Consider the following 72,089-nt stretch of genomic DNA (forward strand, 5'->3'; position numbering starts at 1 on the left):
ACCTGCGTATGAATGTGGCGTTCTTCGCCAGGTACCTCCCAGGCCCGAACTCACCAAATACACCCCCCCACCCCTCCACACACACCCCAGCCCGGAGGTGCTCACTTTGTCATGCTGAATATGGCTCGTCTCTCATGGGGGCTAAGGCAGGATGCAGACTTGGAGGCCTCCGAGAGTGTCGGGCAAGAAAGAGAGAGCGGGAGAGGAGGGTGAGGGATGTGGATACGGGTGCACAGCTGCTGGTAGGCTGAAGTTACGGGTTGAAAAGGTCACAGAAAGCAACGGTTCATCAATCTGAAGGCTGATACTGTTAGAGGAAGACTGAGGTTCTCAGGGCTGTTCTACAACTGTGATATTTTGCAGTGCTAATGTCACTCTGCGTGACCTTGTGATCCAGTTGTTTTGAAAGGCTAGAAGACATGTGGACGATGAAAGGCAGAAGGCATATGAAAATCTGGCTCCTTTCGCATTTCCTGGTCCATATGGAAACTTGATGCGACCCGTCATTGAGATGTCCACAAAACCCGAACCGCTGGGCTGTGAGAAACAAACGGTGAGGGAAAATCCGAGAGGCTTTCCAGATGCGTGCCTCCGTCTTCATCTGTGATAAAGACACAGATATCTGGACATCGCAATCCTAGCTTGATTTATTGGCCACTTGTGGTGGTATGTGCTCTCGAGTTAAAGGGGAGGCTAGCCAGCAAGAGATGGCCCAAACTAATGTAGCATACATGCAGGTGTTGAATAGGATCATTTGGGCATGTAGTGACGGGACAAGACTGATACACTGGCATATCCCCAGGAAACTAAAGGAGAGCCTGTAAGAAACTGTGGCATCATTAACAGAGTAGGCCCTAACATTAGAGCTGCTTTCTTAGCCAGAAGAAAAACAGAGGAGTTTTTAGAGACCTGATATATATTTTTTTTTATCAGAGGGTTTTAATCTGAAAATGCACATTTTAGAATACACTGGTAGACTTTCCATGATATCATATAGAGCTGTGTGGAATCCTCAGGGTTCTTTAGATGGTAATCACACGATCCTACTGAATGTAAGTACAGGCAGCCCATACACTCAGATTTCAAGGGATATGACAGACCAGACATCAATGCCTCAAATCTTCTATACATAGTGGAGATGGGGGTTCTTAAGACATAAATTCCTAAGAATATATATATATATATATATATATATATATATATATATATATATATATATATATATATATATACACATCAAAATATATCCATACTTGCAATATACCCATATATATATTTGTGGATATATTGCAAGTATGGAAATATTTTGATCTGTCATTTCTGTTATTGTTACACGATTTAACCCATTTTACACCATTTTGTGTGTATCAGACTAGATTGAAATAGATGTAGCATGTCAAAAACATATGATATGTATTTTCTACACAAAAAGGAAATATGAAGATTCACTCAATATCACACTAAAAAAGTTGCCCAATAATGAAGATGCTGTTGATCATTTTATTCAAAATATAATAATATGGCCTGTCTCTGATGGGGGCTAAGGCAGGATACAGACTTGGCGGCCTTTACGAGTGTCGAGCAACAAAGAGAGAGCAATAGAGGAGGGTGAGGGATGTGGATACGGGCCTATATCATATTTATACAAAATAATGATTCATTGTGTTTGACATATCTTACTGCCTTCCACCTGTTTCACGTCAGAGGAAGTGACATCACTGAGTACAGGTCCCATGTTTTTTATTAGAACTGTTTGTAGATTTGATGCAGTTTTAGAGTAGAGGTAACAGAGGTGGCTAGAACATTAGGACAGATACAAATATTTATTTTATTGACCTTAATTATTTTATGTAAAATTTAGCTAAATATATAAATTAGCAGATGAAGACAGTCAGTAATGTGTGGGCTGGACGTTATTTAGATTATATTTTGTGCATAAATTGTGCCTAAAATATACATCAACAAATATCAATAGTGAAAAATCAGTGTTATTGATTAGTATTGTTATTCAGAACTAATTCAATAAAGATTGTTTTGGAAAAATAACAAAAGGTTTATCTGGAGGATGTAAAATGTACCCCAATTTTAGTATATATATATATATAAATATATATATATATATATATAGGTCATGTAAATACATTGTATCTCCAAAATGGCAACTTTACAGGAAAAGGAAACTTTCTAAGACAGTCAATGTAAAAAGCTTTATTCCAAACTCATTTTGGATCATTTCTAATGGTCAATTTAATATTCATTAAATTAATTCTGACACAATACAGACAATCACCAGATCGTGTCAGAAAGCTACAACTTTTTGTTTTTACTACAGCGATAATTCTTCAACAACTATATAATGTCAATAAATATATAAAAAATGAAATATCACTACTTAGTAAGTGCACCCTTTTCCTTCCATTTTTCCATACTTGTAAAGTTCAGTCTTCTCATTAGGTTTTCTTCTCAGTTCAAGCCACAAACATTCACTGATATTGAGGGCTGACCTCTGGGCTTGTCAATCCATTGTTCTGGGGATACCAGCAGCGGTTCTTTCTTGTTTCAGACCTACAGTGTTGAGTCATCACAGTAGAAGGATGGTCAGAAACATTTATGGATGTTTTCAGATCTAAAGTGAGAGTGGAGCTTGATTTTCCCGTTTGTCTCTCTTAGGTTCCTCTTAAGAGGAAAGCTTTACATGCTGTTTATCTGAGGAGGGCAGTTTTGGTGATCTACTCGGTCTGTTGGCGCTCACTAATACATATGTTAAGGCCATTTGCTTTGCTCTGTATCTTGCAATCGTTTTTGGATCTCCAGTTTTGGAAACTTTTTTTTTTTTCGCTGGCATTCCTGTTCCTTATGCATGTGGATTATTTTATATCTAACCTAAGCAGACATAACACATCAAAAAATGATTTTTACATAATAGCTGCTCATCCTTCTAGACAATACTAGTTTACCACTTCTGAGATTTACAAGATTTTCTACAGCTGTAGCTTTAGAGGTTGCGTGAGGTTCCTGAAGCTTGTTTCTGTTATTAGCATGTTGCTAAACAACTGGGCTAAATTTGCAGATGTATTTAATAGAATATGCAAGGCAATTACAGCTGGGGCAGAACGCTGTTCCACAGCTTTTCCCTTGTCCAAACGCTCTCTGATCCACTCAAAGATCGGGAAAACATTCCGAAGTCTTCTTGTAAAACAGTGATTGCTAAAAGTACACTGTATGTTTATAGGTCATCATTGACTTTACACATCTTGACTATGGCCCAATTACTTTGTTTAAAATACGTTGTTTTTATGGTTTTTAACCACAAATAATATCCATGGCTTCATTATTTTTATAAGTACAAAAATGGAATGATTTACAAACTGTTTCATAAAGTTGCCTGAGACACAATCTGCCAAATTGTTTGGCTTTTTATGACTGGAAAGTGCTTTTTATTTACATTTTAATATTAGAACTGAAATGTTTCTGAGAGTGTTGGGTAAATCGTTTGGTATTTTTTTTTGTATCGTACAAAATCTTCATTAAATGTTCCTCTTGTGGTACTTACTGTGTTTCTAAACATAGATAACTGTTGTGTGGGTCCCACTTGTGCCACCACAACACATCCGAGCATTCAAGGCATGGACTCCACAAGGCATCCTGTGGCATCTGACACCAAGACGTTAGCAGCAGATCCCTTAAGTCCTGTAAGTTGTGAGGTGGGGCCTTCAAGGATCAATCCGCGAGCCTTGGGTGCCCATGACCCGGTCGGTGGTTCACCAGTTGTCCTTTCTTGGACCACTTGGGGATAGGTACTGACCACTGCATTCCAGAAAACCCCCACAAGACCTGCCTGACGTTTTTGGAGATGTTCTGACCTGGTCGTCTAGCCATCAAAATTTGATTCTTGTCAAAGTGTCTCAGATTCTAGCCTATTTTCCCTGCTTTTAACACATACATCATCTTTATGAACTGAATGTTCACTTGCTGCCTAATATATACACCCTTTTCTCTAGAATTACGCATTTTACATCAAATCACTCTGAATGACTTTGGTTACATCTTTAACATTAAATGCATTATTCTGTTAGGGCTTTTTTTCTTTCTGTGGAATTCCTTGTTAGATTGTTTTTTAATTCAGTAATTTCTCTGAACTAAAATCTAAAATCTGAGATGTTAACCTCAATGTTCAGACTGCAGGCAAATCGAATCTGTTGAAATCATGGTCAGCACTGTTATTTGCAGCCTGAAAAACCTATCTGCATGGGTTGCTGTGGCAAAGACGGAGGCGTCAGTAACTACCTGTGGCACACTTCTTGGATGCCCACACTTCTGTCACTCTGGAATTGACGTGGTGGTTTTGGCTGTCCAAACTATCAAAAATTAATCTGGATATAATCTAGATATGCAAAAAATGTGGGATTTGGGCCGGCAGTCTGAACATAGCCAAAGAAACGGTGGGACCAGTAAATGTCTATGAATGTGTCTAGAATATTATAGTCAGTCTGCAGTGAAACAGTAGATGGTATTTGAACAAGCACAGAATTTCAAATAGGCCTCAACATCGCAACCGGCCAAAGATAAGGTGATGGGACCATACATTCATGTCCTTAAATGTCTTTAAGCCAACTTGGCCATTTACTTCATGCCGTATCTCCAAGTTTGTGCATTAATGCAATATCGTGAAACTGATTCAGCAAACATTTTGATAAGGAATTCTCAAGGCAACAGGGGCCAAACTGTAGGGGATGAAAACTGTCAGCCACGTCTCCAAAAACGCCAAGGGCGCAATAAAGAGCCCCAGCCATTCCCATGGTTATCATCCAAGGTGAAAAAGGTCAGTGTCTCTAGAAACTTCATTTTTCCCCCTTTTTTTACACTTCATTTTTTTCCATTGCCCCTTTTTTTTCTTCTTTTCCTCTTCCCTACTAGCCCCTCAGGATGTGTCCCAAGTATCAAAAGAACATCTGGAGTTAATATGCAGGAGACAACAACAGCTAAAACAATTCCGCACCAGAGAAGCTATTCCTGTGCATGAGGAAGAGAGAGAGAGAGATAATGTATCAGGGGAGATAAGACTGGCCCTAGGTGGCTTGACATCCACAGGTTGAACCCTTGGCAGTGCAGTGTGCCATGTTTAGTATGTGGATTGTAGCTTGTGCTTTATTCATTTACAAACTCAAGCTTGCTACTTGCAAGCTTCTTGTCATCGTGGTTTATGCATTAGCTTCCCCTCTTTGGTCCTGCTGATCTGGAATTGCCATTTGTGTTGCATTCTTGGCTTTGTGTTTTCCACCTCGCCTCCTCTTTCACTGGTAAATCTTTCCTCCCTGGTCTGAAATGGTTGTCTAAAGAAATCCAGATTGGATTTCACCACCCCAGCTCACCTTCTTTTACCCCAAGGCCTTGGCGCTAATCATCAAGGTTCGTGCTTGGACTCTGCCCTTCAAAACAAAGGTTCCAGAAATGGTTCTTATGGGGGAATTCAAGTGCGAGTGTGAAGAAGAACCTTTTTACAGTTTAATGAACCACATAGCATCATCCAAGCCTACACTAATCTAATCTAGTCTAATGTTTGGGACTAGCATAGAGAGGTGGGTCAGTGTGTACAAGGCAAGTACGTGGACTCCTGGTAAAATTAGCCCGTCATATTGAGTGCTGACAGAAATGCTGAGTGCAGAGGAATCCCTCAGATGACACAAGCCAGTCGGTCAGGCCGCAATGCCAGCTGCTGCTGTCAGGTACGGGGCTGTTTCGTGGTAAATCACGGCTCTGCCCCGGTGAGAGTGAGTCTCCCCTCTCTCCTAGGCCTGATGGGAAAAACAGACCTAGGCCCAGGCTCCACTGGAGGCCCAGAAAGAATTCTGTTAACTGTCCTCTCAGGGAGGGTTATCTCTTAATCCCCACAGCATCTGCTGCATAAAGTGCAGCCCCCCCGAGTCACTCAGAGGCTGATTTAATTAAGATATTTGTTTTGGAGTTTTTGGATGAACATGAACAAATCATAGAGAGAAATTAGCTTATATTGATCCTGATCCTATATTGAACTGGTTGATTATGGAATGTTCTTGCATGGCAGATGAACTGATGTTGCGTAATGTTAGAAAAGATTCTCATAGTAATTGGAAAAACTTGATTGCTCTGTACCACTCGCTGGTGTTGTCATTCCTCACTGGCATTAAAGACACCACTGTTATTTGCCTTTGGGAGGCTCTAAATGTGTAAAAAGTCCATTCTCGGTGCACCTCCACTATGGCGGCTGGAAAACATCTCACAAAGTTAGCTTGTGTCATCTTAGTTTCCAAGATACTCCCACTCTTCTCCTGGTATTATCATTCCCTTTTGGACATAAATTGCATCCTTTTCCCATAATGATGGTATGCACTCTAATATGGGTATGCTCAATTATTTATACAGGCAGCAAACACAGTGACAACGTATTATTTTGGTGCCCACAACATTTGAAATGCACTGTTCTGAAAAATATGATGTGCTGTATTGTCATGAAATGGACCAACTGTGACGTCCCGGGCTGAGTTCTTTCCAAACCTGGGGTGGTCAAAATATTCGGACATGATAGGAACTGCATACTGCCATCTCGACAAGCACATGGTGCATTTTGCCCTTTGTTACATGTAGCACAGTGTTTTATGTCCTGCTTTTAGTATGCCATACCTCAGTTTTAATCACAGGGCTCCTAGGAGACATCTAATAAAGTGTACCTCAATTGATTCTGCATGTCAGGTCGGCGTGGTCTCTTACTGCGTCTCCACCAATTGACTTCAAACATGACTCCTCCGGAGGGAACGCCCGACCTCTTTTTCCTACACAGGAAACCAGACGTTGGACAAACTCAATATGAAGTTCTCAGGGGCTCTTCTGCTCTTCATCCAGACACAGTACAGCCAAAAAAAGAAGAATGAAAAAAGAAAGTACGAACTACAGAAAGAAAGAAGAGAGCGAGGGTTGTGAGATGGAGAGACACATGGTAACCATGTGTAGGCTGTCTTATCTCAAGTTCAAAGGGAATGAGTTGGTCGAGGAGGCTTACTCAACCACCGAATATGCTTTCATGATAAGGGCTCACTGGATGGTGAGTAGGCTGCTGACGGGATAGCCGGTGAACCAGGGGTCCTTGAGGAGACATGCTTGAACCTCCTTATTGAGTGATGAGAGCAGGCCGCATCTACTCCTTCGAGAACTTCGAGGGGCCGTGGTGTGCTGGATCTTCCAGACCCATCCCGACTGCGGGCTCAACTTCACTCCTACGCGCTGACAGCTCGTATTTCACTTCGGTCTCCGAAGCTGCATCAAACTGTTATCATGACATTGAGAATTTGTAGTCCTAAGGGTTCAAGGTATGCATGCTGAAAGAGCGTTGGAAATTTATTTATTCACATGGATAATGCAAAACAGACATATTATGGATGTCTCCCTGCTGAAATGAGTCTTAGTTTGCGGTGGCGAAGCATTTGTTCATCAAACGTCCCTTAACTGCACTGGTTTGAGGACGAGAAACACAAGCAGAGATGAATGTCCCCAAATGTCTTCTGCTTCTTGCCCCCTATTGGCTTCAGAATGACCTCAGTAATAATCTATTCTATTTGACCTATCACGCAAACCAGTGATCCTTCATGTAATTCCATGCTTCAACAGCAGTAACAGATTATCACAGCAGAACACTGACTGACCTTTTTCTGATTACCTTTCAAGCGCCCTTATCTTTGTCCTTGTCCCAGACCAGAAATAGCCCTTTTACTAGTTGCCAGAAGTGGAGAAGGCTTCACGTAGTGGAGCACTACATGGTGACCCACCTTGCATCTGAAGGCAGGCTTTAGATTCTCCAGGCTGGGTAGTATGTCCAGGCAGTAAAGGGGGCCGGGTTGACGAACGACAGACTTAGGTCTTCAATCTGACATTATCCAGTCATCTGGCCCCATTCATGGAGCCTGATGTTGACAGACGGACTAGGCTGCCGGTCCCCCACCATCCATCTCCATTTGAGCCTGAAGTAGTGACACTAAGTATGTCTGACACTGGAGCGCAGAAGAAGGTTCTGGATTGTTCCAGTGTTATCTCAGATGGGTCGGGATTTCTCGGCCAGCGGCGGCCATGTTTTTTTTTTCTTTGTATGTGTGCGTGTGTGTGTAGCTTTCTGAGGCGACCTTGTATGCTTGTCTATGTGTACCCACTGTTCTTTTTGGAGAATCTTCTGCGGTCCGCCAGACTTCCAGTCTCCAGACAGACTCAGCGTCTGCCTATTCACTGTCCCTGGTTCTGCTTTCACAGGCTTTGTCAAGTAATACCCTAGTACAATTCACCCTATTGTGTCTACATTTGTTGTTGACCGTGGGTTCTACCCGAGGTTGGGCCATTTCCTCCTCTTTCACAGTGTGTACTCACAAATTGTATTGAAACCAAATGGAACATAGTTCGTGGCCCCATCTACCCCACTCCCTGCACTGCCATGCCTTGGACAAGCAGCTGAAATCAATAGTACATTTTTATACCCATTATGCAAGTGTTTGGCCATTTATGTCTGTGTGTCTCAGAGGGATGGTCTCATTAGTCAGGAAGATGGCAGTGAATCAGAGGGGTGTAGTGAGGGTCGTTTAAATCCTCCCCAGCAGGCCGCTAACAGCTCCATGGTGCATTCCAGCAGGGTGCCCGGCCAAAGGCCAAGGATATAGAGCTGCCTCCTCCAGCATACCCAAGCTCCAGAGCTCAGGTCATAAACCTTTGCTTTCCACTCAGAGCCAACATCTGCTTGCCTTCTCAGGCAGCTACATCTATGGAATTACAGCCACAGCATAAACAAAGGAATTTGATGTTTTATATATATATTCAAACAACAAAAAGAACCCTATGCTTCAACAAGGGTCAACAAGGCTGCCAAAAAAGGCTAAAACTATTTGAGGTGCAGCACTTATTCTTGGACTTCTTGGATAACCACATCTTCTGTGGTTTATTATTTCAGTACAGTCACAATTAGCCGAGATGCAGTTATTACTCATTTTGTAATCCTTGACTCAGACGAATAATAAGAGTGTAATGATAAAGCTATGCTAATTTCGTTTTATGACTGGTCTCCTATTGTTGTTAGATACCTCCCAAAAACAGCACAGAGCTAATACAGTGCTTTATTGGTCAGTGTGTTTTTGACTTTAGGGCCGGGTGGGTCCATGCTTGTTATAGCGGATGAAGTCATCCCGGGTGTTAAAACTAGAATTAGATCAGCTGCTTAGACCAAAGGCTCCGACATCTGCTGTGACAGGCTAAGGACAGCTGCGGAAACTGCTTCTTTCACATCTCATGATGGCTTTATTACCGAAGGGGCTCGGGATCATTCACTGATAAAGTGACAATGCACTGGCATGTAGTGTGATTTGAGTAATCTCACAGTCTACGTAAATGAGATGAAATTGTATCAGAAAGGCACACACATTTGAAGAAATTAGATTATTTATAATCAAGGGCCTATATGTATGTGTTTAAGGGGTAAAAAAGGCATGAATTGAAACAGCTTAGACTAAAGTTTAAGACTAAAGTTTGCTTGAGAACACCGTGTGCTTTGGACAGATGGTAGATGCTGTACTTTGGCATCAGCTGTGGCAAGAGCTACCTGGAGGTCTCATGAGAACATTTTAGGATTGTTGGAGACCATCTTGTGGTCCGCACTTGGGCTGAACTTGCTAGACCGGCCTGATCTGGCCATGATGGCAATTTTAAATGTTCTGCACTTATTATTTAACAGACAGTGGAACTGCTGATTCCCAGACACCTCTGCATCTACAACCTTCAGGAAGCCATGGTTAACTTCACCACTCACTTCAACAATCAAGGGTTTGAAAAACTCTGTGTCCAAAAATGACGTTTTCGTGTGGAAAGGAAGCCAGAACATAGACGAATACCTTAGTTTTTAATTATAATAAGGTAAAATAATAATATCTGGATATGTGCGGACAGGGCCTGAGGTTTACATAAAACAGGCCCTCCCAAATCCTCTGTAATGGTGTTCTAGTCATCTGTACCGGACTCTAATTTTAGACATTTCAAGTAGTATTAAATGTGGGGGTGTCCTCCAGCATTTTCCTCACAAGAAAACTGCATTTCTATTAATTACATGTAAACAAATGATTTAAAACCTAAGACACTCAGTTCTTCAGTATATATTTTTCTAGATTCTAGTAAAATATCTCCTCTCCTCTTCTGCTGCTTTTTAGGGTTAAAGAAATCAGATCAGAAATACATGTTGATGTGTTTTTAATTTGATTGGCTTAGGTTGCTCTAATTCCTGGCAAATTGTCTGTTGTTGACTGTTCCCAAATGTTCCCTGAAAAACATTTGGGCTATACATAAGGTCAACGTGCGCATTAACATGATTGACGTTTCTCATTGCAGAACTGAGGTCTCATGGAGACAGGCTAAATGAAATGGAGCTTGGCCAATGGGATGCTTTTTTTTTTTTTTTTTTTTTGTGCTGCGAGCAACATCATAACAGCGGGCCAATTAATAGGTTGCACAGAAGGCCACAAAGCAAACATTCCACAAGAGCCTATCAGCGGGGGCACTGTGTCGACTGTGAACCCAAAACACACCGCCATGTTTTTACTGTGGTCTTGGCTCAAGCTGGGAGGGGATGGTTACAGGGGATGGGGAGAGAGAGAGAGAGAGAGAAAGAAGGGAGGGTAGGCTGAGAGGGAGAGACTAAAAAGGACATAAAGGCTAAACGCTTGCGCTGTAGTCTCAACAGAGCACTTGCACGGCCACTTACAAGACCACAAGGGCTTCAGGATGGCCCTCGCAAGCGTTCCGTTTAACGTTCCCGAAACAGGACATTAACTTCCAGTGCTTCTATTGCTTTTTAGAAACTTCCACCTCAATAGAGTTCAGCATGTTGGAAACAGACGCCCCTTAGACCCTCCAAATTCCTTTGTTTCACTTATTATTAACGACCAGTGACACAGACCTACCCATAACTCCTGCTTGCGTCACAGTGTGAAGCTTAGTGCTTACTTAGCTCCGTACCGCAGCTCCCCAGCATTCCATTGTTTATGCGTTTCGGTGGTGTGTATATCACAAGTTGAAGGTGGTCTGTGTCCTCAAGGAGTCAAGAATGGTATGTGTGTGTGCACAGAGAAGGTGATGAAGGTGCAGCGCTGGAGAAAGGACCACCGTGAGATTGCGTCTGTTATGTTTTCCGCAGTTTAGAAGGTCCGTAGTGGTCAGGAATTGAACGGATAGCTCACCAAAGTTGCTGATCATCCAGTCATTTTTACTTTCAGTCTTGAAGGTAAAAGTGTGGGAACCTTGGGATCTTCTCAGTCCACCCTTGCCCCCTTCTTGATGCCAGGCTTGTTTTCTTTGGGTGTTGGGTTAAGCTTGGAGTTAGGGTTTGAGTAAGTCATAAGTTTAGTTCTGGGGGTTGAGGTTTAAATGAATCTAATTGAATTTCAGTGCATGGTGAGCATCCACAAGGCATTCAAAGTGGTCCACCAAGCTCCAAACTGAATGATCTTGATATTATATATGTATAGTCATAGCCAATTCCAATCTCTGGCTATGGCCCTGTCAACAGATTTCCAGATTTTACGTTTTATCTACACAAACATGGCATTTAAAGTCACCAGAGTGAAAAAAAAAAACCTGGAATTGACTGTACCATTATAACTACATCAGAAAAATGTTAATTATCAAACTCGCAATAGTACTAATTTTTATTATTTTACATACTACAGCAACAAAAAGTCCACTTGTGCTCATTTCAATACTTTCATTTGTCCTACTTTTAAATAGAATCCGTAAAACTAAAGGACATACGTTAGTTAAACCTGGATTTGCACAGAAAGTTCATTTGCATTCAGCACTAACGAAGACCTGGTGGATGCTGGTAGTCCAAGTCTGCGTTCCATATGTGTGAAAGCAAGAATCTAACCCTGCCAATTCATTGAGCAAGAGAGTAAAGTGTACTGGTATGAAGCAAACAGTTACACCAAAGTAGCAGATATCATATCGTGAGTAAGACCCAACCTTGGAAAGGTTTGTGAAAATGGATTGGGACCAGTACAGATGGTGTTCTAATAGATGATTAAGAAATAGAGCATGGATCTCGTTTGTTCTGTGATACTTCAACGGTTATTTTCCTAGTTTCAGCTAAATGAAAGACATTTGTGGAATTTATAATGTGTGAAGAGTTTCTCTCTCTCTCTCTTTTTTTTTAAACTCTCCAAGTGTTTTATGCTCTATGCTGGAATTCATGTTCCTCTGCCAAAATCATAAGCTCTGGTGTGCATTATTGCACATGCAGTAAACCCTCTGTATTTCTACACACAATACTGAAAAATCAGATCGGGTAAACAACAACATGGATGGTTACACAGATCTCTTCCAAGCTCATTTTCAGGTGGAATAAAGATTCAAGTAGCTTTCAGATCCAAATATGTTTAGTTAGCTCTGGCAGCAGATCCTCCTCCTCTGAAGTAGCTTATTTGTTTGTTTGGCTCCACTTTTGCTTATTTTCCCCATTCATTTTTAAAGCCCCCTAAACAAAAGCCAAAGTAATCTGCACAGTTTGACATGATGGTGAATTCTCATGATGGATGTACAAAATGAGACAGATTAACCTGCCTTTAAAGGCAAGGTAATTGTGTTTCAGCAGATCTTTCTGAGGAGATTAGTTGTATAGGGAAGATAATCTACTTGCATAGGGAAGAAAACCAAAAGACAGTAAGATGAAGAAACAGAATATAAGACTCTTAACCGCCATGCAAGATCTGGTAGACCACAAACACAGCACTTACAGCTTTCATTACTTTCATTACATCAACATTATTGAGTGTGTTTGATTTCGTAGCTGTGAGCAGAAAAGCTGATAAAGTAAGGACAGTGTTATTAGGTAAAATGGTTAAATACACCTTCTTTCATACTAACAAACCCATATCCATCTATCTATCTATATATTATATATTTATATATATATATATATATATATATATGCGTTTCTATAATATGAGCTATCTGAATCTGAAAGCAGTAGAGCAGTAGCATGTAGAAAGAAACAGAATTAAAGAAAAAATGTTATAAATTATATAAATATAAATATATAATAAATGTTATTATACAACCACAATTTGTGGTTGCTTGTTTTGTTTTCACTCATGTTTATATTGTGCAAACTAATAAAAAAGAAGGCAAGTAGTAATAAAGGCTAAAGCTGAACACAAATACTGAACCATTTAATATTATGGTGTAAGCTGAAAAAGAAATAACTTGAAGGCCATTTTGATAGAAAAGAAGTGTGGTCGGACTTTTCTACCAATCAGTCTCAAGTGTTAGTCAGTACATTACAACACTATTATTGTAAAGCTACGCTGTAAAAAAAGATAATTGTCAAGAAAACTCAAGGTTTTTTTTGGAATCTCAGCAACACTGTCTTCCTTCTGGCAGAATAGAGTTCAGTTTCTTGGGTCAGTAATACACCTTGGCCGAGAGTCATAACACTACATTCACGGTCTAACAAGATTCAAATATATGTTGTTCTGGATATGAGCATCATCCAAATGGCATGTGAGCAGAATTTGGGAAAGGTAAAATAGGTAATGGGTCTTTCAGAATGAGCATTTCATATATGCTTGTATGCTTTATAAGATCTTCTCAGACTACAAAAAAACTTCTAATAAATAAAACATGAACTTAAACAAGTTACAAGTACATCCAACTCCAGTGCGTTAGGTAACTCACCAGCTGTTATTGGGGGAAATAACTCATTCTGGATATAACAGCAAAATTGGGCCCAGACTTGACCCCTGACCTTGTCTTAAAACTCTCAGGGTTACTGACTAAAATCGAGTGCTCAGTTAATGATATAGACATTCTGCAGCAGTGAATCGTCTCTGAGGCCAATGCAGATGTCACAACTTGGACGTCCAGCTTGATCTACTAGCTGACGAGCTGATGTTGAACTTTGCATGCCATGCGCCACTAAGAACCATGGAAGACCCTGTCTCACAACCGTGACATGACCATCATCTAACATAACCGCCCACAACAATAACAAAAAATGGGGGAAGAAATCTCTACGACCCCCATGTCCTACAGGCTGCTGGGTTATAAATCCATGCTGATAGGTTGTAACCTGGGACTGAACCATGATCAGGGAGGGGTAAATAAAGGTATGTCTATCCACTTTATAGTTTGTTCTTGTGATTTACAGAAAGATTCCTGAGCAGTGACCTTTAGGCAAACAGTGATGAATATGTCTGAAGAAGACATCTGGTGGACGGGGGACTTGGACGAGGGTATTATTGGTGGAAACCAGATATGGACAGGGCGTGTTATTGCAAAATACCAGCATCCAAGCTTCTTTTGTGAAACACTCATGGCAGGGGCTTGAGCTCAGCTGCACGGAGATAGCTTTCCGGAGGAACTCTTGGAGGACATTGCTTGAGCGGTGAATGCTTCCTTCTGGGGTAGATTCTTTTTTTTTCAGCCACAGCTTTCAATGATAAGCTCTTGCAAGTAACAAATGAGTCCTCTAACAAAGCACAGCTACTTGGATCTAGAGCTAAGGATTTCTCTAAAGTGATATTTATGACCTTCCAAGCGATCGCTTGACTCACTTGACGCCACATCTGATTGCAATTAAAGTCGCCCTTTTTATCACCAGGTCCTATAAAACCGCACCATGACATGCCACCTTGAGTCAGTCCTCCCTTTCGTCTAATCCATTAAACCTAAGGAGCCAGTGTTGAGTGAATGGATGGCAACACCTAACAGGTACTAAAGCACCAATTTAAAAGAGTGGAAACGGCCTGGTGCTAATGACAAGAAGTACATCAGTGCTGCACCTTAAAAGCAAAGAGAAGCTCTAAAACCCCAAACAAAGGTCTTTAACAGCTTAATGCTTGCTGGTAATGAATCCATGGATCCTTCGTAGATGCAGTATTTTAATCAGCAAGGCCAAGGCATTACTAAGGATGGAGATGAAGACAGAGGAGATCAGAGTTGCCATGAATGTCCAACATCCTATTAATACCATAACGTGAGAAACCTTGTTCTGAGGGCATGAATCGTTTAGAGTGAAAATAATTGCGTGCTTTGCTGGCACGCTCAACATGTTGCTTGGCTCTACACATGGTTCTGCTTGGAGTTTGGAAGCCAGGAGATATATGCGAGGGTCTGAGGGTTGCATTGAGGGTGGAGATACCAGTCACGATCTGTAAACACACACCCACACTTACTTTAAGACGGGTTGTCTTACTGTGTTGACAGCTAAAAGGGCAAATAACATATCAGAATCAGATTTATTGGCCAAGTATGTTCACACACACAAGGAATGTGTTCCGGCTCTAGTGTTCTCTAGTGTTCTCTAGTGTTAACAGTATGCAGCTACATATAATTTACAGACAATACACAATATATAGAGAACAATAGTATACACAGTATACACAGACTATACGAGGACATTTCTATACAGTGTGCTTTACAGTGTTATTCACAGAATAGCAGTATGCAACACTATACAGATGAAATATTGTGCACCACAGCAGCATCAACATGAAATCAGTAATGGTGCAGTGATGCAGTGACTGTAGAATAAGAGTTATAAGAGTTTATCAGTTGTATCTATGGTCTGTAGCTGATGATGGTGATCATCTGTTAAGGAAGGTGATGGCCTGAGGGTAAAAACTGTTCTTGTGTCGGACAGTCTTAGTGGACATAGTTCTGTAGCGTCTGCCAGACAGAGATGTCCAAAAAAGGTGTCCAAGCTCTCAGCTCCATAAATACATTTTGGTATTCATACTGTAATATATATGTAATACAATTGCATGTGGTTTGAATGAGGAGGATTCACAATCCCTTGTAGTAGACGTTTCTCTATCTTCATCTTCTCTTTATGGTGTTTCTGGAGGTGCTGGTAAAAAGGTGCACGTATTTGTCACTGTACAGTGTACAGCGAAATGTGTCCTCCGCATTTAACCCATCTGGTAGTGAACACACACACACACACAGCGGTGGGCAGCCAACTCCAGCGCCCAGGGAGCAGAGAGGGTAAAGGGCCTTGCTCAAGGGCCCAACAGTGGCAGCTTGCCGAGCCCGGGAATCGAACCCACAACCCTGTTATCGATATCCCGGCGCTCTAACCGCTGAGCCACCACTGCCCCGCTTGACCCTTGAAACCCAAAGGACCTTCATTTTTGGCTAAGCTCTAAATTCCACACCGATTACATCAGATACAGCCACCAATTGACACATTTAAGTGCTGCATGATCACCAAGCTCTAATGCTGAGATTGAGGCCTATTCTTTTATTTTATGTCACTTAAATTTTGAACAACTTTTTATTTTATTTACATACATGCTACCCTAACATTGCATGGATGTCATTTGCTACTGCATCTTCCCTAGAGAGATCAGGTAGAGGAGTTTATTTTTAAACAGTGTATTATATTATTTTATATAAATATATTTTTTATATTGCTTATTTTGTTTATTTTACTTTTATCAGTTATTACACTTTACACATTACATTTGTACAATTACTTTTTATTAAAACTTAGGGAATTAATAGTTTATTTTGTATGTTTTTTTTTTATTGATATCAAAGCTGGTGTTATACATTATACTCATTATATCTATAATATTCATATTATATATAAACCAATCAACTATATAAAAATCTGAGCCACTTTGACAAGAGCCGCATTGTGATGGGTCAGAACATCTCCGGACCATTAGGTCAATCTTGTGGGGTGTTCCTGATATGCAGTGGTCACTACCTCACAAAAGTGCTCCATGGAGGGACACCCGGTGAACTGGAGGCTCACTGATGTTAACTGAGTTGATGTTAATGGAGGCCCCACCTCACAACAACAGGAAATGATCTACTGCTAATGTACTGGTGGCAGATACCACAAGACACCTTCAGAGGTAGTAGACAGTCCATGCCTCGAGTAGTCAGGTCTGTTGTGGCAGCACAGGGGAGACCTACTCAGTATTAGGCAGGTGGTACTAATGTTATGGCTGAATGGTGTACATGTGCATTTTATATTCTTCAAAAAATACATTTTGCATTGTTTACATAAAGATCTTATGGTAATTATCTTTTCTGAGCAAAATAATAGTTAGAACTTTTGATATAAAACCTCTCTGAACATTTAAATGGTTCCTCAAACTCTCAGCCTTCTTTCAGCATGGTTCTTTTACGGATTAAAAATGGTTCTTCTGTGTCTTTAAAAACTCTTGAGTCTTACTGAACAACAAGGCATGTTATTAATGAGTTAAAAGAGCTAGAGCAGCTCAGGTTGGTCAAATTGAGAAGAAAATGCTCCCATGAATGAAAAGAATGATATCAAATGTTACAAGCAGACAGAAAATATATAATTATACGGTTCAGCTTGTATCAATATCAACAGCAGCTCTCAAAGCATGAAAATATATGAGATGGAGGAAGTAGACAGTGTTTTGGAAACAACCATCGTGGCTAAAGAAAAAATGCCTATAATACCTTGGGGGTTTTCCCTGTATCCTCCACATGTATACGTACATGTACAGCGATGTAGCAACTCATTAAACACTAGATTGTATATTATGTAACTAATCTCTGTGCTACACAATACATGTTTCACTGTCATGTTTTCTTTGTCATGTAGCATCAAAGCAATATCCAGTCTGTCCTTAGCAACCATACAAACAAGTTCTTACAACATTTCCAAAGCAAAGGCTGTGTACATGATACAGACTGATCTATGGTAGAAATAACAGTGACACGGTTGATCAGACTGTAATGTGAGTGTGCTGCATGACCACTTTCTGCAGAACGGGCTTTAATAACGTCCAGGCTTCTAGAGAATTCTTCATTTAGAGTGGCTTCTGGATTGATTGGCATCTAAAGATGAGCAAAAGGGTACCTTATGTAAGGTCTGTGTTTGTGGAGTAAACTGGATAAAACTCTTCATGGTACTTAGTACATGATACCTAGACTGAAGGACCTATCCATTGCTTTAAACCATAATTTATAATTAGGGAACAAGGCCTAATCTGTGTCTAGCATGGCAATTCCTCCTTTCCACACCATCTGCTTTTGACAAGGTTTAAATCATGGAAAGGATGACGAATAAAGCTTGAATGAAGCATTTCTATTAGCACTTACAGACTGAGATCAGACTGGAAGACTGGAAATCACTAAAATGGAAAAATACAGGATCTAGGTATTGGAACTGGACTTACTTAGGGTAGCACACATGTGGTTCTATTTGCACTGTAGGTTTAAGAACCCATATAGAAACCATATACTGCTGTACTGCAGTCCAGACACTTTTATGTGTGAATGGGCGATATGACATAAATTTAATGATACTTTAAAACATTTTCACGATACATGATATATCACTATATTATTTTTCATTGAATTTGCATATAAATTAAATATTCACAAATTCAAAATCTGCTGAATCTGCTATTATACATACATATACATAATATACATATACATAAGATTCTAGTATACTAAGATATCATTCTTTATAAAATGAGTATGTTTAATAATCATAAGTGAGAATTTCAGTTTCTTCAACAGCAATAATCAACCCTTAAACAGTGCATGGACTGCCAGTGGTATTGTGATTACAAACTTCAATTACCAAAGGAGAGCTCCTTCAGTTTGTACAGAAGTCCCGGTGGTTACTAAAAAATACACCTTAGTGTGTAACAAGCCTTTCTGTATTAAGGTGTTAAATAACCTCTACACACTGTAAGGACTTTAGAAGGAACCCTTGATTTGGTATTAAACCTTTATATCCTATGAAGGTGATATAAAGTCTTTATTTCGATCCTCAGACTCTCAAATGTTCTTTCAATGGTTGAACCAAAAGTGGTTCACTTATGGGCTCAAAAGAAAAAAAACCCTAACTTGAGTGGTACCTTTTAAGGTCAATAACTAAATAATAACCTTGGAGTTAAATGAGCTGGATAAGTGTCTTTAAAAAGTTATAATAAACCAGGAGCACAAATGATATCGAGTCAGCATTGTTCCTTATATCCAGTTTAACAGGTGTTCTAGACGTACTGGAGATCTCCACAATATGTTCAGAAAGGCACACTCTGACATATCAGGATGTAATATATCATGATAAAGATGATTATGATTATATTGCCCAGCCTTTAACAGCACTTTGGATTACATGGATTACAAATCTATGCTTTAATACGAATGAATGTACAACATCACTCTTGAGACTGTGAGATGAGCTATGCGGGTGGATATATGTATTATTACTTGTGAGTTATTCCCAATGTTTAACTACAGAAGAACTAAGATAATTGCAGACGAACGCATTAGGCAACGGAAAGCACAGCGCCAGGGGGCTGGATATGCTGTTGTTTCCTTGGCATGTGTTGCTGTGCTGGGACTGTGATACCACTTATGTATAAAGTAGACAAAGAAGATAGGTAGAGAGGAAGAAATGAGTTCAGAAAGGAGGAACGTTAAAAATAAAGGTTGCTGTGATAGTTCTTGTTTTGGCTGTCATTTAAAAAAAAGGTTGATCCCTTTCATGCTTCCCATTCACAAACACGGTTCTTTAAAGAAGCGACCTTTTTTGAGTTTGTAAAGTGTTATTTGATGTATATGAAGTAAGTATGTGACTTCGGGTGGCGTGAAAAATGCTCAGATGGTGTTTTACACCCCTATTTACAACCCTGTTATTTAGTCTCAGAATAAAACATGCTGTTATTCCTTTTACAGGGGGCTTGTGGGGGAAAAAAGATAAGCTCTGCTTTTATTGCCTGGGTCATGGCAGCATGACATCCCACAGCAGCCTAGCCTAGCATAGCCTATCCTAGCCTAACCTAGCTTTTAAGACCGTAGCATGCTAACTTTTTGTAATTATTTCCACACTGTTAAAAGTTTAAGTTCCTTGAGGAACTTAAGGAGGTTTTTCAATTTGAAACTGTGGAGGAACCTCTTAAGGTGCCTTAAGGGAACCTTAAAGAAAAGTTTTTTAAAAGAAAAGGGTTCCTCAAATCACCTTAGAAGGGTCCTCCACGATTTCATAATTGAAGTTACTCACTACTTCCACACTACCTTTTACAATGTATGTGCCACACGCTGTGTGGTTAGCTAGCTCAAGAGATTGTAGTAGGGTCTGTTAGTGTTAGCTTTTAGCCTAGCACTCAGGTAGCACTCCTTGTGATTCACAAATCGGCTCTGAATAGTGCTTCATTTGGCTAGCTTTTAGCCTTTTTGCTTTCATATCCTTCTGAAGTAGCTGTTGTGTTTAGCCTCTAAAGGCTTTCTCAAGTGGGTTGTCAGTTTTGGGGGCGTAAATATAATTGGGCGAGACAGTTACAAAACAGTCTTTAGGGTTCGTGTTTTCCGTCCCAATTGGTCTGTTGTCCAGCTCTATTTTGGTAATGCTTTTCTATTGATTCACTTTTGATTCATTGTGTTTATGATTCACTGTACTTAACTTTTATTATTCAACTTTGCCAAAGAAAAATGCAGTTTTCTGTTCTTGGGCATCTTTAAAAATGAATTTCTCAAAAGTGAGAAATAAAAAAGGCATCCATCCTCGCAGCAAGTGAAATAGCAGCGTAGGGCCTCTGCGGAGTGACTTGCAATTATGTGTGTCTTGAAGAAAACGTACAGAATACTAGGGTGTCGTGTCAGAGCGCCGGAACGAGTGGGGGGGCACACTGCTTGTGCAGCTGCCCGTCCTAATAGACACGCATTTCTCAGAGGAGAAAACGAAAATGAGGGAGGGAAAAAAGTCTTCCAGCGCACAGATGGGAGCGGAGAAGGAGGAGGGCTTGAATCAGGGAAAAAAATGGCTCTCGGAGGTTTTAACAACCTACCCACATCTGTTTATTTAGAGAAGAAACCATTGTGTCACTCAGTTATTCTAACAAGTCTTGCCACGGCCGCCGTTTAGGCCCGCAACGACGGCTTTCAAATACACAGTTTACGCTCATGCAAAGTGGCCCCCGAGCGCCACATGGCCGGCTAAGGAGCTAGCCAGATGGGCGAAACGTGCCAAAGGGTTTCACATTGCTTAGCTCTCCTCGCCCCTTGACGTCTCTATAGCCGAGTGGGTCAGGGCTAAGACCTTTCCGCAGAAGGCTGAGGAATGAGGAATGGCCCGTGGTTGGACTGATTAGCGGGTGTTTTTCTTTTGGTCCAAAACTTTTTTAATTGGTCTAATAGGGGCCCTGAACAGCTGCCAAGCAGATAAAGGCACAAGAGTCCAAGTGTCACAGTCAAAGCAACATTGTTCCACTGTGAACTGAAGTTTCCATCCATGGATTCTGTCAGTTGAATGTGCCTTATGTTAGTCTTATCGAAATGCCGAGATATGCTAAAAGAGGTTTGATAAGATGTGTGGCATATCTGTACAGAAATACAGAGTCGCTTTATGGGCTGAGTGGATGACTGAAGTTGTCTAACAGGGCATGCTAGCACACATACACTCTTAAAAATAAAGGTGCTGCAAAGGCTTTTTCGAGCGATGCCATAGAGCTGTGAGTATGATGAACCTTTACATTGGTAAAGATCCTTTACGCTGACTTCTTTAAACAAGGTTCTTCACACATGTATCTCTTATGAAAGGGCAAAAACGGGTTCTTCTAAGGATGAATCACGCTCCAAGTGTTGCCACATATTTAAAGTATCGTCCGTCAGTGCGGTCAGAATTCCATTGGACCTTATCTTCCAAACTGAGATATCCCAGGATGGCACCGGCAGCAGGATTTCAACATTGCTGTCTGATTCACCGGAGCCATTAGTGCATGGAAAGCGTCTGATTTATGTCAAATCAGGAATGTTGAATTCTTGCTGTGTTTCTTTTTTTTGTTAGTCACGCTTCGTTGAGTCCCATGTTGTAAAATTCGTCCTCGCTGCTCTCCATGATTGCCGGATTAAGGTCATGTCTGGGAGGGTTTATGTCTTTATTGGTCCATGTATGCACATGGCATTCTCTCCTTCTATGTGATGGTACGACGGGCCCTTAGGCCTACATAAATAGTCACTTATGCAGTACGGAGAGGGGGAAATGGCCATGTGTTGGAACAGCTGGTGAGAGTGTGTGTGGGTGGGATCGTGGGGTCTGTGTGTGTCTAAGGATCGAGTGATTCAGCCCAGCCAGGGGTTCAAACAGAACCTGGCAGAACATCTCCCCGCTGATCTGCTATCTATCAAGTAGAGTATTGTTGAAGTTGTCCTCCATTGTATGGCAGGAACAGATATGGGGACTCAGGATTAGCAACAGGACATCGACAGACTTAACCGAAGGCATGTATTCCATTGTTCTAACAAGGAATGTTTTAATCCAGTATTTTCCGTTTAGAGGACAAAGTATCACATTAGATTATTGCCACAATTAAAAATGGCTAAAATTTGAAACTGGGGGAACCTGTTTCGATGCTTTAAGGGAACTTTCAATGAACCTTTTTCTTCTAGGAACCTTTCTTGAAAGTTCCTCAAAGTACCTTAATCCACAGTTTCAAATTGAAGAACCTCTAAAGTCCTCCTCAAGGAACTTATACTTTTAACAGTGTCTTTAAATGTTGATTTTAATAGAATCTTTTAGAAAATGGCTCTAAATAGCACCAGAAAGAGTGCTACTTGAAAGAGTTCCACTATTGTTATGAGTCAAATAGCCCCCTTTTGTCTTAGAGTGAGGGTGAATTATGTGACATTATGAGCCAATTTACACCTAGCATTACCATGCATTTTTGGTGAAGTGTGTGGATTACTCGAACCATGTACATGTAACCCTCCAGTTATGCAATTCCTTGTGTATCAAAATATATCAGAACTGATTCTGTATTCTGTCACCAGTTCTCATCTCTTAACTGAATGAATAGTCTCTGAAGTCATTGGTTACTAGAATAAAAACTATGCCTCTAGTAATATAATATACAAAGTCCTTCATCACTGAGTGATGAGTCTAAACCTTGAAACACTGGAATGAACCCTCACCTCATACTGAAAAAATACTTCAATGTTTTAACAGCATAATAAATAACTTCTCTGCCGTACAAATGGAGTTTAATTAAAAAACAAATAAGTTTTTTAAAGACAATATTTGAAGGTTAATGAGTCATATATGAAAGACCCATTTTTCAGTGTGAAGAACCTTTTTAAGATCTAAAAACCTTGCTGTGATGTAAAGGTTCTTTACTGATTTACAGGTTCTTCACACTCTCCCATCTCTGTTACAATCATCATTTGTGGCACCACCTGAAGAACCCTTTGTAGCACCTTCATATGCAAGAGCGGTGGGCAGCCAACTCCAGCACCTGGGGAGCAGAGAGGGTAAAGGGCCTTGCTCAAGGGCCCAACAGTGACAGCTTGCCAAGCCCGGGAATCGAACCCACAACCCTGTTATCGATATCCCGGCGCTCTAACCGCTGAGCCACCAGCAGAACTGTACAGGAGTTTTAGGCACCTTAGCATATTGTGTAAAACCATTGTAAAAAAAAAACAACTCAAATTTTGCATTAGAACAGATGGCCCACAGACAATTCTATCAGCAGCTCACCTGATTTAACATCACTATGCACTGATTTACCAAACCACGTGTTGGATGATAACTATAAATAATACTAGACTCTCATGAGGAGAACCCTGGAGATGTTTTAATGAACGCAGTAATGTAAAACCACCACTTTCTATATGAATGTTGTTAGTATTTATTCTAATATTAGTTTTTAACTCAGCAGGGAAACACCTTCTGCCCAGAGAAGCAGCTTTTTCATTCTGGCTCCCCGCTGCTAATATAACTGCGACCTGTAAGGATGCAGACACGCTAACGCGCTTGACTTTCACAGGCTGCTAGTTTCTGAGCACTTTTAAACGACTTGATCAGGCAGCTGTCTATCTCTCTATCGTGGTGCTAACAACAGCTGTTGCCATGTTCCGAGCTCTGGTAAGACCAAGAGCAGCTGTCACAGTGTGAAAAAAAGCATGAAAATCTAGATAGCATGTCCCATAGAATGCAGCCGCTCAGAGGCCTGATCTAGGTCAACTTGTAGGAACATTTGACCCACTGCTTTCTCCTTGCTAATGTAGCACAAATCTAATTATGAGATTTTCAAAGAGGCTATAATCACGGGTATTTGAGTTCAATATGACCACTTTTATTAACGTTCCTTCCGAAGACGAGGAGGCGCGGGGTGGGGGAGTTGGGGTGTATACCGGCTCCAAGTGTAATTTCCAGAGAAATGGAATAACCGAAGCAGGTGAGCTTAGTCTAAAGCAGAACTGGGAGAATAACTAATAGAAAGTAGTTTGCATTTTGAAGCACTGGGGGAGAAGAAACCTGGCAATAGCTACCCTGCAGCATATCTGCGAAAATCTGTTTCTTATTAGCTCCCGGCCAGGACTGCGTAAGAGTGGAAACGGGGAATAAATCTTTATTTATTTCCAAACCTAAAAACGTGGCAAGCCACAGTGATTACATTTGTAGTTGTGAAAGCAAAAAATGACACATAGCCAGTATTTTCTGCAAGTCATATTAATCAGGATGTGCAGCAGACAATGGCTATGTTAAAATAGCATGGTAGCATGATGCAGACAGTGTTGGTCACCAGTGTTAATTTTTTCCCATTACTATTTTATTTTTTTTCACAGTGTTTTCCTCAATCTAGGCATTTCTACTTGCCACCCATTAGATACGACTATCACACTATGCTAGCAACACTGAGAGGGTGAAGGCTAACACATGCATCGCTCAAGTCACATGAAAAAAAATGGCCTACTAATCCAACATCAGTGGAGAGCTGAACACACTTGGAGGAGAACACTAACAGGCAGTTCTGTTACGTCAGCAAAGACGCCCACGTTGTCTAGCACCTGAAGGTGGCTCATTTATTTGCATGCTTCTTATTGCTGCTGCAGTTACATTAAGGAACCACCAGGGGTGCATCATTTAAGGCGGAAGTTTTTTTTAAGAAGTCAACAAAGGGAGTCTGGCAATAGCACCAACTAAAGGATCCAGTGTTAGCCTTATGGAGTGTTTTGAACACATGGAAATGTTTCTCATAGTTCAGACTTACGTCTAGACATCTCAGCATCCGTGCTGCTCAGACAATAGAGTTGTCTAGTTAGGGATAACCACTGATCAGCCATAATATTAAAACCACTGAAAGATAAATTGAATAACATAGATTCTCTGGTTCCAGCGTCACCTGTCACAGGGTGGCTATATTAGGCAGCAACTGAACAGTCAGTTCTTGAAGGTGATGTGTTGAAAACAGGGAAAGAAGCATATGGCATAAGCATAGAGACCTGAGAAGGGCCAAATTGTGATGTCTAGACGATTGGGTCAGATCATCTCCAAACCATCAGGCAGGTCTTGTGGGGGTTTTCTGGTATGCAGTGGTCCAAACTAAGGCCAACCAGTGAACCGGAGACAGAGTTGGTCAATGCATCAATAATAAACGACCAAAAATCCAAATTCTGCTAAAGGTTTTGGGACGATAACAGCATGCAGGCAACCAGGCTAAAACTGTAGGGCCGTTGAAAACCATTTTCCAGCGGAAATGTTCTTCCAAATCCTGCTCAATTGACTTATCGCTCGCCATTATCTCTCTTCCTTAAAGTCCTGGAGGAAGTTCCATATCCATATAAATGGATTGTTCCTGTGGACTCATTTCCTGTAGTTTGATATTTCCTTTTTTCCCCAAACGCACCACCTCCTCCCACACATAGACATAGACACAGACATACTACACAACACATACAGTACTTATCATCGACTGTCCACCGCTAACCACATCCACTTTTGCATCTGTTTAGATGATCTCTCAACCTCTACAATGTATGTCCAGGGCTGAGTTTCCGGCAGCAGATAAAGCGTGGTCCTAAACTACAAAGGCTTCTCAATGGAGAAATCCCAAGACCATTCTAATGTGGACCAAGACAAGGATTAAGGTGTGTCCAGGAAACTATCCCTTCATGTTTTTTTTTTTTTACTAAATTAAAAGAAACCACAATGCACTGATTAATAATAATCGCAATAATTGAAATCTTTAAATGGCAGACAATGTCCTATCCATCCGCCTCTGTACATCTATACAGCAATCCATTCAGATACCTGCGACGGCTCCTAGTACTCATTTAACGTCCACATAATGAGCATATAAAATGAATCAGTGTGTGGAATCAGCGCTCTGTGCACTCCTGTGCTTTCTTTAACTGCATAAAAGATCTGAGGCCGCCTTTATTGTTTTATGCCTTGTGATGCACTTTTTCTGAAGCGTTTTAAAAGTGGCTATATCTATTTAATTAAAGCCATAACTGACTTTCTGTAAATCGTCGCTGTTGCGCACAAACCTTGTGTCTCCAAAACGGCAGCTTTACAGGATAGGAAAAATAAACTTTCTTAACTTTCCATGGATGTCAGTGTATACTGCTTTTTTATTGATTAAGTCCTTTTGGAGCATTTATATTGGTCCACTCATCCTTAAATCTTGACACAGTTTAACAACAATAACTGGATAAATAGAGATTCATTAAAACAGTTTCTCCTGTGATAATACTGCATTCAAAGTGCAATTCTGATTAGTAATTGCTTATGATTTACTTAATAATTGTGCTTCCCTGGAGCACCTTTGGTAGGTACTCACCACTGCATCCTACTGTTTTGTTGACCCAGTTGTCTAGCAATCACAAGTGGCTCTGGTCAAATTCAGGTTCACCTGTCAGTGGTTTAATGTCATGGCTAAATACAAAAACAGCACTGAGGAATCAACGTTATTAAAGTTATTATCACACACTAAGGTATATTACTTAGTAACTACAGGGACGTCTGTACGAACTGGTGGGGCTATTTCTTGGCAATATAAGTTTGTAATAACACTTTCGGCCATTAGTGGACCATTGGCTGTTTTTATGGTTATTTGGTGCACTTATAATAAAGGTGCTCAGTGAGCGATGCCATAGAGGAACCACATTTGCAAAAGAAATATGTGTGAAATAAGTGTAAAAAACTTCTAAACTGGTAAATAACCTTTACATCATGTTAGAGACTGTAAACAATACTACCTTTAGATGGAAAATTAGGAGAAAGGAAGAATTGTGAACACTTTAATTCTCAGGTTTATGTTGTATGTGTGTGAATAGTCACTCTGTTATGGTTTATCTAACGTATATGATGTGTGTAACGGAGGTAACTTTAGCAAGGTGGTCAATATAGCATCAAAGTTTCCAACCGACCAATTGTTTCAGGTAACTACAACAGTGTTCTGTACTTAGCCAACAATAGTCCCATTTGTGGGTGGGAACAGGATAGTTAGCAAATAATTGATGTGTCAATATCATCCTATCAACACCAGCATAATCACACTCCACTAGTCCAATCTCAACAATGGAGCTCAAGGAAGTGGATGATTAGGGAAGATCACTTCAGTAAAAACATGATATCATAAACAAATCAAGCTAACAAAGTCTCCCAGCAGAGGCCTTTCTCATGGTCTATGGGAGGGGGGGGGGGGCTTATGTTTGCTGTGACTTCATTGTGTTTGTCCCTTAATTGCATTATTGAAGCATGAACACACTTTTAATGGCACCATTAAAAAGTAATGGCATGCAGCACTCCGCTGTTCGAGCACATCTGGTGCGTATAAATCCAGCCTGCCAAAGAAAATAGTTTGGTTGGTTGAGCCCTTTTTTTTTTTTTTTTTTTTTTATTCCTCCCCTTTTCGTCCTCCTTTAGGTCCATGTAAAGTCGTTAACAGGTCCCTCATTAAGGAGATGTATTTTAGTGCAATTAAAATGAGCAAGCCTGTTTTAATGCCAAGCGTTCTCCGGGAACCTCGGCTTGAGGCCGTTTGAAGCAGCGTAACGGTGTGCTAGTCATTGATGTAACCACAATAATGAGCCAGGTTGGTGAAGCACGGTGGGGCCCAGGTGCTGGCTTTAGCCTGTTTGGGCCCTTGTGAGGGAGAATGACAACAGCTGGCTTCGTTGAGGGCTAGCGTAGCTTCAGGGTTCACCATTTGACTGACTCACGAAGGATAGTGTTCCCTTCATCCATCATGAAGGAGTGCCGTGATCTGGAGAAGTCTCCGCCACTCTCTGATCTGACCATCCGTAACTGACATTGAGTGCATTGTTTTGGGTGGAGAGCTCGGCGCACACTGGCCTAAAGGTACATTCCTGACTCTAGAGCCCTGTTTGAAACACAAACCCCCCTTTGTGCCTGATGGACCCACTCAATCCACCAACCTTCTCCATCTGCAGCCTACACAGCCCATTTTTCTTCCCCTCTTCTTTCTGTGCTCAAGTGTGAACTTGCACAATATCATTTTCCACAAGCGTGGGTCTAGACCTACCTCCGTTTTTCCTTCTACAAGCAGTGCCACAGGTCGTATCGAGGAGCAGTGGATGGCGGGCGTACGGGCCGCGTCCGATTGTCCTTTTTTCCATTGTTGTCAACCTGAGTGGTGGACTGTGCCAAGAAGGATCGTTTTCCGAACGCGCAGCAGCCCTCCCCCCTTCCTGCTTAGCTGACGGATTAGGCTAAAATGATGTCAGCCCAGAATGCATTTTCCAGTTGCCGACGATGAAATGGGAGATTTTATATCTGAAAAGTGAAAGAAGGTAGAAAGACATGAATGTGGACTGCAGCCAAGGCAAAGGTTTTAGACATGAATAAGGTCTCTTGAAAGACGGGCATTAAGGCCGCAGCATCGGGTCTGGAACGCTACTGGATTACCAAGTGAACTGACAAGTGAAGTCCATTACCACCACATCTAAACCATCATCAAATTATCCTAAAAAAGAGAAGACCAGCTGCCAAAGAACTTTTCAGTTGATGCGCTGATAGACTGTTGCTACTTCTGTATTTATACAGAATTTATACTGACCTTGATGTTTTACTTGCTATAAGAAAGTTTCTTACTTATACAGCCATTATTAACTCTAAGTGAGAAAGTCAAAGGTGACAGTGTCAAGAAAAACAACTCTTGAGAGAGTTGAAGAGAAACTCTACTCCTCTGGACGACACCAGAGAGCAAAACAAACACAACAAACAGGAGCACAAAGAAATGCTGAAATATAAGAATAACGAATGGATACACAGTCATTTAACATTAATAAAGAATGAGCAGCTGCTTAGAGCCCCTAAACCGCAAGGGACTCCTCAGCTATGTAGTTTTTTTTTTTCTTACTCTTTGTGTCAGTTATGATATTGGCACAAGATATTACTGACCATGTTTGATATGCAAACACTGGCATTTGCTTTTAATCTGAATGTATTTATTGCTGTGGGTCATTCAAACTGAACTTGGTTCATTCAGCCCAAATAAACACTCTGAATTATTCGTTTGTGAGTTTAACAAAGCTAGTTCAATTCTTTACCACATTTAGTATTTTGTGGACTGTCGGCCTGTTGATTTCTGTCGACCCCCAATGATTTCTGATCGTGACCCTGACCAGGAAGATGAATAATTCAGTATTTTGTCATTTAAATTTCTTCCATATATATATATATATATATATATATATATATATATATATATATATATATATATATATATATATGAGAGAGAGAGATATATACAATAATAAATACACAGCATTCATGCACACTTGTGGTAGATGGGACCTAAAGGTCACTAGGCTCTGTTGACAATACTTTTACTCGAAGATGGGTTCTAGCTGCTCTACCCTGATCATCCACCACTACAATGAAATAAGATTTAATGTAAAGTCAGTATACAAACCTGTGTGTGTGTGTGTGAGTGTGAGTGTGTGTGTAACAACATCTCCACACACACACACACACACACACACACACACACACACACACACACTTTCTGCACACTCTAGCCAGCACCAACTTTTTTGGAAAGCCATTTTTCAGAACAAAGCCCCTCCCCTCCCCCATCACCCCGCCCATTCGTGACGTTCAGATTTACGGCCAGACCAATAGGAGGCCCCCAAACTTCCGCACGACTCAAATGGATAAAGCGGACCGAGCGTAGGAGACGGAGCGGCAGTGTGTGTGTGTGTGTGTTTATGAGTGTGTGTGAGACGGGGGGAAACTTTCGTACGGTGTGTTTTCGTCCCCGTGTTTACTTCGTGGAGGATGATAAGGTCGCGGGTCGGGGCGAAGAGCTGAGGAGAGCGTGAACTCGCGAGCTCCATTAACTCGAGAGAGGACGAGAGACGTGAAGAAGAGATCGGGGAGGACAGGGGGCGAGCAGAGGAGCGAGAAGTGGACGGAAGAAGAGGAGCGAACAGCGGGAAGGGGGAGAGGAGGGATCTCTTAAGTTTTGCAGCTAGAAGCGACTTTTTAGTCGAAAACAGCACCGTTTCGTCGAGTTAGGACTTGCTCCAGGACTTTCCGCGAGCTACGACGGACTGAACAACACCCCCCCCCACACACACACTCCTTTCGTTTTGACCCCCTCCTCCACTTCTCTCCTTGCCTGCGCCATGGTGTGAGGAGCCCCGCGATGGCCGCGTGAGAGGACGCCGAGAGCGAGAGAGCAAACGAACAAGAAAGAGAGCCGCGATGGCGCGCGCCCCCGTCGCCGCCGCCTGCGTGCTCGTGTGCCTGGGCGCGTGCGCGGTGGCGGTGGTGGAGTGCGCGGCGCGCCGCCTCATCTGCTGGGAGGCGATCCTGAACTGCCAGGCGGAGGCCGAGTGCAACTACGCGTACGGCCAGTACGTGCACGCGTGCGAGCCGGTGCTGAGCGGCCGGCGCTCTTCGTGCCCGAGCCATTGCATCGCCTCGCTCGTGCAGCTGAACTTGACGCGCGGCGGGCCCGCGCTCGAGGAGTGCAGCTGCGCCTCGGACCCGGTGTGCCGCGATGCCAAGCGTGCCATCGAGCCGTGCATGCCGCGCACGAGCAGCCTCGGGTGCACGGAGGCGCGGCGGCAGTGCGACCGCGACCCGCAGTGCCGAACGGCCATGGCCAACTACCTGCTCCACTGCGGGAAACTCTTCAGCGGCGCTGTGTGCACGAGCGCCTGCCGCGAGGTGATCGCCGACATGCGGCGCCTGCCTAAAGCGCAGCTGCTGGACACGTGCGTGTGCGACGGCACCGAGAGGACCATATGCGAGTACATCAAGCTCAAAATGAAGAACCTGTGCTTCGGGGAGCTGCCCGTGGCCGACTACGACGACGAGGGCTCGGGGAACGAGGACGACGACGAGGACGACTACGACAACTGTCCGCCCGACCGCAAGTCAGCGTCGTCCGCCTCGACATGGGGAGCGTCCGTGGGCCTGGTGCTGCTGGTGGAGTCCGTCCTGGTGCTGGTCCAGGCTTTAAGCTAGAACTGGCAACCCATGAGTTCTCCGCTTCTCTGGGACAAGTTAAACTGACCGGTCAGTGGAAGTGACTGGGCAGACAGCACACACTCGACAACGCGGTCAGTGAAAGCTGCTGGACTTTGAAAATGACCAGTCAGTGGAAGTAGCTGGTCAGGCACTGCACAGGACTACAGTGAAGTCGGTGGATTGGTCAGATTGGTCTCTGAAAGCGACAGGCTACAATGGAGTCAGTAAGAATGACTGGCTGGACTGGTCACCCAAAGTGACCACATGACTGGTCACTAAAAGTGACCGGTCAGTGACCATTGCTTAGTTGCTTGGCCAGACAGCCCGAAAGTGACTGAAACTGGACTGTAAAGAGGAAAGATATGAGTGACCAGTCTCACCAGACTCCTCACCAGCTACCCCGGAGTCTGTGAAAGCGACTGGTCGGACTCCCCACGAGCTACAGCGGAGTCTACCGGTCAGCAAAAAAAGGGTCCGGGAACCTTTCGTGGTGCAGATCCGACCGTACGACTGTTGGTCGTCTCCAAAGAGGACACATCCACGCTTGCATGACACTTTGCTTGAGTTTTGTTCACATCCCAAGGTTGGTCACGTTGCATTCGTTGTCCTTCTCTATGCAAACGTACCACTCGGTGACCCCTCAGCCGCAGCACTCTTCTCTTCTTCTTCTCTATATCTTCTATATTTATTCCTCCAAGCTGAACTCTTCCCTGCAGGTAACTGTGGATTCCAGACAGAAACGCTGGGCTAAGCTCACTCTAACTCTGCTGCCTTAAAACCACAGACGAAACAATATTATATACGGCCAATGTTGCAAGTGCTCCTCTCACACGGTCCGACAGGACTCAGCCCTGTTGCCTTGTGGAGAAATGATGTGTGAAACTGGTGAAAGAGTTTTTATTGTGTTACATAGAGATGTTTAACTGTGCAGAGGTGTATTCAGAAAGCTGTGCACTGCCCGTATAAAACTATAGATATGTCAAACTATTTTTCTATCTAAAGTTGCCTTTGAGTGCGTGAGTGAATAACAGGCTGGCTGGAATGAAGTACAGGAGGCCTGGTACTGTATTTTTTAAGCCTTCATCTGTACCCTAAAATGTCCACGAAAACAAAGGGCGATGATTCCAGCTTTAAAGGGAAGCTATTAGAGATTTACTATTTTTGTTGCAATTGATTTTGTTTCTTTGAAAAATGCTGTACAGTGTAAATAGATTTGCAGAGAATCTTTTTAAATTTGTGTTCTCAGATGAATTATTGACTGTAGAAATGTCTAAATCCACTGTACGACTGCCTCGGTGATGTACTTTTTATAGAAGGCATAAAAAATGAAAGTTGCAAAGACGAAAACGACTACGTGTAATTTGTTTATCTCATGTCTGAAAAGACGGCTCGCTGGTTTGGTGGGTGTTTTTATTTATTTATTTATTTATTTATTTATTTATGTTGAGAAGCTCCTCGTTAAACCAGGTTCCTCGAGCCTGCCGCCGCTTTTGAGGAACAGATTAAGTATTGCGAAGAGCCCGAAGCATCGATAGCCTTGACTTTGCAAACAGAAGTGTTTGCAGAAGGCCTAAAGCCAGACTTTCGGATATCTTTAGAGCGTAAGCACAAAAGCGAATGGCTTTTCCCTGGGGTTTCACCAGGCCCAGGCAGACAGGGGTTTGTTTACTTTTCAATCACTCTGTTTGCTTAACAGCTTCAGTCGACACGCCGTGCCTGTGAACAAAGCTAGCCCTGCGCTAATCTGAAAGCGAGACGGTAGCGCTGCTGAACGCCTCTGAAGATTGATTATCTTGTTACAAGTTGTATATTTAGTCCTTCTTAAAAACTGAGAAGTTTGCTTGATTAGGCTTTTGAGGACAAGGCCTGCTGAGCTACGTCATATTGGGGAGGCAGCTGGCGGTGCTGATGGTTTGGCTCACTTGGGTTAGCTTGCTTTTTGTAAATGGCAGGACTGTCGGGACAGTTCGCTAAAAAGCACAGATTTCAAATACTGAGTGTTGAACCCCTAAACTGCAGGTATATTGTTCAGCTGTTAATCTTAAGACTTGGACTAAGGGTGCTAATAACACTAGCTAACAATTTACTGAAAGGCAGCATTCATAAGCTTAAATGGCCGTATCCTAATATTGTCTTATTTGAACAAGAATCAGTTGTAATAAATGCTGCTTTTGGGGGATTTCGAGGCCATTTTATAAGTCATGATGGGTTCGTCAGCTGCCAGGAAGGCCTTATTATATAGGTGCTTACTGCGCTCCAGTAAAGTTTCACTGAATACTATATATTAAGGAAGAACTGTGGGAAGAAATGTGTATTTTAAGCGAGGTGTCATATGCAGGCCCTGAAGGGTTGCTATTAAGAAAACGACTATGTTAATTTGCTTATTTTACTACTCATATTTGTTTGGATTAGCTAGCTAGCCAGCTCCAAACACTCTATATCTCCCCAATCAAACTGGATATAAGATAATATCCAATTAATATGGACTATTTAAGACTCTATGTTTTTTTATGCCAAAGCATTCATAAAACAGGCCAAAAACTGAGAGAAGTAGAAGAGCAAAGGAATGCCATGGCTGGATGTATAAACCTCCAAATATGCAGATTTACTGACTAACTTTATAGACTAGTTTTAAATTAAAATACGTTCGGGGGCAGTAAGTGGCTGTTAATTATTTGTACACATTGTGGCTAAATACAGTAACCTGTATTTACAGAAGGAGTGTTCTGAGGTTTGTGGGTACGTTTGTTTACTTTGTCCACATGCAAATCATTTAGATATCCTCCCCTCTCTCGCTCCCTCTCTCTCTCTTTCTCTTTCTCTCCCGGCCTCCTCCTCAGCTTCACCCTGTTAAACTCACCCGTCTCCCTCATTCTTCCCCTCCTCGTCACCGTGGGCCTTCAAAACGGAGCGATTGCAGCAAAATGTTTTATTAGAGCGGGGAACAAGAGGCCTCGAGTGTGCTGAATGGAGAAGAAGTCGAGTGGCACTTTTGTCATGCTAATCTTAAGCACATAATGGCCCCGGCCGCACAATGCCCAGGCACTTCATTCCTCTAAGGCTCGCTGACACCTCTTCAGAGCCGAGCCGCGGGGTAGCATGTGGGAAAGATCCGCTGGCCCCTGGTCCACACACTCCATGTGGCCGCCGCTGCCTATACTGCCCCGTCCGGCAGCGGGGGCCATAATCGCAACCCCATATTTTTTTTCCTCTTTCAGCGCTCAGTTCAGACTGAAAAAAAGTGCCCAGCACGCCACGTATGAAATAAATAGAGAGGGCCTCGTACAGGCAATAGGCCGGAACAACTGGAACCGAGCAGCCAAGCAAGAGTGATGAATAGCAAGATGGATTTTTGCTGTAGCGCTCATTACAGACTGACAGGGTCCAGAATGGTGGAAACTTGATGGAAAAGGGGTCCAAGGCAGTGTTTTGCTGTGTATAATAGAAATATATATATATATATATATATATATATACACATCATACCTGATGCCAGGCGTGGGCTAGAAGAGTATACACCCCCACAGCATTGAGCTGTGAAGCAGTAGAACTGTGTTCTCTGGAATGATGGTATTTTTGGGATGAGTTGAGGATGAGGTGGTTTGGTGGACAGTTACTCCAACAAAAGCAGGATAGACACCTTTTTTTTTTATCCCCCTTGGTTTCGGAAGATACAGTGAATGAGCAGGTGTCCCAATACTTTATATATAGAGAGGTACAAGTGTTGACACAAATGGGCCACCAGAAATGCTCCAAAATGATCAGATTTGTGGAGGATTTGATTTCGCTGCTGTGTAATGAAAAACATGTATCTCCAAAATGCCAACTTTACAAAACAAGTCAATGTAAAAAAAAAAAAAAATCCAGCCATTTTGTTGCATTTCTATTGGTCCATTATTCAAGAATTAACCACACAATGTAAAGAACAGCTACAGGGTTCAAACAGTGACGAAAACTAAAAATGGACAAAAATTGATATCAGTGAAATACATATTATTCTTTATTTTATTCCAAGTAACTTTGGAGCTTTCCAATTGGTCCATTCATCAGGAAATTTGGCCACTGTGTAAAGAACAGCTGCCATATTCAGAAAAGTGAAAGTTTTTAGTGTTAAAGCGACAAAAGCTATTTATTGTTATAAAGCCCTATCATTAAAATAAATACAAATAACATAAAGACAAATAATAAGTGTAAATATTATATATATATATATATAAAGCCCAGCATTTCCAGTTCCCATCCAACAAAAAAAATTATGTAATCAATTTCAAAATGAAATCAGACGAGCTGTTAATTTAGTATTTACACATCCTTTTCCGAGAACACATTGTCATTTTAACGCATCATGTGCTGAAATTAATACATTTGCATGGTGTATATATACATATATGCATATTGTTTTTCCACCCTCCAGCCTAATATGTTAAAATAAATAGACATTGTGCTTTAAAACAGGCAGCAACACAATAGTGTATTTATAGGATTTGTAATGTATGTAGAAAATAAACAAAATGTAAATCTAAATTTGAAGCTATACACAAGCAGTACACACATCACTATCATCACATTATTCATTTAAGGCTGCTTTATGATTGCTGTTTAACCTATTTAACATTTCATCATATATTTAAACATATAGGTTAAACAGGCCTTATAATAACAGGTCTTATGATAATCTTACAATATTGTAGTAATCAATATATTTGCTACATTCAAGATGTCTTTTTTTGTAGGGCAAGGCTATTCATTTTACTACTAATAATAATAATTTATAAAGCTGCTTTCTCAAACCCAAGGACGCTTCACATTCATTCATTCCTCCAATCTTCTTATCCAGTTCCTTGTCTCCTGGAATCACTGGGCATAAGGCAGGAATACCCAGTGGACAGGGTGCCGGTCTGTTACAGGGTATAAAAATGACAGAATTTTAATGATATAAATGATTTATTTTTGCTAGTTTGTTGGTTCAAGCCTATGGCAAACCCCTATTACCATAGAATAGTCGCACCAGTTTGTAAAGTCCCTGTAGTTACTGAGTATTACACCTTAGTGTGTGATAAGCCTTGGAGTGTTAAGGGGGTAAAGCTGGTGGTCTCTCATGAATAGCAACAAGTCCCCACTCTACAGAGTTCAATGATTCTCCACAAGTTACTGAAAGCCACTACTGCTCTCCAGACCATGAGAGATGGACCTGTCCACAGTAGAGGAAGCATGTGTATGTCTGTGTTTCAGGTCTCGGAGTGTCAAAGTTATCTATCCCACCAATCCCTGCCTCAGTGGCTCATGAGAAAGAAATGAGTGAACTTCTTAGGATTCCTCTAAGCAAAAAAACTGCCAGTGATTATCATAACGGAGCTTTCAAAAGTAGTGCAGTACGACTAATCCTCCTCAAACCAACATTTGCATCTACTTTATTTTCGCTCCTCAGCCGAGACCTTCGGCACATAGTCCTTACGTTTTGACAAAGCGGCGGCGCCTGTCGCTTTAAGACAAACGTAGCCGTCGCTTTACCAGTTATAATGCTCTTTTATTATTCTTTTGGATAATGAACCAATTTGGTGGTTCGGGCCTCAGACTTGACTTTCCCTCGCAATGTTTTCAATTAACTCCTGGCACTTCCAGAGTCGCAGAGCGGGTTTTCCCCCTGTTGGAAAAAAGAGAAGTGATGGAAAACGACAGAGGAACCTCACAGCAGGGACCTGGATTCTCATTACAGCAACAGAACATGACTGTTCCTTTAGCCAAAATAAAAAAAGAGTTCTTTATTGATAAGCCACTTGGGGTGAACATCTTGAGCTTTTGTTGCCGTAATTACGCTTATAGGTCAGATGCACTGATTCTCAGTGTCGGCCCCTTTGAGCCTCTTATGGGGGAAGTGATGAAGAAACAAGGAGACAGGCGGTATGATTGAGATTGGGGAATGAGCAGTGAAATGGAAAGTTCACTGGATAGGATTTAGGGTAATCCCTTAAAGTTAACACAGGGTATTTGATAGAAAGAAGGCTGGAAGGGGCCCCTGTGTCAACCGTCTCTCTACTAAGGAACAGTTGTTTTCTAAGTGATGAGTGTGGACTGGAGTAGGTACAATGTTTTTGGAGGTACATGCTGGTTAAAAGGCCCTGTTCATGAGCCATCTGTCCAATTCTCCAAAGAAAGAAAGAAAACGGGAAATGAGGAAATCTACAGTATTTTCTTTGTTATTCCTATATTTCCCCTCAAATACATATTTGTAGCACTCCCTATGCCCTCAATGAAGCTAACTCACTAAATTCTCAAGATCCAGTCTTTTTTGGTCTTTCCTTCACTGTTCTTTTCACCCGCCTTTCGACGCTTGAGAGCCAAAATCTGATTTTCTTTTCCCCCCACCGTCTGAGCTGCCACTTTGATTCCATCACGGAAGACCTCTGTTGAGTTCACGGCTCTTTGAAATGAGTAAAAGGACCTCGGCCCTGCCTCTCCAGAGGGGTCCAGAGGGCTCTTTTGCCCGTGAGGGAAGAAAAAAGCTCACAGGATTAAGTTGGTCACAAAGAGATCACTTACCTGCAAGACCCGGTTCGAAAAACGTTACGTTCCATATATAGTCCCACCAAGAAGCTTCTTGATTATTGTAGCTACCGAAACAATAGCCCCGTATTTGTTAGTGTAGATGTAAACACGGACACACATTGTTGAAAGTGCTGCATTCTTGTTCATTCCAGATGTGGACAGAGAATAATATTTTGAAATACCATCGCTATAGTTAGAGCTCAGTGTTTAAGGTTTGCAGGTTGAGATTTAGTGCTGTGCGTTGCTAAGCTAACAATTGCATTGTCTAAAAGAACTATTTGTAATGACTGCACTCTTAAATAAAGTAAAGGTGACAGAAAAGGTTGGTGTGTTGCAGCAGAAGAGAGGTGCCCAAACTTTTGTTTTGTTAGGGCCAAAGTGTTTTTTGGGGGGTAAAGGGCATCTTTTTTCAGATGGGACAAATCATAAAATGCCACAAGAAACCTCCTCATAAGTATCCCCATTGAAAAAAATCAGCCTGGCCAGCTTAAACTGGTCGATATGGTTAAGCTGTCTGACCCTCTTAGCTCTTGACCAGCACAGGGTGTGTTATTTGTTTGAGTTTGATGGTTTGCTGGTATACATTAGCATGAACAACCTAGCTAGACCACCAGTATGACCAAACGGGTCAGCCAGCATGACTAAAAGCATGATGCGACCTACACTGTACTGGTTAAGAGCTGGTTAACCAAGAATCTACCTGGAATAGGGTATGTTTTTGTCTGGGTAACCAGCTTTTCAACCACCTTCAACACAAGGGACCAGATTAGATCATCTAAAACCAGCTACGAGCTTAAACTGGTCATGGTCTAGACTTTTTAGCAGGTATGCTATACCAAATACCAAATTTTCTACCATACATTCAAACAACGAGCCATTCGAGAACCGTTATTTCTGAAAATGTGAAATGACATGGTTTGAGGGTAAGATATCGGTAACAATTCAGCTACCACTGCTCATTTAGGTAGGTTGCACACCCAGTTCCTTTATATTACAGTAAAAGTATAACTCTCATATACCTGTTCTCAGTACTGCCAAAAACATGTCTAATGACTAATGTCAGTAGTACTTCAATATCCAGAAAAAAACCCAACAAATCAAATGACCTAGAGCGAACAAGGAGAACACATTCTAGATTTGCAACCCAGTCAAGCACCGATATAGCCCACCAGGTTGGATTCTGGCCTTTTTACCCAATAGAAAATTGCTTGTATTAATCTCAATTTCCCATGAATCCCCACAGAATCAAGTAGGTAAGACCCTTCCCCCACCCAGGGCAATGCATCTAATCCAGTACTACCATAAGTTGAGAAGTTGCAGGGAGAGTTGCACAGGCTGAGGTGCTATCGTACTGTGGGGAATAACAGCCAGTGGAGGAGAAGCTTGGCCCTCTTGTTTTCACTCAAGAGGATAATGAGGTGATGGAGGGGAGAGGTGTTTTTTACTAGCGTCGAGCATGGCCCCCTTTTTCTACCGCAACAGCCATATAATTCATCTGACAGGCAAAGGAGGGGAGAGCCAGCAAAGCGCCAGGGCCGCACCGCGAGGAGGCAGGGCCAGTGCCACAGTGCCGATGAATGAGGGAGAAAGCAACAATGAATATTCGCCATTGAGTTTGAGAGAGCGTGGGTCTGGCAAAATCACTGGAGCAAATAGGCATCGGTGGGTGGCGGCTGTTGTAGTTTGTAGTTGCTGTACCTTTTTTTTTTTTTGTAGGACTTAAGATATCGCTTCACTTAAAGTCAAGGGTCTTGGACCAAATGAGCCACTAAGAACACCACAAACCACTGCTAACCACCACCATGTAGGATACTATGACTGTAAAAGAAGATTGTCAGATAAAATACTAAAACTTTCAGGTAGACATTAGAAAGTTTGACTTGTGTACACCTCAAAATCTCACTTAAACACTGGAAAGGTTCATCTGGACACCAGAAATAGTCACTTGAGCACTTTGATCACCTGAATGTTTCACCTACACACCAGGAAGATTTACTCATAACACCAGAAATGTTCGTCATAAGGACAGAGAGACTCTGTCTGAACGTCAGAACGCCTCGCTTAAGCACTAGAGATGTTCACTTTAACAACAGTAAAGTTCAGCTAAACACCAGAAACGTAATCCCCAACAATTTACTTGAGACTAACTGATCCACATGGCATCAGCAAGTCAAATCCTGCTTGCCATCAGTAGCCAGAGCCTGGGAGACCACAATTGGCCTCTCTCTCCTTCTCCCTCCCCTACATCACTTCAGTGTGACACTGGCTGGCTTGGGTTTCTGCGGGCAGGTTTCCCTCTCTCTCTCTCCCCTTATCACTTCAGTGTGATGCTGGCCGGCACGGGCGTCTGCTAGCTGATGCATCAGAGCTGGTTGTGCATGTGTCAATCTTTACCCCAGTTTTGCTGGGCATCGCATGTGATGGGGGGAGGAGAGCCCGAGTGGTTGGTTTGGGTAATCGGCTAAAAACTGGAGAGAAAAAAAAAAGTTTTTCTGTGGCATTCCTTTAAATAATCCTCCCTTTTTTTTTTTTTTTTTTTTTTTTACAGTTTTTAAGTGTTGGTTTTTGTAAAAGACAGTCTAAAGAACATCCCTACAAAATAAAGTTTCAAAATCTGTTGAATGACCTTCCTAGAACCCTACATCCATCCTAAGAACCTTTTAGAAAACGTCATTTTTAGGATTGTACAATAGGATTGTTGCTTCAAAGATGCAATTGAATCCATCGTTTATCCAGTTCACCACAGCCAGCTCTTGAGGTATCATCAAAGTGGTGAAGGATAAATGCTAGAGTGACCCTCTCTGACCTTTCTAGCCATGTTTGGCTGCTTCAGAACCTCAATAACAGCCACAGCAGCAAGAGGCATCATCTGCTACTTCATCTGACCACAGGACAAATAAACTGTCCCACGGACAAGCCAAACAAGAGCGCGATGCTGAAGGAAGGAAGAAGGAGGGGTGGCCTGGAGTGAAGAATGAATGGAACAGTGTAAAGAACGAAGAGAAGAAGGAATCACAAGAGTGGCTGTTTAAGCCGTTGTTGGTGAAGCAGCTCTGTTATGTGTTTGTGTTGAAGCCTTTGACTCAACATTGACCAAGTGCAGCAACCCCTCTCAGTTACGTTCGCACAATGCCTCGTTCTGACCCTTCGCTTGCCATTAGGCCCATTTACCAACACTGAATACTCCAGCCGACTCGAAAGCCTCCACTGGACTCCCGCGTACAAAGAAGATGAGAGTTCACTTAAGAACGAGAATGGGAAAAGACAGAGGGGAAGAGAAAGGCCGAGGCTGAGAGAAGGAGAGAAAAAAAGAAGACAAAAACCTGCTGACATGGGGCATAACTTAATTTCCACGGTCGCAGGGCAGCTGGGCAGTGCAGTCTGCTGTGGAAGGCCATTCTGACTTCAATGGCTTCGCTGACCCTGAAGAGCAACTCAGTGTGCGTCCGGCTTCGCCGCAGTTTATAGGCTTGACTTCTAGCAGCACATATAAGGCTATGAGGTGTTAAGAGTTAGCTCAATGAGCAGTCGTAGAAAGCTCAGTGTTTGAATGTTTTAACTCAGAATTGCAGTTTTAGGTTAAAAAAAGGGCTGGTTACAGTCTTTGTACTGACATGTTTGAAAATTGTAGAATTTCAATCTGTCAGTTGTTTTCTACGCTGTATGAAAATTTCACAATGAGTGGACCAATAGAAATGCCCTAATTTTCCTTTGAAAGTTAAGTTATGTTTTTTCCTTCTCTTGTAAAAGTTGGAGATATAAGGTTTGTGCATTACAGCAACAATATATGCCATACCAGGAATTTAAATGTAACTCTTAGAACTGATGGTTTTCACTAGCCATAACAAATCCCTTGTTTTACCAGCAGCAATTTAAATGTTAAAGGTTAAATGTTTGAATTTTTAACATGAATTTTAGAATGCATTCGTTTGGCTATTTGAGTCCATCTGAGAATCTGAAGCTTGGAAGAGACTAAAAATACATCTGGATTTTTGTGTAAAGGCATTATCTTGGTCAACGTCATGATTTTGCTTAAATGTGAATATTCTGTTGAATATTTAACTTATTTTTTTTTTTTACATTTTTTAAAAATCAAAACTGGTATATTCTTTATTTTCAAGCATAATTAAAAGAAATCCCATATTTCCCCAAATGTCCAATGCGATAACTGATCACTAAATTTGTGCATAAGGTTGTTTTGTGTGAAAAAAAACTCACATTTTGCCAATTTTTTGGACACGCACATTTTACATGAAACAGTCATAGAAAAGTCAGAAGTGTGGACTAAATATGCAATTACAGAATTACACTTTAAGGTTAACACCTTTTGGCCCTCTTTGAGTATCATTTACCAGTCTTTCATTCCTCATTTCACTCTTCTAACTCCAGTATATTCAAAGAGCTTCTATAAGCAGCACTACTTACAACCTTGAAGCACCAACTCGGGCGAAACCCACAAAGCGTTGTTTTAAAGGGTCTTTAAAGCCTCGCTTCTCCACAGCAAGTCAAGACGGCACTCGAAAGGCGGTTGACATTACTAACACACCAGGAGAACACGGAATGATCGAATGATTAACTAAGTACAAAAATCAATCAAGGACAATAAAAAACGAAAGACAACAGAAAGAGTGCGGGGTGGAGGGCGAGGAGGAGAAAAGCTTGAAGAGAATAAATAATGAGGCCCAAGCTGGGGAGTTGTTAAGAGTTAATAGTCTCTGAGAAACTGAATGGGGGCTGGGGGTCTCACTCTATTAAGCCGACCCCCAGGGCCATGGGCCAAATTGTGCCCAGTTGTTGTCCTGAAAGAATTCATCCTTCACACAGTCAGCTTGGCCCATTATGTTGTCCCTTTTCATGGCTAAGGCCATGCAGGAGAACCCAGGGGCTAAAGGAATAAGTACAGGCTCAGAGAGCGAGCGAGAGAGTGGTCATAAATATGTTGAATTGGTGCGCGAGTTTAACCGGCTTTGTGTGGCAAACACAAATGATCCTTCAGAGTAATTAATTAATTCGGCTCATAGGGCTCCAGCTATTATGTGCTGACACAACAGCCAAGCGCTGGAAGAGTTAATATGTTTCCCATGGACTTTTTCCCCCTTTTCATTTTCGTGATGCGAGGGTGTGATGATAAATTATATTTGCTGAAGTACTGAAGTGTGTGTGCACACGTGTGCGTGTGTGTGTGTGTGTGTGTGTGTGTGTGTGTGTTTGTGTGTGTGTGACTGTGGTGTGTGCTTGCTTTTATGAACACAGAGTCATTTGTATTAAGGCTTGGCCAGTAACGAAGCCTTTGCCGTGTTTAGGAGCAGTGTTATTGCCTTGTTAAGCATTAACTGAACCATCAACACTCAGACTCAAGAGAGACGAAGAGCGAGAAGAGTGCTAAATGGACTAGATAGCGCATGGTTTAGAACCCCTGCCAGAACGTGGTTGCGGTTTTGCTTGTGCTACTAGGCTTGATGTCCCTCAATCTCCTCGTTTGCCGTTGTTCAGAGGTACTGAACTGTATGTGTTTCTGAAGATGCTGACGAACGGGAGCTCCACCAAAAGCTTGGCGTAATTAAACCGGGAAGATGTAAACAAAGTAATTCGGATACATGCGCTTTATGGACAAAAGTATTGGGACACCCGCTCAGACATTGTTTCTTTTGAAATCCAGGACAATTAAATAAGAGTTTATCCCTAAAGTTTTTGTCCTGGGTTTTTTGTTGGAGTAACTGTCTCTACTGTCCAGGAATGGCTTTCTACTAGATTTTGGAGCATTGCTATGAGGATTTGATTCAGCAGTAAGGATGTTAGTGAGATCAGGTTGTTGGATGGTCACCACCACTACCTCATCCCAACCCTACAACTCCCCAGCTCATCTCAAAAGTATTGGATGGAGCACCATCCACCATTCCAGAGAACACAGTTTCACGATATATTTGTAATCTATTCATGGGGGAGGGCTACATGCAGGGAGTTGTAAGGCAACATAGCACCCAAAGAAATATTATTTATTATTATCAAGATGACATATATAAACAACTAAGATGAGGTGTAAAAGTGTTGCCGGGTCATTCTGGGTAGTAAATAAAAACACCACTGTAAAGACAATATCTATATATTTTGGACCAGTCTTGAAACAGTGACACAAAAATGTGGATCAGAAGAAGTTGTCGGGGCTTGAGCTTCAGCATCATTTTTAGATTGAGAGAGTGGTCCACCACCCTAACTTCTCTAACTAACACCAGATATGTGGTCAGAAACTGACCCTTGCTAAAGGGCTAGAAGATGTATTACGCAGTATACGGCAATGTTTGGGCAACAGTCTATAAAGCAATCAGGTGATCCTCCAAAAGTGCTGCTTGTCATCAGCAGCCGGAGTCCAAGAGAGCACAATTGGCCTTGCTGTTGCAGGGGTGGGTTGATGGAACTTCCTCCCCATACCCCTCTAGCACTTGGCGAATGTTAGCTGCTAAATCGAAGCTGAGAAGCTGAGCTTTCCTCCGAGCCCACAGCCAATGTGCTAGACTTCATCCTAGCGCCGCTTGCATTGCCAGTGATAGGGGGAGTTCACGGGAATGGGAACTGGGTAATTGGTCTTCCAAATCGGGTAGTAAAAAATTAACTGAACAGACTTACACATACTGAACTTGGTATGACTTACATATTCATATATTGCAAAATACTGTATTAGACTGCATTAGACTGAACTGCTATTCACATATTCCAGTATAACGTCCACATGATCATGACCTGTATATAACATGCCATGTGTGCCATAATATATGGCCCCAATAAGTCCATGCAACAAAACTCCAGTAGCTCCTTTTAGAGGCCTGCTAGCTAGCTTATGGAAGGGTGGGTTTAGGTGGGTTTAGGACAGTGAGTTCCAGGCTGTTAGAGTTAGTTCTGGGGGGTATTAAAGTAACTGTTAACCCTTGTGTGGATGCCAGTATGTTAACAGCAGGGAAAACCCCCTAAATTATATATATATTTTTGTTTCAGCTTGAAATTTAGTGACATCCAACAAAAAAATAAAACATGATCTTGAAAATGAAAAACTGTTCATACCACCAGGATACATAGGCCTCTTTTCCACCGCAGAGCCAAATGATTACTAAGACCATGGCGTACCAATTCACACCTGTGCAGACCCAAAAAATCTTTTGTTTTGTTGCTAAAACAGGACAAAGTAACTGCACAGCGTCTTGTAATAATTCTACGGCAGTTTCGTTCTTCAGGCTTGCATTACAACTACAAAGAGTAGCCTTTACTGATCGCTAATTAGCCTAATACAAGCTAACTTACTAAAGCCATAAGTCACCTGTTAGCAATGTACAGTGGAAAAGAGGCCATGGATTGTCTACGCGTAGGACAAGGGTAGTATAGAGAATGTCAGGACAACACCAAGATTAATTTAGGCTGAAAAATGGAAATTCAATGATGCAACCATACATGCTAATAATCTAGCGAGCTAATGTTACCTTTTGCAAACTCTTTACGAATACTCAATAATAAAATAAAAGTGGCAACTAGGTTTGCTTAAAAGGTCATATAAGAGTGACTTCATCCCACTGCGGTCATTTCCTTAAGTGGACATTAGGAGGAGGACGCATCTTTCATCATAAAATAGCTAAAGTAGTGACACTAGTGACATGCATACATATGTACTTAGTGAACTCTTAAAAGGGATCATTCCAGAATAGCTCTCAAACTAACTTGTAGTTTACTTTCTTAATCGCCATGTGATGCTGCTTTGTAACTTTATCCTCATGTGGAAAATAAAGAAGGGGAAAAAAAGGAAAGGAAGGGAAGCTTGTAAATGAAGACATACACAAGAACATGGAGAATCCCAGCATTCCCGGCTAGGTAAGAAATGCGCTAATGCTGGAGAACCAGCTGCCTTGAATCATTCGCGGTCCCTGTGGGCAGACCATGAACATAGTCATATGTTTTCTCCATTCCACTATTTATCCACGTCTCTTTCTCTGTCCCTTATTGCTGGCCCGCAGGCCCCAAAATAACGCCCTTTTAGCTCTCCCATACCACACTCCCGTATGATGGGCCTGATTGGGAGAGACAGTGTTTTGACTCTGGCCCTCATTGTGTGTGTGTGTGTGTGTGTTTTTTTTCCTTTCTTTCGTAATTCTGCTCCATCACAGAGTTTGTTCCTGTATTTGTACACGGCTGCAGACTCTCCTGGGGGTGGGGTGGGGTGGGGAGTGTTGTGGGGTGGGTATGCTTCGTTCGCTTCATCTTTCTGGAAGACAAAATAATGATCTCAAAATAAATGACAGCTCCTCTCAGCATGCCGCTATCTTAACCGAACTCCTCTCTGCTCTGTTTTTAATTAGATTTCATTTAACGGCTGCATTCCTTTGGCAGTAGCAGCGAATAAATGAATCACTTGAACATGCCGGCCTTGATTATGCCTAAATGATCACGTTGGGTTTAGCTCCTATTTTGTTATGTAGTTGGGAGTAACTCTTCCCGTCAAGCGATTCTTTATACGCATTCTTTCCTTACTCGTGCCATTTCGGTCAAAGGCCTGCCGAGTAGATCAGATCAGTGAAATAGAGATGTGCTGCTTTTTTTTTTTTCCTCCCCTGTTTATCTTCGTAGCCCTGGATGGCCCTATCAAGGTGAGCAAAGTGGGCGCCCTTATAGCCTAAAAAAGGAGGGTTTTTATTTTGGAGGATGAGGGCAACAGCTGTTGCTTTCACAGAAACTTTTTTAACCTCTCTGCTCTTGCCAAGGCGCGTCCAGAGTTCAAAGGGCCTCGTTGCCTTGGAGACGACCCTCAGCCTTCCTTCCCTCCCCCACACGCCCCCTCATTCTCTCTCTAGGCCTCTCAGGGCCCCCTCATGTCTCTCTCTCTCTGGGTTGGGATGGGTATTGGTTTACAGGCCAATTCTGGGCCCTGAAGCTGCTCCAGATACTCCATCCTAAGGCCTCTCAGTGCTTCATTATGGCACCCTGATGAAGGACGGCGGAGGAATCCGACTCAATCTGTCCACCGCTGACCCGTCTCGCTCAACACACCTGATGAACGAGTGGGCGGAAGGCGAGGAATTTTAATCATGGATTCCTGACATCCTGCCTGGGCTTTCGGTTGCGGGGCCCGGACCCCGAGCCAGGTGTGTGGAGACGTGTGTGTGTGTGTGTGTGTTGTGTCCTTGGATATTGGCCATCGGTGCCAATACTGGTTTATTAGATTGAGTCAAGTTACCCACAGGCCAGGCCAGCACTGTGTCAATGCAGGACTACAGAGCGGATATATTTAATAAAAGTCACAATTTTATATAGTATAAGACATTATTATTCACTATCGACATGTGGTTTATTCTGATGTAAATAAACATTTGGGAAATTGTGTAAAACGGATGACATCTTGGGACCTCACCAGTTTTTGGCTCAGTAACAACAAAGACAGTGGATGAGATGCACAGACAAGTAGACGTTTTTAAGGAACACCAGAGAAGTACTCTTCATTCTTGGCTTGGCTGCGACTTTGTTGGAGTAACTCTGCTCTCCACTGTCCAGGGAAGATGGGTTTCTACTAGATTTTAGAGGAGCATTGCTGTGAGGATTTGAGTGCATTCAGCAACAAGATTGTTAGTAAGGTCTGGATGTTGGATGATCACTGCTCCACCTCGTCCCCAACTCCCCAACGTATCCCAAAAGTACTGAATGGAGAACCACCATCATTCCAGAGAATACAGTTCCACTGCTCCACAGCTCAATGCTGGGGGACTTTATACCCCTCCAGCCCACACCTGGCATTAGGCAGCAGCATGGTGCCAACAGGTTAATGTTTATCTGGTTAGACCTTTTTATGGGCAGCACAGGGACTAGATAAGCTGTGTCAGATACTTAAAGTATCTACCAACATTTGGACATATAGTGCATTATCTTGTGGCCTCAATATATTATGTTGTGGCCACTAGAATCTCGATATATAAGCAGTATGTTACCTTATTGAAAACAACCACCCTGTCACCTTAGGGGCTCCTCCAAGTTTTTATCCTCCCATGGATACAGCCAGGTTGGAGGTTGGAGAAGCTGTACAGTACATTGAACAATATTCCATTAAACAAATCTAATGTAAAATTGGAATGCACTTTCATTAGCATATTAGTGGTGTGTTAGTTAGTTAAAAATTCTGTAAATAATTCTGTAAATCTTGCCCAATCTAGTCAAAAATGTTACATTGCAGTTGAAAGGCTTAAGATCCATGGACTCATCAAACCCCAGGAAATAACCAAGACTAAGGATCTTCATGCCACCACCATATTTTAGAAAAAATAAACATTTTTTTACTTTTCTCACCAAATAACCTTGTTTATGAACAAAAGCAATTGAAAGAAAAATATCTCCATCTGATATAACAAACTAAACTGGAACTGCATTGCATGTGCTGGCTCATTAAAACACACTCATTATGCATACTGGCAAGGTGCCTTGGGTTAAAATGCCTCCCACTTAAAATGTAATTTAGAGGTTTCATTGTATTTTGAACTTTCCACTTATAGAGGCCAGCATTAATTAAACGGCGTCCTGCTGAGAGGACCAATTAGCTTCGTGTAAGACAAGGCATCCCTACAACAACTAGCTACCATACAACTGCTCTTAAGGACAAGAAGCTGATGAATAATTTTTTTTTTTTTTTTGGGGGGGGGGGGGGGGGGGTGAAAGTTATTTTATTATCATTATATGGATATATGGATATGGATGCACATATGGATGCCCACCAGGGTCAGGACCAGGGACCAGGAGGGGTTAAACATGGGCCCCATCTGGGTTCTACATGGCACATGGGGCCTGGATGGGACCCATTTGAGATTAAGATGGGCTGTATCAATGGGGCCCATTTGGGAAGCCCAGCTGGCTGGCTGTAAAAATGCATGTACAAACCCAGTCAGAGACCATACCCATATGGAACCCACCCAGCCCATGTTGGCTGGGTTAATAATTGGTTAATATGCAGTAAATTATTACATATCCCCTTCTTATTCTGTTTTAATAGCAAAAAAAAAGCAAAATAAAAGCATGTCCAAAATTTATGCCATGTTTTATATGTTATGTTTTATTGTTATATTCATTAAAAAACACAGACATTATGCTCTCAAATGTACAGAGAATTGCCATATTTAAGTTTAGTTCCTGTAGAGGATTTATACATATTTTTAATCGAGAACCTGAAACTTATACAGGGGTGTATAATCATTTGCTTACCTTTGCATATGAAGACTTAAAGAATTAAAAAATGTGCTGACTGTACCTTTATTACCCCTCCTTTGTACATGCTATGCACTTAAGCCAAAGTTAAGGCCTTCACCACGAAACCATCTCTGTTCCAGCACTTCTGTTTTTGGGCCCCATAAAACTGAAAAAATACCGCCAGACCCATTTTATTAGCCATACACCGACAATGTCAACTTCCCCGGAGGAAGAATGATGTCATTTGGCAAAACCTGTGGTTATTGAGTATAGAGGGCAAGCGTGCAGACGTTACAGCGAGGTTTTGATTAAACCCATTTGGCTGAGAGGCTTTCCGCGTCTCAGACGGGCAGCCAGTGAGACATTTCTGTGGTAAGAACAACCTCAGCATTGTGTTGCTTTTTAACAGACACCACACCGACACTGACATCACCTTCTACCATTATATAGCAAAATGTTTGCTGTTATGAGGGACAGAACTCGCATTGTCCTGTGTTTTTGAGTCCATCTTCAAATCGTTTGGGAATGTCGATCGGACCGTACCGCTATCTAGACTTGGAGTAGATTGTGATGTTAGAGCTGGCATTGCAAATTGTGAGGTTAGGCTGGCTAATTGATTTTGAAGTGCCGTTTTCCCAGCCCCCTGAGGGGGCAAGAGAAGAAACGTCAGCCTTACAAACTAATTACAGTGTAATATAGAGTTGATTTAGCAATTAGAAGTCTGAGAAGGGGTTAGATAACCCACAACACACGTTCAGCTGTCTTCAGTTGTGTGAACTACAGTGCTACAGGGCAGAAGATGGTATGCCTATTGAAACCCTCATATAAAAAAGGAAGAAAGTAAACCCATCATTTGTCTTTCCTGTGTAAGTCAAAGAACGTTGACCATGAAGTCATATTGTCGACTTTTCATTGTTGACAATTTCGGCCAGAAGACCAGCCAGTGCGATTGATTAGCATTTCCCTGGAGAAACCCATCGTTTTTGCTCCCATCCTGCATTGATACAACCCAAAGAATTAGTTAAAGCTCACTGAAGATGGGCCAAAACATCCCTGACCCTTGTGTTTTCACAGGGAGAAGATAGCGAAACCTCATGTTTGATGGTTTGATGAATCTTGTTATGCTTTAGTTCTAGCAGCAATGGCTATTGCAAGCAGAATTACAAGAGAGGAACTCTATTGGGGTGGAAGCGTATTCTGTCATGCCGTTTTGCTTCTACGGACACATAACAAGACTTCTCTCTCATGGTATGTTTAGACAACCTCTCACACTTCTGACAGCTTGTCAGGCTGACTTGCGGAACAGTGGAAGGTGTTGTTACTGCAGAGGCTAATCCTATTTTATGAGTGAGTTCCAAGGTGATACCTGAGTCTGAACTTGCTCTTGGGTAATCTTGTAGACTAGAGCTTTGGAATTCAAAGCATGGCCATTTTACCCATACCTAATCATGAACTTTGGCCTGTAGAGGAGGCAGATATTGCTATTGGTGACAAAAGCATGGTGTAATTTGATACTCATTTGCTAACACTCTACCTGCTCAATACATAATGCTGGTTTCAGGTTGTCTAAACTGGTCTTTGATGGTCAAGGTGGTTGAAAAGCTGGTCATCCACAGGGAGAAAACATACACTGCTGGTAAGTAAGCTTTGTTCTTGATAAAGTCTAGAGTATATTTGCGTTTGAGCTTTTTAATGGAGACCTGGTCGACCAGTAAGGTTCTGCTGTTCATGCTGGTCAACAAGCTTGGTCATACTGGTTGATTGGTCAGGTTGGTCATGCTGATAGATCAGCCAAACACAAACAAAATCACACCTGGTTCTGGTCAACCAGCTTTTTTTTTCTTTATGGGGAAAAAAAACATTTATGTCAGTTTAAAATGCTATAAATATTTTATAAAGGCTTATTCAGTTGTTATAAAAGCTGCTTTCTATGTCATTTTGCCTCAGTGTTATGACATAAGAAGCCATTATTAAAATTGATGCTTGTTGGAATAAGCCTTTATGAATGTTTACAGTATGCCGGTTTATGTCAGTGGTCAGGAAACCTTATGTAGGTGTCGTAAAGGCTGCCCTCCAGTATTATTATTATTCTGACTTGTATTATATTAAAAGAAGTGGAGAAATTCTTTTGAAAGTGCATATTCTAAGTCACTCACTGTGCAGTTAAATATGTAATTATGTAATTACACTTCAGAAGGGGAGTAAAATGAGAAAACTATGAACATATAAATGTTAAAAAAAAATCATTATTGCTGACAGTTCCATTTGACGAGAATTCATATTAGCTAGCTGGCGGTCAATCTGAATAAGCAGCATGTATCCACAAACTGAGCGTTTTGCTCCAGTTCAAACAAAGCCATCCCACAACTGCAACAATATGTGCTCAACTCAATTGCCCACATCCTTTCTTTTGGCTTAAAGGCTTGAGGAAGCCCTTTCAGCCACATTCTAAGCCCCCTCTGCCCCAGTATTCTTAACCAAACACAGCAGCAATGAGGAGGTCAAAGGGGGATCAGGGCACATTTGCCTTTTTAGCCCTTTGATATCAAGCCTCGCTACAAACACCTGTTCTCCCCCCACCCCCTTGGTTTTCGTAATTCTTGTTTACTTTGGGACGTGTCCATCTGCCTCAGGCATTTCACAGCTTCGGTTCCAAGTGAAGTGTAGCTGACCAGTGAGATCGGTGGAATTCTCAACCCTCCTGCCCCCTGAGCCAAAAAACAGCTGGATAGGAAACAGTTGGGTGCGACACCAGTCCAGCTACTCCCCTAAACAAACTGTTTAATGAGCAATTATAGGGGGCTTTGTATACATCCAGGTTGCACTATTGCTGCTTAGGTAAGCGTGAAGTAGGTTTCGGGGGTGTGCTAGAATTTGCCAACACCATGTAAGTCAATATGGAGCCTAGTAAATCAGATCCTGTTGTTTTAGTAAAGGAAAATAGAAACTTGGGGAGGAGCCAGGAGAGAAGTGCCGGAGTAAAACTGAAAGGTCGATTGTTAAAACGTCCCCAGGTCTAGGCAGATTTCTCTCGAGTGAGTGATTACTTGACCCTCCTTCAAAGCTGCCATGCTGAGAGTTTCCCTTTTGCTCTTCACTCTCACACCTTCACAGTGGGCCTTCCCTCTGCCCTTCTTTTCATCTCTCCTTCAATGGGGTGAACACAGTGCAGGCCTACGTTCAGCCTCATGTGGTGTCCATGTTAGCGCTTCCAGCTGAGAAAAAAAACCAACACTCAGCGGAGGAGAACCCTTGAGATGGATATCAACTAGTGACATTTGCTTTATATGCATAAGAGATTTGCATAAGAGGGCAGTTTTACTTGTTACCTGACTGTCATAACATGTACTATATGTCCAAATGTTTGTGGACACCCTTCTAATGAATACTTTCAGCTACTTTAAGTTGTTGTAGAGAAGAACTGCCAATAGAATAGAACTGTCTGGAGCAGATAAACATGAACATTAGTTGTGGAGTGATGGTTGGTGCTCCATCCTAAACTTGGGGAGTTGGGGAGTTGGAGATGAGGTAGGGTGGTTATCATCCAACATTCTGACCTTACTTATGCTTTTGTCATTGAATGCAATCAAGTCCTCACAGCATTGCTTAAAAAATCTAATACAAAGCCTTCCCTGGACAGTAGAGATCTTTACTCCGAAGAAAGGAAGAGAAACTATATTTTTATATATTTTAAATGTCCAATGAATAAGCAGATGCCCCAATACATTTAGTCTACATACTATGCAATACACACTCACACACACATTCTAATTACTGTCTGCAACCACGCAAGTTAATTCCCTAAGCCGCAACGTCAAAGAGGTAATCATGTCAATGCAAGCAGAGGCAGCATGAGATTAAAGCAGCTCAAATATGGTTACATGCATGAAAAGCCCTAACAGCTTCTCCTAAACCCCTTGTTTGTGTAAACGCTCTTTGATAGCACTTTATACACTTTGTATCGCTATCGCCTTCCAAATCCCTCTCAATCCCAAAGTAAATCTATTTGTTGACTACAGTAATCCTCCCTGAGACACCGCAAATGCTGGCTTCCATCAAAGGATGTGCTTTGCTAACATTTTAATCTACAGTTATTGCCTCTTTGATAATTGTATGCCAGATAAGGGTTGATGAACTCACTACATACAGAACGGTTTACTGCAAGATTTATAGTTGAGCATTCAAACAAAAATACAGGACTGGTACAATATAGTTTATGTAAATGGGAGTGACCTCAAAAATGCACCATAAGTAAGCTAGCAGGTTAGGTAGCATGGTAGCATAGCTCTGTCCTCCTCTACATGGCAGACAGCATGCTATACCAATGCTGCTATACCAACCTTTTTTTGCTAATTATTCCACAGTGCGATGGAATTGTTTTCTTTGCATATCCTAGCTTGGGAAGCCAGAGAAAGGAGGGTTAAGTTGCTTAGGACCTTGCTAATAGGGCCCAACAGTGGCAGTTTAGCGAATATGGACATCAAATCCACAACCCTGTGATCAATAACTCCCCAATTCGATTTTTGAATAGAATCAATATTTTGGTCAAGGTAATATATTTGTGTATGTATACCAGTACTATGGTGGATTGACCGTCATGCGAACGCTGCAGGTAGCGTTGTCGGAGGAGCAAGGCCACTGGCATGCGAATGTCATATACATTAGTGTATTATATGTTAACAAAGTTGCAGCTCTGTCATTAGTGCCATTGGTCATTTTACAGGAATTTGGTATGGACGACTCAAGTGGCAAATCCTGTTGAAAACTTCAAATGCCTGAAATGTATGAAATGGATTAAAATAAGTAATAACAAAGATATACATGATAAACAAGTACAATTCTTAAAACCTGTGATCACTAAATTCATAAAATTGATGCAATGGTTTCTAGATTTCTTTATTAAAATAGCTCTAATCGCATCCAAGCCTGGCATCCAGAATTTGCACTTGTTTTCACATGCAGAAACAGTGATGGAACTCTATTAATAACATATGACCTGCTACTGCATAGGCTTGACTTGACTTGAGCTATGCCAGTAACTTCATTCTAGGCCGTAGCATGTGTTTCAGACACGCTCTGCCAGCTTACTCTGACTGATGGAGCAGACTCAGTGTGTCAGCTCAGTTCTGTTATTGTTATCACTGAGAAGCATATATAACAGAGTTCTTTCTCTGTTAGTGTCTGTAGCAGCCTGGGCCAGCTGGAGATACACACCACGGCACACAGAGGAGGGTCCTCCAGCCATTAGACTGTCTCAAATAAATTCATGTGCCCTCAAACACTCTAGGCCTGGTCAATAGATGTGCCTTTGCTTTTTTTTTTCATTTCAGTGTATGTTCATGTCCATAACTGGCTTGTAGAACGATATCCATGTTAGGTGATGGAGTCAGCCTCTGTATAATGTTGTCAGCTGGCTAGCGGTTCTCTTCACGCTATCTGCCAAGAGGAGGTTTGTGTTTGACCCACAGCCTAGAGCTCTCAGAGTCCACACTACAGAGACACCCGCTTCTCCCCCAGACTTGAACGCCATCCAAGTTAAACCACTATAACACTGGCTTGTCTCAGGATGATATAGATTGGCTGTGATGAGCAACGTGTTTTTTTTTTCTTCGGCCATGCCTAACTGATGTCTGCTCGTTTATTTCTGTATGTGGTTGGGACTTTTTCAAGCTGGATCCTGAATTAGAGTCCTAGTCGTTGTTTTCACTTACACGCCCCTTGAAAATCTATGAGGACTGAAAGATGTCAGTACCCCTATCTGAGAACGTCATGAATTTCTAGCTAACACTAGTGATGCATGACAACTCCACTGACTCCAGCGACTCCTTGGCTCCACTTTATTTGAACCAAGACGGTGACGGAACCATTGATTTGTTTATTTGTGATTTAGCATCATAATCATATCAAAAACTGCCATTCACACCCACTGACAACACATACAAGACCACAGTGGCACAAAACAGGTGAAGTACATTCTGAGTTGACAGAATCAATGAATCAACTCTTAGAGTGGTTGGCTGAGAGATGACCCTGACTCCCAGATACGTCTACATTTAGCTGATGTGCTATCCTGTGGAAAAAATGTCTGAAGGAAATGTCTGGAACTGGACATCATAGAATAGAGAACAGTTTGATGTTTTAACTGGTATATAGGCATGATCAAGTTAGACGACCAGTATGACCATGCTGTTTGAAGAGTATGACCAGAAAGCCCAAGCATGACGGAAATCCAGTGCAACACACACTACACTGGTTAATGGCTGGTTAACCAGCTAGCTTACCAGCATAGGGTATGTTTTCACACATATAGAATTTATTGTGGTATTTAAAAGGAGCTACAGAATAAAAATTAACCCTACAAAACTTGGATTCCGATTCAGACACAAAGTAAAACCTAGGAGGCAAGCTAGCCAGCACAAATAGACAGGAACCAATGCAAAAGCACGTATTACATGTACTTATTTCTCTGTCGAAATGACAGATTAAGCTTATGATTAAAAACTAGCATGGCGACAGCTTTGTTAACACAGCAAAACATCAGTGCAAGCAAGACAAGCAGCTAGCAAGTTATCACTGAGTAGTCCGACACGAATAAGATTAGCTCAGCATCAGCTCAGCATCATTTTCCAACATTCTTTTAGCTCTTGCCATCAAATAAAAGCCGGTCCAAGATTCACTGTTGTCCGGCCTCTTGCTCAGTCACTCTCTTTCTCTTACACACTTCCTCCAACAACAACTTCTTCGGCCTCTTACAGCCTCTGTCATGATGTCCATACTTAGATACTGAGCTAGCTTCTTCATACAGGTAGCTGAAGACTGATGGTTTTGGTGTGTGATGTACAGTACCAGGCAGACTGGCAATGACAATGACAATCAGAATCTGCTGCTAACGCCTTGGTGCCAGATATCACAGGATGCCTTTACAGTTCATGCTACGTCAGATCTGTTGTTGCGGCACAAGGGTGACCTACTCAAAATTGGGTAGGTGATGCTAATGAGTATGGCTGATAGGTGTATCCAGCCATTTAAAATCTGCAAGCTGGATTTGTGAAATTTGGTACTGGCTCATCTTTCATCCGGGAACCTACAGTAACATTAGCAGTTGGGAGACTGTTTGCCAGTTATGTACAGTGCTCTCCACAATTATTGGCACCCCTGGTTAAAATGTGTGAAAAGTCTTTAACTCAAATAATAAAAAAAAAGCCAGACTAAGAAATAATTATTTTTCCATAAAACCACCTGTTCCACAATTATTGCACCCCTAACAAGTCCTTATAAAGTTGATCAGAGTATCTAAGAACCTTTAATTAGTCATTCATCACTTCTGGGGTATAAATATGATGTGACACAGAGGCCTATTTCTTTTATCCACTCTCCAACATGGGGAAGGCAAGAGAACACACCATTCAAGTAAGTCCCTCATAGGTCATGCAATGTCTACAAGAAAATAGCCACTCGCCTGCACCTGTCCATATCTACAGTCAAAGGAATCATCCAGACGTTTAAAAAAAAGGATGGTATGAGAGTCACTGTTAGAGAACTGGATCAAACAGTAGCATCTTGGGGTCACAAAGTCTCATAAGAGCCATCATGCCAACAAGCTGTTTGGGAGGCATGCATGAAAAAAGCCTTTTCTCGCTGACAGGAATAAACGTAAACGTCTGGAGTACTGGGGCTTCAACTGGGGCCGTGTGCTGTGGTCAGAGGAGACCAAGGTAGAGTTTTTTAGCTACAAACTCTAACTGGGTCTGGTGTAACACAAAAAAGGAGGATGCGGAAAAGCACCTCATGCCCACTGTGAAGTATGGGGGAGAACCAATAAGGCTGTGGGCCTGTTTCATCTCCAAAGACCAAAGGAACCTTGTTAGGGTGAAGTACAAGGACATTTCCAGGACTGCCTGAAAACTGAAGAGGTGTCGGCACTGGGTCTTTCACCAGACACAAATGGCCATGGCCATCTCAGTCCTAGACCTCAACCCAATTGAAAACCGGTGGGTGAGCTGAAGAGGAGAGTGCAGAGGAGAGGACCCAGGACGCTGGATGATTTAAAGAGACAGGCCTAAAACCAACACGGTTGTGAGAATTATATTCACACCCACTAAAAAATGAAAAGACCACGATTGTCAGATCTATTAACTGCTGAATGTCGAGGCTATTTGTGTCAAGAGCTCCTTTTGTCAATATATTTTGCCAATCCTTAATGATGAAAATGAATACCATGGGGAAAAGACTTGCCACAATAACATAAATAATGGATTGTAATTAGTCAACGCTCAACAGAGAATATCACTACGTTCCATCAGTTATGTGTTTTTATTCATGTGGGCAGAATGGACAGCGGATGACTGTCCAAAAGCATCTAACCAGCTATCGAAGCTGTAAATACATAAATTAATAGGTGGTTTTCCAGAATGTTTGTGTTGGACACCGCAAAAGGAACGGAAAAGGGTGGATTGGAAGACTGGGGAAGAACCACAGGCCTATTAGCTCAAGACTTGTGGCTTACGTGATGACTTGCTGATCCCTTCTAATATTATTACCATAGCTGACCCCTAAGATCATCCACAGGAAACATCTCAATGAAAGAGAGAGAGAGAGAGAGAGAGAAAGAGACTGGAAACAGCTGGCCATGACCACTCAGAGCAATTAAGCCCAACAATTACATCCACGATGAGGATTCCAACTCGATGCGGACACCCTTCCTCCCCCCAGGCCAAGCAATCAGCAGCAAACAGGATGCAGGACAAACAGGAAGAAGGTCAGTGGCAGCACCTGTTTGAGCGTGCAATGTTCCGGCCATCTGCCTTTGGGGCAGTGAGCAAGAGTGACTAAGCTGTATGCACATGCACTCTTCTAAATGGTAAAACTTTTTTTATTTCATTGTATTTTTATAGATGGTCTTCTATATGAATTACATGCATAATAATGCATAATTTAATAGTTTTATGTTTTGTTTCCAATATTAAAAATAAACAAATTAGTAAAACTGGCCATTTACAGTCATTTGAAGCTTGGCTCAACAGCTCAAAGCTTGTCTACTGCACCCCTCTTCTAGCTGGTTATCTGTGTGTGGAATCTGGCCCTTTCAGCTGACCCAGAATGACCTGTCTTGACTCGTCTTCAGTCTTCTTAGCCACATCACTCCTGCGTTACTTTCACTGACTTCATGTAGCTGCTGGCAACTCAAAGCCAAAAGTGGACCAAAACCAAGGCAAAAACCTGATCTGTACTAAGAACCCTTCAAACTTTAGGTATGGCGTGGCTTTACCCACAATCCTTCAATGCTGGAACTGAGGTGGAGAGGCAAACTTCCTCTGGGTGTTCGAACGGCTCAGTCACTGAGAATTTACTTAAGCACTAATCTTGCACTTATTAAAATCTTGTTAATATACTTCACAGACATTGTTACTAGTGTTTAGGAATCAGGTGTATTATATTGTTTGTATCTAGCTGTTGAGTGTTTGGGTAGCCATACTGACTTTCGCATTTAGCAGTATCTAAGGGTGAACTACCACCAGGATATATATATACCAAGCCTGTTTGAGTAGTGTGATCGTCCCTTGCTCAGGCCCACTTAAAGAGGAGGTCTCGGGCATGGTTTTGAGCATGCAGCTCAAATATGACATCAATGGTGTTGCGTTCGTAAATATCTTCTAATACATAAATCACGATCAACAGATCATTACTGTGTTGCAAAATTGATAAATCCGTGTGTCTCAGCGCACCCTAAAGAACTCCAAATAAGCACAAAAATTAGAGAGTCAGCCACACGTACAAAAACGTACTACTTATTCTTTGTGTACATATGGGACAGTTCCCAATGTTTACAGTTCCAATTTTATATACAGAACCTATTTTACTCTGTAGGAATGATTCTGAAAGAGGCCATTCCATTTTTTAAATGATTGTATTTATCATATCTGCTTGCAAAGATCCCCAGAAGATCCCCAAGCAGAATTTACAGCACTCCTGGTGCGAAAAGACACCCGTTTTTTCAGTGCACTGGTTCTGGCTCAACCCTCAACCCAGTAGGCCGCTGTCTGTGCACATTTGTCCTTTCACACAAGCTGTGAGAAGAACCAGATCCTGGAGTTTGTGAACATTTCTTCACCACAAGCTTTGTGGAAGTGGCTTCTGGAGGTGCCACCAAGGATGTGGGATCTCAACTCCCGCTCGCTTCAAAATTTTTATCAGCGTTTTCTTGTCATTTTAATTATAGGGTAACCAGTCCCACTCGCATAAACATAGCATCATCTTTTTTTTAAGTAAAATAACTATGGCATGAGTTCTGCAGAAGAAGAGCTTCTAATTAAGACATCCATAAACACTGCTCTCATTTTATGAATGGATCCTCTCTTCGTTGAGAGTTCCTGGCAGTGTCTATGCTTATGTTTCATAAGTGAAAATACATTTGACTTGAAGTTGCATGAGGAGCATAAAGCTACCAATCCTGCCTGGACTTTCAAGAAAGTGCTACTTTTAAAGGGCTGTGTTGCTCAATATAAAAGCTCTTTTTTATTTCTGTGTAAATATTCATTATTAGTGGGGTATGCATACTGTGAAAGGAAAAGAAGGCAAATATCTGCCTTGTAGTACATGCTCTGGGGAAAAAAAGAGGACTGGTCATTTGCCAGAGGCTTTTTTCCCTGTATTCTGCTTTGATGGTCTTCAAAGACCAGCCTAGGCCGCTTCCAATAAAGGCTCTCCAAATCTCTGGGGTCAGGGGCGTTTTCAAAGACTTTACAATGTTCAATATCAAAATGAGATGGGGCTACACATGCATTGACTGCATTTACAGCCTCAAACCTTTGCTAATGTTTTGTCAGCACTCACACTACATTGCAAGTGCTATCCGAAGCACGTCGTTCTGAGCTGCAAATAATGTTGGCAGATCAGCACTAATTAAAAAATGGCATTTAGCTGACGCTCTTATCCAGAGCGACTTACAAGGTTACTCGTATTACAGAGGTGGGCCAATGTAGTGATAGGAGTCTTGCCCAAGGACTTTTATTGGTGTAGTGCAGCATACTGACCTAGACCAGGAACCCGCATGGTGTGGTAGCTCACTGGCAGGTAGTGGTGTTATCTGTTGCACCACATCAACCACAAAAATCTGCAGCACAGTATATAAGTCCTATTTATAAAGTTACAGTGGCAGTTCTCATTGGCTGAGTGTATACAGCAGGCCAAATGTGACACCGATTTGTTATTTGCATGGCTGTGTGAACAATATTAAAAAAAAAAACACATTGAATGGGATGTTTTGCGATTTTTTGGATGCTTTTGTATGTGGTACTGAAATCTGTGTGCAACATGCGAGAATGCAGCCTCTGCCTGAACAGTCAGATTGGAATTTATGCCACATTCTGCTCCTCTATGTGTGGAGCAGGGGTGTTATCCACTTGGCTGTTGTATAACTTTGACTGCAAAAGTTCTATATTGCACCAGAGCGGTATTGCCCAAGAGCGATGAAGAGAATGGAACTAAAGCTGGTCTTCTAGCTATAGAAAATATATTATATATAAAATATATCAAATATTTGAATCCTAATTCAGTTTCAAGTCTTTGTGTTTATCTACAGTGTTCGGAGCGCCACCCAATGTCCTCAAGGTGCTATTTTCAGACGTTACTGCCCAGCCGGCAGCAATGCGGACATTCTCCGAAGGTAAATAAAAATGTTTAGAGTCTGCAATGTGAAGCTATTTTACAGTGGAACATGTAAACAGACCATAATATCTAAACCATTGTTAGACTGAATCACTGAAACGCTGTTTTACCAGCGGGAGAACTGCACGCCTGTCTTTGGTCACACGCTATAGAAACCCAAATCACAGCACATGCACCCACTATAAACCAGCTATTTCCCACCAGCAGTTAACAAACCGCCAGAGTGTGTACCACTACTCGGCTATTTCCCACCAGTAGTTAACAGACAGTCCAGAGTGTGTACCACTACTCGGCTATTTCCCACCAGTAGTTAACAGACAGTCCAGAGTGTGTACCACTACTCGGCTATTTCCCACCAGTAGTTAACAGACAGTCCAGAGTGTGTACCACTACTCGGCTATTTCCCACCAGTAGTTAACAAACCGCCAGAGTGTGTACCACTACTCGGCTATTTCCCACCAGTAGTTAACAAACCGCCAGAGTGTGTACCACTACTCGGCTATTTCCCACCAGTAGTTAACAAACCGCCAGAGTGTGTACCACTACTCACACACACTGATTAGACTGCAGTCAGGTAGAAGAGTCAGACTGGATGCTAAGATATTAAAAGTTATTAAAACATATTAAAGGAATTTAATAATTAAGTAATTTAAGGAAAAGTCTCTACTCAACTAAATCAATCGGAGCAGAATATCTCATTATAGAAACTGTCACTAAAAATAATCAGCAGCTCATCTTAGCTAAACTGTGCAGCTGTGTTATTTATACAGACACAAAGATCGGATCGGTATCGTCTAATACTTTTTACTTTTTTTATTAGGTTGGAAAATAACTTGATTTGGACATCACTGTGTGTACTAGCCTGGTTCCTGTGTAAAAGACCAAGGCTTGAAAAAGTAGACTGGTTTATCAGAACCGTTTTTAGTTTTATCCATGACATTCACATTACAATGACATTTAAGGCATTTGACATTTTTATGTAGAGCGATTACCAAAGTGCTATGACCATTTTCTGTACTCATGCTAGTTTTGCTTTTTTAGTTTTTTAACATTTACATGTAAATGTTCTGGTGAAATCGAAGCTCTCTGGTTTCTTTGGAGTCCAAACCAAAGAGTTTCAAGCCAGCTTTGTTCTCCTATTAAGCCGCGTTAGGCAGGCGATTTAACTTCTGTTTGTTTCTGAGGCCAGTTTACATGTTTATTTACTTTTTCCATCTTTTCTCTGGCGATGCACATCTACAAACCTTTATCTGGCTGTGCACACATGTCAAATAGTCCAAAAGTGGTTTATTTCCGACTGAATGCTAATCTATGCAAAGGCTTTAAGGTCCGTTGCGTAGCAAACTGTGGTTTACACTGACGGATGTCCATTGTCCCTCTCTAGCATGCAGACTGACTGAGCTAAAGACTTTTATGGCCAAGGGCTGCAGATGAGGCGAATAGGAGATGTGGAGATAAGGCGAGGTCTGTCTTAACTTGTATGTTGACTCCTCAGGGAGAAAAAAGAGGCAAAACATGGCTAAAGGAATTCAGAAGACGACGCAAAACAAAGCTGCTCATGCACACGACCGTTTCTGGGTCAGTCTGTTTTGTAGCTTCATATTCCAAATACATACGAAGGTAGAGTCTGTGGAATGTAGAAGTGTGGTCAATATGTTTATGGCCATGATAAAAGCGTAGACCATTAATATGTGTTTTTATGCAGTAATATCAGATTTCCTTGTTGTTGAGAGCAGTCAGAGCAGTTTCAGGGGGAAGGCTGTATATGGAAAGATGCCTTTGTACCATGCCTTAATTTTCCATGGGGTATGAGGCTTATATATAGACCTCCTTAAATTCTGGTAACACAATGAAATCGGTCATATTGAATTTGGGGAGTCCATTGTGCAATTCTTTAAAGCTGACATTTCTAATATTTCCGTGGTGAAAACCAACCATTCACAGAAGAAGTGACCGTGTGCCCCAAAAACCTTTGCCCTACCCTCATTGCATTTTTCCCAGCTGCTATATATATATATATATATATATATATATATATATATATATATATATATATATATATATAACCTTTTCAGACCAACCTTCATCCTAATAAAAACCTCAGGATTTGTGAAGTGCGGCTACCTTATTTTATTATTTCAATTTCCTCAATCCCGCCTGAATGTGTAACTCTATTTCCAATTTCCCCTAGACATACCAGAGGACGAGACTTTTCTCATATGCAGCCTTGGCAGAAAGCCAGGGCAGGCCGACAGCAGACAGAAACAGTTGCTCTTGCCGTCGCTGAGTTTTTATTAATGTCTGGGGGGGAAAAAAAACAAGGTGGAGAGGCTATGTGGAGCGATTTGGATTGGAAATGATCGAGTGTTCTGCTCTAGTCTGAGAAGGAAAGCAGAATTCATCAACAGCAGGGATTAGGCCAAGGAATTTTGTAGATATGCTCTTCGGTGTGAACGTAAATGATGTGCTTCATTTTAGCAGTGAGCCACAAGAGGCTGTGTGTTACTGAGGTTTTACAGCAGCTTGTTGGGGGGGAGACTTTCTCATTTGAAAAGTCTTCATTTTTTTGTTCACATTTTTGTTATGTTGTGGCCTTGTGTTAAAATAAGTTTTCCCATAATTATGTGCTCCATACCCACATTTTCATGATGTGAAAACAGTTGACCTTCTGGAAGTTTACCCCATCTGCACACAGGATCTTTAGAGCTCAGCTAGAGTGACCATCAGGTTCTTGGTCACCTGTCTTGCCAAGGCCTCTCTCGATTACTTAGTTTGGTGGGGCGGCTGGCCCTATTTAAGAATTATGGAGGCCGCTGTGCTCTTGGGAACTTTCATTGCAGCAGAATTGTTTGTAGTCTTCTCCAGATCTGTGCCTCCACACCATTCTGTCTCTGAGCTTAACAGGCATTGCTTGGTTTTTGCTTGTCAGCTGTAAGACCTTATAATATAGACAGGTGTGCCTATTTCAGAAATCACCCACCTGAAACATTTCTGAGAACTGTGATATGAACGGATGGTTCTAAACTGCGATAGGCTGAATAGGTGGATATATGTAAATGAGTTGGTTGTTTTGCAGCTTAGTTTCCGTATATGGACAGTATGGACGGAGGAGTGAACAGTATGCTTTACTTCCAAGGGATAGTTTTCCATGATAGGCCCTCAAAAAAAAAAAAAAAAATTGACATTTGATTTCTTGAATTTCTTGATTTGATTCATGAATTCAATGTAAAATGTGGCATGTACAAAGGATATGGCACATTTAGTAGGTTATATTGTTCCCCAATATAAAATAGCAAATCTAATTAAATAGCAAACCCACTCGCAATTACATGTATTTAATTATTATTTTTTAATCAAATAAATATAAATCATTTAGTTAAACTTACAGACAGAAATTGCTAGATTTAAGTTTTAAGTTTTTTATATTTTTGCTGAGAAAAACAACACATTTCACCAGGTGTGCCCAAACTTCTGCAAAAGACTGCATATATAAGAGAGGAGAAGCGAAGAGAAAAAAACAGCTCGCTAATGGCTGTTTTTCATCATATCATACCCCAGTGAAATGCAATATGATGTCATGAACATTCCTGTGTGGATGTATCATTTTCTCTCTTTCTCGTGTCTGCTGCTTTAATCCTCAGTGGGTTGCAGTGGACTAACATCACATGTGACAACCTGTTGATGTGTTTTGATGCATGGCAGACGGGTTGCTAAGGCTTTAATTGATTGCTTCATTTCAGAGCTGGCCGCCGGAACGGTGAGAAATCAGCATCACCTCGGCCTGCTCGAACCTGAGCCAGAAACAGAAAGGCAGACAGAGAGCACAGCGCAAATGTGTCTTCATACATTGCCATCACATGCACTATGTGCTCACAATGCATCAGGAGCTAACATGCGTTAAGTAAGACTGCCTGGGGCCTGGAAGGTTGTCCATTTGATCCTCTAGACTCACAGGAAGTGGGGGTTGGAGGAGTGAAGGCTGTGGTGTCTGCTGTCATTGTTAAAGTAAGTCTAAAAGATGGGATTGAGAGACGGACGCAAATGCAGTCAGTTACACATCCGACATCGCTGCCTGTTGTCTATGTGATCCTGACTCAGTTGCATATTGTCGCGGTTACACAAAAACCTTGTATGTCCATTTTTAGCATTTTGCAGAACATTTTGAGAACCATCTGGTTATGAAGCATTATTACAAACCTCTATTACCAAAGAATAGCTCCACCAGTTTGAACAGAAGTCCCTGCAGTTACTGAGTAATACGCTTTAGTGTGTAAAAAGCCGTTCTGCGTTAAGGGGCTAATTAACTTGCTTGCAAATGAACGACTAACCTGAAGATTCAGAAAGTACTTCTTGAAGTGGGTCCCTGCACTAAATCTGGGGAGGCGGGAGAAATAGCAATGTATTTATCTAAAATCTTATTTATGGCATTGAGTACATGGGCATAAAAAAAAAAAAAAATAAAAAAATAAAATATATATATATATATATATATATATATATATATATATATATATATATAGAGAGAGAGAGAGAGAGAGAGAGAGAGAATTTAAGCCCTTTTGATGAACCGCAAAGGGTTACCACAGTGGAGCCTCTGCACTGAAGTAGCCCCATCCTGAAACAACCCCAAGGCTATGTCTCAGCCTGATTGACACCATGACAGTGACCACTCGAAACTCACCAAAAACACCCACCCGACCACATCAAAACAGACCTTAAGACACAAAACAGCAGAAAATGGCAGCGCTGAACAAACCCACTAGTTACACGCCATAATTGGTAATATAATATTTATAGTTGTCTATATGTGTACATGTGTATGTGTTTTCCTACCAATTCAAACTTTACATCCGCTGTATGATACTTACATACACATATACTATATCTATATAATTAACCATATAGGCCCAGTTGTTTATGATATATGTGCATCTATGCCCATATTTATCATGGCTTTTATGGGTTAGCTTGTATGTTATTCAGGACGTTCGTCCCTATATTCATTGGCACCTTACTTATTTACTGGCAGGCAGACACAACAGGTACTGTTTAGGTTATGTCTTAAAGGCATGAGGCACGGGTCACTAAGGAACTATTATGAGAACTAACATAGTCAGTTGCAAGAAACAAATTGACGATGAGACAAGTTTAGAATTTGAAATCAAGACGCTCTGCAAACATGGCTGTGAAAGCCAGAGAACATGTGAAAACTTTAACAACTATTTACTTTTTTCATTCAAGGGTTTCGTTAATGTTTAGACGCATTTTCATTTAATAGAAAATTATAATTATTCAGTGTTTCCATTGCCATCACCATGCTCTGTGCATACACTGGAGAAAACCTTTATTAACTCTCAACAGAACAGTGCTAACCTTAGACACCGGGCAGAGCCGGCAGCTGTGCCCACTTAATGAAAGCTGACTACTGTACTAGATATTAGATATGTGGATTTATGTTAAAAACATAAAGAAATAAACAGCAGAGTGTGGCACTATTAGATAAGCTCTTATTGGTCTAGTATACTTCTATAGAAGTGTGTGGTTTGGGATACAGCTGTTGCCCAGCAAACCTCTGCAAACGCCTCTGTATTTCTGAAAGGGCTTAGTGCCAAACACACCAAGGGATTTTTTTTCGCCCCAATCCGGAACTGCTATAGCTGGCATGTCAGCTTTTGAGACTTTTACAATGATGCAATATTAAAGCTATGTAATAAGGCAGATGATTGTTTGGTTTCTTAGTATACTCTAGGCCTGATGTACTAAGCTTTTGGCCTGTGTGTTATTGATAAATGTAATGCTCAAACCTAAACTAGGCTCATCCAGAACATGTGGGAGGATAAGGCAAAAAATGGATAGTGATATTTATCTGGATAAGTGTGACTGGTCTCATTTTTCTTTACATTCTGACCTCCTGTCCACATGAAATGGCATGTTGGGTCAGACTCAGAAAAGGCCTTGGTGGTTTGAAGAGCTTTGTGGATTTCACAAAGTCCGATTTTTTTTAAATGCTAAGATCTCGCCACTTATTTGCGAAAGGTTGTTTTTGTAATGAATTGAGGCTGTCACTTCAGCATTACACCATATTTACAGGTAAGATAGGATAGCAGGTGAACAACTGGAAGCAGGGAAAATGGACAAGCCTAAGACCTTGTGAGTTATTCCTAGGGTGTAGTGGACAGTACCTACCACAAGTGATCAAAGGATGGACAACTGGTGAACTGGTGACAAGGTGTGCCTAAGGCTCACTGATGCGCAATAGGAGTGGAGGCCGGTCTGGTCTGGTCTGGTCCCAAAGAAGAGCGAATGTCTTATGATTTGTTGCTATTATACATTCTCACCTTTACCACCAACACTGTTATTTTGAGGGTGTATTTTTTTCCAACTTGTAAAAATCCGAAAACAAGATGTCATATGATTATGATATGTATCTTGAAAATGTCATTGAAATATGGTCATATTATATGCTTGATGTAGCTTCCACATGAAGCTGTGGTAGCAGTGTTTCAGCTATTCCAAAGAGGAAACGAATGGGGACAGAGTGGAAACTGGAGAGTTGGGTATGGATGAGGAATAAGAAACAATGGCAAGCATTAGAGGAGAAAAGAAAATAGAGAGAGAGAGAGAACACGAGAGAGAAAGGGAAGGCCCTGCTCACTCACTTGCCCTTATTTTTATGACCAGAAAACCACAGTAAACAAGCATCTGAGCATTTGAGCACAGCATTGCTGGCGAACCGTTAAGCATTTCTGAAAAACAGCAGCGCACAGTGGTTCACACACAGCATGGCTGAGAGTTTAGGCATGCTGGGATTAACTGATAGAAATAACTAATTACTCAATCGTTCCAAAATCTGCCTGCTGAGTCCAAATTCCCAAGTAATTATGGTGTCACTGCACGGACCACATCAAATGTCTTTCATGATACTTGCAGACTGTCTGTCATTATTGGACCTCATCCATCCATTTATCCATCCTAATCAGGGTCAGGGTAGGCTTGGAGCCTACCCGGAATCTTTGGATGCAAGGCAGGAATACCCCCTGGACAGGGTACCAGTCTATTGTAAGGTACCACACAGACATTCACTCACACCTAGATGGAATTTAGCAAAGTCAGGAAAACCCCACAAAACCCATACTCTTCACAGTCAGAAACAGGAGCGAGGATCGAACCCTCAACCCCAGGCCCCTGGAGATGTGTGGACTGCAACATAGAAACATTCAAGGCATAAGGTGTCTGTCACCAGAACGTTGGCAGCAGATCCTTCAGGTCCTGTAAGCTGTGAGATGGGGCCTGTATGAATCTCCATTGATGCCCATGACCCTGTTGTTCTTTCTTGAACCACTTTTGGTACGCACAGATTACTGCATACCAGAAAACCCCCCCCCCCCCCCCCCCTGATGTTTTGGCGATGTTCTGACCCAGTCGTCTAGCCATCACAATTCTACCCTGGTCAAGTAAGTCATTCACTCTTATGCTTGTCTATTTGTCCTGCTTTTAAAACATAACCTTCACAAACTGGCTGCGTGCTTGCTGCTTAATATATATACTCCCTTGACGGATGCCACTCTAGATGAAGATAATCAGTGTTTTTCACTTCACCTGTCACCTGGTGCTAATGTTATGGCTGATCAGTGTAATTCATGGGCCTCTGTCCAGTGCACAAGCTTTAATAATGCCCCTGTTGCTGATTGGCTTGAATAGTGCTGTGTGGATTTACCCAAGCCTCTGAATTTTACTAAGTGTATTGGATTTAAATCGTATACAGTGCCTTTAAAAATGGTGGCGCAAAACTGTAGGGGGTGCTCATGCTGGAGTTTCCTAAAAGATTCTCCTTTTTTAATGTAACCTTTACACTGTGTGAGTTTTTCTTTCCAATTTTTCAAGGATTCATACATCAAAAAGACCACTAGGGAATTCAAGCTGGTTCTTCTACGGCATCGCACCACAGAATCCCTTGTGGAACCTTTGTTTTTAAGAGTGCGTAGGAGTTATAGAGCTAACAAAAATGATAGGCCTGAGGGACTGCAGATGATGGCTGATTACCCTTCAAGACCTGGCTTCTCCAAATGAGGCCCATTAGCAGGTCGTATATAATCGATCCCTTATTTGCGAAAGGTCAGCGTTCACATATGGCGTGCGGCAGGAGGAACAGGAACATTTAGGCTTCCTGTTATTCTATGATGATTGGGCCATTAGCGGGAGAAGCTAACAGGGCTCTGTTTGTCTAAAGTGTTTTAATATTGCTCACAAAATGTGTTGCTTGGGTGTTTACAGATTTAGTCCCAGTTAGGAACTGCTGTTCCTGGTGAGTTAGCTTGTGACAGTGCTGCATTGCCACAATATTAAGGCTATAAAAGGTTAGCACTGTTGCTGCTAGCCTTAGCGGGGGCTTTATTTAAATAGGATTGAGCACTGAATTCTTTGCAGTTTGCAATCTTGACTTTTAAGGTATTCAAATACAGTGACTTTCCTCAATATTAGTGTAACAGGGGTCTGGGACTTGTGTTTTCCATTCTTCGTCTTTGGGTCTCTGTTTTGCCCTGCTGTGTTCACATTAGCAGATTAGTTACTCTAATCTGACCACGTTTTTCTAGTTTCCAATCCAGTAATCAGATTAAAGTTACTTATCCAAATATTTTTGTAATTTCCGTAGTTCCGTTTGCTTTCTTCGTACGTCTCGGGGAGTGACGTCTGGCCAATGCGACAATTAAGTCACATTTTTAGCATGAGGACAACTCATGCATCAACACACACATAAACAATGGAGGGAAGAGAGAGAGATGCACATTTTCTAGCTGGAAATACAGCCACTATTTTGAGTTTGTTTTCAGCTAAAGATGACAATATCAGGGTTCGTTGTACACTCTGCGCTGGCGACACAGTGCTGTCTAACTTCGAAACACAATTGTGGGAGAGTTGAAGAAGTTGGTCGGGCAGTATGTAGTATGTTTTAATGTTGAGGCGGCGGTGGGGGGGGGGTGGGCTGTTATAACTTGTAATATAACTTACTTTTAAAATCCAGTAATCAATAAACTTTTTAAAGCAGTAATCAGATTACTTTTTCATGGTAACTATGCCATAACTGATCAGCACATGGCTCTGTTTATGTTTGTTTCCTGTCTCCGCCCCTAGCCCCACCTTATCATTAGTGTTCCCACCTGTGCCTCCTTTGTAGCCCTGCCCTCTCGCTATCTTCCCCAGGTGTTCCTGCTTGTGTCTTGTTCTCTTAAACCCCTGCTTTTGGAACTGTTGAGATGTTGAGGATGAGACACAGTAGCTATGTTTCCATAGACCATGTTTCTGTATAATTTATGAGCAATGGAATGGAAATGTGGACAAAACATATGCAATGTTTGCCACCCAGCAATGAATGCTTGAATCCAGCTACTTCAAGTTGCACCCATGTGCAAATGCATACACACACAGCTTGTCTAGACTCTGTAGAGAAGTACTGGCAATAGATAAACAAGAACCTGGTGTGGGCTAGAGGGGTATAAAGCTGTCGGGCAGTGGAACTGTTTCCTCTGGAACGATGGTTTGTGCTGCATCCAATACTTTTGGGGTGGAGATCTCCCAACATCATGACCTCACTAACAAACCCTCATAGAGACCCTCATAGCAATGCTCCAAAATCTAGTAGAAAGCCTTCTTCTGTAGAGACAGTTACTTCAACAAAAGCAGGACAGACTCTTTTTTTTTTAAATACCCTTGATTTCAGAAGGAACAATGAATGAGCAGGTGTCCTAATACTTTTGTCCAAATAATGTTTCTCTTTACTGTGCTGGTCGTGTTTGTTTTGCTGTGACTAGACTTAACTTCCACACACTCTTTAAATTAATTGTGGTGCACTATATTTTATGAAGGTTTGGGACATGTTAGTTGTAAGAGGGCTGTGAGGGAAAGACTTCTCCAGCGTAACATAAATGCACTATTTTTCTCAGAAAAAATACTTTCACTGATTCACAACCGTTTATATGCAGAAATGTGAGGGGAAACAATAACAAATGCAATCAATGACAATTAATTCAAATGCACTTACTTGATAAATTAACCCCAAACCTGCAGAAACTGCCACCCTAAAATCTGACAACCCTTCTCCATTCCCCATTGGTCAGTTTCTGATCACAAGACAGCAGATGATTTGGGTGGTGTATCGTTCCCAGCTGTTCTCAGTAGTTGGAAACTGACCACTGGCGAAGGGCTGGAGGGTGGTGACCATAGTCAGTGTCATACAGTCCACATTACCTGCAGTTGCTAGCCATCAGTACATACAAGACATACACAGATCAGCCATAATATTAGTACCACTGACAGGTGAAGTGAAAAACACTGATTATCTTCATCTACAGGGGCATCTCCAAAACATCTGCTGGTATGCAGGGGTCAGTACCTACCGCCAGTGGTTCAAGAAAAGACAAACGGTGAACCACTGTCAGGCTCATTGATGCGAACTATGAGGGGCCCACCTCACAAGACCTTACAGGACTTGAGATACAGGATCTACTGCTATCGTCTTGGTGCCAAGGACCGACCTACTCAGTATTAGGCAGGTGGTGCTAATGTTATAGCTGCTAATAGGTGTCGCTACAGCTCTTCTGTCTGGCTTAGATGCAGAATGGTGTTTTTCATTACTAAAATGACTTTGGCATGCAGTTTCATAGTCCAAGCAGTACAACTTCAGTGAACGACTGTAAAAGTGAAGGGTTTAGCTCTGTTACCTGATTTGCGATCCAAAGTGAGTTCTTTTACTATGACATTTACTTGAGGGCTGTTTTTGTTTTCAATAAAGAGAAGCTGAACGTTGGCCCGAGCGGCCTGAGGCACTGTGTTTTTAAATTCCACATCCACGCTCCAAATGTAAACCCGCACATTCTAACTGAAACACAGGCCCGGAGCTACGCGTGTGAAGTTGTCCTCTCTCTCTCTGTGTGTAAGACGCCGATCATTTGAAGGCTCTGTCCTGCTGTGTTTTCATAACTGTTCCCACATGGCTGGGATTTGGACTTCAAACTGACTTCTGCGAGGCCTCCACATATCTCACCTAGCCTAAATGTCGGGGGAAACACATGCATACCAACTCTTACCCCCAATATCCGTCCAGCCTGTACAATACCAGGGGCATCGTGCTGCACTAAGCCAGAATGGTATTGTTGCCTGAAGGAATTTTCCGTTTCTGTGAAACTTCTGTTGGTTCGCATGCAGGTGCTAATGTGGTCCTCTAGATCTACCAGCCTGCCTAAGTGTGTGTAGCTGAATGGATCGTACAAATACAGATATGTCTTCAATGTTTCTAAGTTCAGCCATGTAACTCCACTGCTGGGTTCTCTTCACTGGCTTCCTGTAGCTGCTGCCCCCATCAGATTAAAAACCCTGACCCTGGCCTACAAAGCCAGGAATG

At 41.8% G+C, this 72,089-nt stretch overlaps 1 protein-coding gene across 1 annotated transcript; it reads left to right on the top strand.

Moving 5' to 3' along the window:
* The first annotated feature begins 29,959 nt into the window (after nt 1–29,959).
* On the top strand, nt 29,960–32,620 carry gas1a (growth arrest-specific 1a). Its single transcript, XM_072664690.1, has one exon. The coding sequence runs from the start codon at nt 30,503–30,505 to the stop codon at nt 31,268–31,270; it is 768 nt and encodes a 255-aa protein (XP_072520791.1). The 5' UTR covers nt 29,960–30,502; the 3' UTR covers nt 31,271–32,620.
* Nucleotides 32,621–72,089: the final 39,469 nt, after the last annotated feature.

This window comes from Salminus brasiliensis, chromosome 20 (assembly GCF_030463535.1).
Source record: "Salminus brasiliensis chromosome 20, fSalBra1.hap2, whole genome shotgun sequence".
Lineage (NCBI taxonomy): Eukaryota > Metazoa > Chordata > Actinopteri > Characiformes > Bryconidae > Salminus > Salminus brasiliensis.

Coding starts and splice junctions, on each gene's coding strand:
- gas1a (XM_072664690.1), top strand. CDS start 30,503: ATGGCGCGCGCCCCCGTCGCCGCCGCCTGCGTGCTCGTGTGCCTGGGC.